General features: G+C 56.2%; 3 protein-coding genes across 5 annotated transcripts in view; 2 read left to right on the top strand and 1 right to left on the bottom strand.

Moving 5' to 3' along the window:
- Positions 1-1,835: 1,835 nt before the first annotated feature.
- On the top strand, positions 1,836-45,982 carry DGKZ (diacylglycerol kinase zeta; the record flags this gene model as incomplete). 3 transcript variants are annotated; one of them, XM_080345443.1, is made up of 32 exons in its annotated part: positions 1,836-1,894; positions 10,346-10,444; positions 24,001-24,109; positions 24,821-24,916; positions 25,717-25,794; positions 26,137-26,193; positions 27,252-27,320; positions 27,762-27,833; positions 28,146-28,262; positions 28,357-28,428; positions 28,720-28,815; positions 29,077-29,159; positions 29,696-29,756; positions 30,166-30,279; positions 30,652-30,792; positions 31,308-31,386; positions 31,678-31,733; positions 32,788-32,850; positions 33,084-33,157; positions 33,268-33,379; positions 33,684-33,883; positions 34,186-34,286; positions 34,411-34,490; positions 35,960-36,029; positions 39,924-39,964; positions 40,553-40,743; positions 41,194-41,225; positions 42,002-42,045; positions 42,427-42,547; positions 43,095-43,131; positions 43,424-43,523; positions 45,866-45,982. In XM_080345443.1, the coding sequence occupies 32 exons, from the start codon at positions 1,836-1,838 to the stop codon at positions 45,980-45,982; spliced, it is 2,841 nt and encodes a 946-aa protein (XP_080201569.1). The 3 variants fall into 3 exon arrangements, with proteins under 3 accessions (XP_080201569.1, XP_080201567.1, XP_080201568.1); XM_080345441.1 differs by lacking the exons at positions 1,836-1,894; positions 10,346-10,444 and adding exons at positions 22,472-23,286; positions 35,625-35,669; XM_080345442.1 differs by lacking the exons at positions 1,836-1,894; positions 10,346-10,444 and adding an exon at positions 22,487-23,286.
- A 10,041-nt stretch (positions 45,983-56,023) lies between these two features.
- MDK (midkine) lies at positions 56,024-57,083 on the top strand (the record flags this gene model as incomplete). Its single annotated transcript, XM_080345742.1, has 4 exons — positions 56,024-56,102; positions 56,182-56,343; positions 56,452-56,613; positions 57,058-57,083. The coding sequence occupies 4 exons, from the start codon at positions 56,024-56,026 to the stop codon at positions 57,081-57,083; spliced, it is 429 nt and encodes a 142-aa protein (XP_080201868.1).
- A 2,577-nt stretch (positions 57,084-59,660) lies between these two features.
- Positions 59,661-68,454, bottom strand: part of CHRM4 (cholinergic receptor muscarinic 4) — a gene marked incomplete at both ends in the record, with an annotated part of 15,243 nt that continues 6,449 nt past the window's right edge. Inside the window, 2 exons of the mRNA XM_080346058.1 lie at positions 59,661-61,138; positions 61,691-61,732. Coding sequence (XP_080202184.1) covers positions 59,661-61,138; positions 61,691-61,732 — 1,520 coding nt within the window. The remainder of the gene's footprint in view (positions 61,139-61,690; positions 61,733-68,454) is intronic.

The following is a 68,454-nucleotide window of genomic DNA, read 5'->3' on the forward strand; positions in this document are numbered from 1 at the left end:
TCCATAGTTGTTGCCACAGCCTCAGTCTTGTGTGTGGTGGCAGTGTGCAGGGGGACCAGGGAGTGAGACTTCCCAAAAGCAGAGAAGCAGGGAGGTTTTGTTAGGGCAATGCAAAACTGCATCTGCACACTGCTGGGTGGGGACACCTGGGATCCTTGAACCAAAATCCACATAGTAGCCACCCCTTTCCTTGGCCATCCCCTCCCTTATCTGATCCCAGTTCACAATGAATCCCACAGGCAGGTATCCTGCCAGGTTTGGACTAAGCAAGCAGCTTAACCCTTTCCTTACCAGAAGACTGCACACACCAGCACAGACAGGTGTGCTGGATCGCAAAACCACCCAGCACAGTGACTCCCACCTCTCTCTGGTGCTGCTTGCAGAGAAGCCAGTGTCAGCAGGCTTGTCCCCTCTGGTGTCCTGACCAAGAACAGCCAGAACTGGGCTGTCTATGGGATACTCCAAGGTTTTGTACCAAACGCAAGGGACAGGACTGTGAAAGGACACACAGACACAGCACAGAGAGGAGGGTGAAGGTGCTGGGGCAGGGTGTGTTACTTCCTCTTGACAGCCTCTCTGAAGGGAGCCCCCATGCTCCCAGGTAAGAGAACTGGATATCAATGCATCAGGGCAGCATAAAACGGGAAAGCAAAATGTCTGCAGGCAGAGAGCAAATGTGACCAATCCATAGTGACATGCAGAGCGGTGTGGGGATGATGGACCCTTGTGGTGATAACAAAACCTCTCCCCTCTCCAGGCTTTGAGCTGAAATTAGGCATCCAGGACCTGCCTTTTCCTCCCTCTGCATGGTAATTAGTGCAGTGTGTGGTTTCAGAGCTTGCCTGGTGAGATCAAGGTCTGCTAATGTTTCTTGTTCCTTTCGATGATGAAGTCTAAGGCAAGACCATGTGCCCTTTTAGAAATGCTGTCCATGAGGGTTGCAGGGGCTGGCTCTGCACTCTTGCTCTTCTCCGGCAGCACAGAATCCATCCCCACAGCCCCTCACTGGTCTGAAGGCCTGCTGGAGCCAGAGCAGATCAAGCACTGTGTGGTTGTGAAGAGCTGGGGTTTTTGGAGCTGGGGACAGGCTGAGCTTGCAGGCTCATGCTGTGCCCTGCAGACCCACACCGGAGGATTGATGACAAATGTCAGTCTGTCTCTCTGCTCTTTGAAGGCTGATCCAGAGCATCCCAGATGCTTGAGCTTCCCACAGTCCTCACATCTGTCTTACCCAAGTGGCTTTTCTATAAACTCTGGCACAGGGTGAGCAGATACTCATGGCTGGAAAGTCTTTGGAGACCTGCTACACAGGGGGGATGTGTATAGCTGAGGTGCAGTGCCACACAGGGTGAGGATGCACATGGTTTGGGGTGGGCTGCAGGACGCTGCCATGGCCCCATTTGCATGGTGGTGCTGAGACAGCTTTGGGAGAAGGGGCTGTCTCAAGCCCAGGGGCTTTTGAAGAGCCACCCTGCAAGAGAGGTGAGGCTCCTTGGCACACAGCCTGGTGCGCCAGGGCAAGCTCCTGCTTGCTGAGGGCGTGCACAAGGCTTCTTCGGAGAGGGCCCAGCAGAGGAGGTGGCCCCGCGCCATGGGCTGCCGGAGGAAGAGTGAGGCGCAGCCGGCTGCGATGACAGCCGCTCTCACACTTCCAGGAAGTGCAGAGAGGAACCAGGTGGAGGGTGCGAACAAAGCCAGGGCCCCGGGCGGGCAGCCGGGCGGCGGAGCACTGCCAGGGACCTGCCCTCGAGATGACTCCGGAAAGCAGCCGCCGGCGGAGGAAGAGCGAGAGTGAACCCCGGGCTGGCTGAGCGCATCAGCTTGTGCTGCAGCAGATGTGGTGGCACCGCTCCTGGGACGTTCCCCAGAGCCCTCCGGGGGACGTAGATACGAGGTACCCACCAAGTCAGGCTCTGCCACCTTCCTATTGCTCTCGGGGGGCTGAGGTGCTGTGGCTGGTGCTGACAGCCTGTGCTTCTGGGGGTGGGGGAAAGGCTTCCCATGCTTTCCCAGTGCCTCGCCAGCAATCCCCTCTCCTCTTCTTCCACGGCCAGTGCCGGAGTTGTGCAACACAACCTCCCCAGCGGGGATGTCGGAGGGCTGCATGGGCATTCTTGATGCCAAGCCTGCAAGTGCATGGGGTCAGCAGGGCTTTGCCTGGGCTGTTGGGTTCCTCCTGCAGATGGTGGGAGCTGGAAGCTCCCCATCCCCACCAGCTCTCCAGGGAACAGCTAGTGCTCAAGGTGGCCAGTGGGACCTGTCCCAAGGGAGTTACAGGTCAAAGCGATCAGTCACAGAAAGCTGGCAGCTGGGACCCTGCCGGGGCAGCCCCTGCAGCCCTGGCTGTCAGCCTGGCTTGGCACCCTTGGGGGAGGAGGGACAGCAGCCGTCACGGCCTGCTCATTACCCATCCAAAAGAGGGCTGCCCATCGTTTCCTCACTGAAGGCACTGAAGCCTCAGCGCTGCGAGCACAGCATGGCAGGCCAGCCCCTGCCCCGAGACCCCCAGACGGGGTCCGCTAGGGAGAAGCAGGGCAGACGGCGAGAACGGGCTGGGTTAAACACAGGCAGGGAGCCGCAGAGTCTGTGCCGGCAGCAAGGCCGGCGGTGGCTCCTGGTCCCCGGAGAGGGCGGTGGCAGCGGCGGGGCTGTTGGCTCCGTTTCCCCCGTCCGGCGATGAAACAATAGGAGGCGGAGGAGGAGGCGGGGGACAGAGGAGGCTCCGCTTCTGCCGCCGAGCCTCTTCCCGAGCGCGGGCGGTGTCTGGGCTGACACGGCTTCCTGAGCCGGCAGCGCCGGGCGCCGCGCCACGGGGCCGAGCCCACTGCCGCCGCGGGGCGCCCCCAGCCCCGCTCTACCGCGCCCCGGGCGGCGGCAGGGGGCGCTGCCGCCTCAGAACGGCCTCCGGGCCCGCCGGTGCGCGGCCGCACTTCCTGCCGGCCCCGGCGGGGCGGGAGCTCTGGCCGGCCGTACCGCCCCCCGCCCTCCCCCGTCCCCTCCCCTGGCGCGGGGCGGCGGTAGCGGCGGCGCCGAGCCCCGAGCTCGGCCATGGAGGCGGCGCGGTCCCCGCCGCCCGGCGGCTCGTCGTCCTCGTCCTCCTCTGCCGCCGCCTCCTCCTCCGCTGGAGCCTCGGGCGGAGCTGAGCCCGAGCGGGGGCCGCCGCCGCTGGGCCGCCGGCACAGCAACAAGCGCTTCACCGGCCTCAAGCTCTTCGGGCGCAGGTGAGCACCGGGCGAGGCGGGCGTGCGACAGCGGGACGGCGGGTACTGCCGGACGGGCGGGGTCCGGACAGCGCCTCTCCCACCGCCCTGGCACCTGGTGGCGGGGTGGGGGGGCAGAGAAGGCCAGTTCCCGGGGCGCAGGCTGGCCACTGGCGGCTGGAGCATCCTCAGCGGCGGCCGCGGAGCCGCTGCCTCGCCTCTGCCCGAGGGGAGCCTGCCGCCGCCGGGCAGCTGTCAGCAGCCGCCGCGTCCCGAACCCGCCGCGCCAGGCCCCGCGGAGGGGGCTGACCCCGGTCATAAAGTCGGCAACCGTCTGAGTGCAGCTGACGGGGGATGTGGTGTGGGGATGTAGGGGGGTGAGTTTGCGTTTTCCTCCTTGTGAGCTCTTGCCACGAGGAATGGGAAGTTGGGAAGTGTTGCCCGTGCTGTGCCCGCTCTCCTCCTTGGAGAAGTCAGAGTCTCATCCATGGAGGATTGTTTCCACCTGTTCAGAACCGCCTGTCTCCATCCCTGCACACCCGTTCTATGGCTGTGCCGCTCCTGTGCTGCCTTCTGGGATCCAGCTTCCAGCTGCTGGGATCCCAGCTTCACTCGCTTCCTTGCTGGAGTCAGCCAGGCTCCTCAGGCTTCCCACAGCCTTGCTGTTTGCCTCCTGGGATCTGGGGGATTCTCGGCTCATGTAAGCAAAGGGGCGCCCTTGCCATCCAGAGATGTGTAAAAACATTGAATAACTGAGGTCTGAAGGGACCTCTTTAGGTCACCTGGTCCACCCTGCTGCCTCAGAGCAGGGCCAAATTTGATCAGGCTGCGGATGTTGGGGTTTGAGTGTCACCAGAGTGGAGACTGCACAGCCTCCCTGAGCACCTGCTCCCATGCTTCATCTCCTGGGGTTTTTCTTCCCTGTTATCTATTCAGTGCTTCCCTTGTTGCAGCCTGTGTCCATTGTCTCTCTGGTTGTCGCTGTGCTCCTCTGGGGCAGTGTCTGGCTCAATCTTCTCTGTACCTTCTCATCAGATAGCTGAAGACAGTAATAATATTCCCCCTTCACCTTCTCTTACACAGGCCAAACCAACCCTGTTATCTCATCCTCTCCATGTATTTGATAACTCCTGCCCCCAACTGTCTTGGTGGCCCTCTGCTGAACTTGCTACAGCATCTTTGGCATACAGGATACACAAAGCAGGATGCAGTGCTCCTGGGTGGTGTCACAGGTGCTGGATGGAGGGGAAAGACCCCAATTTCAGCCTCCATAGCCAAGCTGGAGCTGGGAGTGGAGAGCTTGCAATGTCTCCCCACCAAGGAGTGGTGCTCTCCTCTGCTCTCTTTTCAGAGCTGGTGGCAGTGGCTGCCTGGAGCTCCTGGTGGTCTTTGGCCTGTCCCAAATACTGCGTGGCATGTCTGGCTCCCATGGGTTTGGGCTGCCATTCCTGCAGAGTGTATCAAAGCCTACACCAGGGGGAAGTTCTCCATATGTGAACAACCTTCTGCAGCGTGGACGTGTAGGGGAGAGGCAAAGTGGGATGGGCAGGAGGATCTGAGCTAGACGGGCCAGCACACCTGCCAGGATGGCTGGAAATACCCATCAAGTTGTTTGGTACCTGGATGATTGTGTCACTCTCCTCCTGCTGATGGTGGATCTGGTTTCCTCTGGCTTGGGTGATGAATGCAGCACCCAGAGCTGCAGGGGAGCGAGGAGAGATTCCCATGGGCCTCTGAGAAGGAAGGGGCTCCCACACGTGCCCGTGGGATGTGGGCTTGGTGGGAAGCTGAGCAGGATAATTGGCTACACGCTGCCAGATTTGTGCCCACCTGTGCGTTGGAACTGAGGGTGATGTGAAGTTCCACCTACTCCAAGGGAATTGTGGGGGAAAGTTTTGCTACACATTCTTTTGGCAAAAATTACAGCCGGCTCCTACCCCACAAATGCTTTCCAGCAGCCATCAGTGAGGAAATTTTCACCTCCTTTGATTCTGGGCTTTATAGTTAGAGCAATTGTGGCTGCAAAGCAGGTCCAGAGGAAACCTAGGCAATGGGTGGGAGCTTGCCCGCTAGAAGTGATGAGTCTCCCAAGAGCCCTGGCTTCAAGGAGAGAGGTCTCCTGAGGTAGCCATGTGCTGCTGGGCTCAACCTGCAGCAACACCAGGAGCCATGACCACAGCCAGGTGGGGGACAGGTCCACAAAATGGCAAGAGAGCCCACTTTGTCCCCAGGGCAGGTGAGCCCTGAGGGAATTTGAAGCAAAAAACGGGTGAGCCCCCAAGCTCTGGCCTCCAATGGTATGTTAGTTCCCCGTGTTTTGCAAGCGGGCTTATTTCTGTACCTTGTAATTGTCTTACAGGAGGGTGGAGTAATTGGCTCCAGAGCTGATGGAGACAAGTGCACAATATGTGCATCCGGGCCACGGATGGGTAATTCTTTTAACTGGTCTGATAAAGAGATTGGGGCTGATCAGATAATAGGTGGTTAGGATTAAATTTATTTCTTAGGTGCCCCATTTCTTGTGCCGTGAGTGAACAGCACAGTTTACTATTTCCAGGGAGAACTAAGGTAGAGAATATGAGCGCTGGGCTCAAAGCCTCTTTCTTGCTGTTACCTGTGCTGGAGAGGTGGGATGCTGAAATGGATCTTCCATGTGGGCTTTAGAGTCTTTAACACCTCCTTCTTCAGAGGTGGTATGTGTGATGGCCAGGTCTGCTGTGGCAGTGTAAGCAGGGAGCGTAGCTACCATTGGGGCAGCTGCTGAGTGGTCACCCTGCAGAGAGCGTGGGACCAAGGTTTTGGCTGTGACCTTTTGGCAGGCTCAGCACTGGAGCCTGCACGTGAGCCTGGGGGCGCCTGCCATTGCCTCGGGGAAGGTCTGTGGGTGGCATGACATGTGGGTAAACGGCACTCAAGAAACTGAGCCGAGCACCCGCCTACGTCTTTCTGGGATGTCGTTTGTCACCGTCTTTCTTTCAGCTTGACGCGCACACCCGTGTGAAAGCTGGGGGAAGATGTGCCAGTGGGACTGTTGCCCAGCCTTCCTCATCCCCACTGTGTGTGGGGGGTACCACCATGTCCCCTCAAACCTGCTGGCCCTTGGCGGGTGTGCAGGTCCAGCCAGGGCGAAGGGTTTAGGGTTCCTTTCCCCTAGCATGGGTGTGGTAGAGGGGCTGTGCGGTGGGGTGAGCCCCAGGCGCCCTGGCAGATGGTGGTGAGGAGCCTGAAGTTTGCTATCTGCATGCTGGCAGGCTGAGAGCAGCTCTTACCTCAGGACAGGCTTTTTCACAATGCACCTTGCTGCCAGCTAGCTGTTGAGCAATCCTCCTCCTCCATGCGTGCAGCTTTTGCACGCCTCTAGCTCTGAAATCTTCCACCCTCTGCTCCCCATACAGCTCACAGGTGATGGGTGGCACTAGCTGGGCCCAAGCCAGCGACACTCGTGGGAGTTCCCAGCTGTCCCCTGCAGTGACACCTGGGCTTGTTTTGGGGCAGGTGGGATGTGCTGGGAGAGCTATTCCTGCTGCCGGGTCTGCTCTGCGCTCTCTGCTCCAGGCCTGACCTTCTGTGGAGTGGCTCAGGGACTTTTGATCTTGGCAGGGGAAAAAAACAAAAGCACTGGGCATGCTGAGCAGCTGTGCCTGCTGGCAGCCAGCGCAGCCTCCCAGTGAGACTGTTGGAATGAGACAGGGAAGGATGAGAGTGCGGGGGGGCCTGGCGGCTCCCAGAGGCTGGGGCCCTCCCCAGCATGGTCCCTGCCTGCCACCTGCCTCATCTCTCCAGCCCCAGGTACCCGCTTGTGGCGTCGCTGCCCTCCTGAGATCGGAGCAGGGGCTGCCACAGCACCGAGTGCCCGCACTGGGGAAGGTGACAAGACCTCTAATCTGCTTAGGAATTGGAGCATCCCTTCCAGGAAATGCTGTAATCTCCTCAAGGGGCTGAGTGGAGAGAGGACAAGGGACCTCTTCCCTCCTTTGATAAAAATGATGGGAAGAGAGAAGGGCAATGGAGGGGTAGGGGGGCACTGGAAGTCAGCATGAGTCTTAGCATGGAGACACTGTTGAGAGAGGAGAGGCAGAGCCACAGATATTGCAAGGGGGGACAGTCTGGGGGCTGTTTGATTGCATAGGTCCTCCTGGGGACTAAGAGCAGGTGCCTATAGGGTGAGGCCAGCACTCTGGGATGGGAGGGATGCTATCATAGAAGGCAACCTGAGCTCCAGCAGATAGTGGGGGATGCAGTGTAGGATTTCCTTCTCTCACCGTGGTGTCGTGCCTGGGGAGCAGACAATCTCCCCAGAGACTTGGCAAAGCCTCTAAATATAACTTCCAGCTCTTGTTTCTTTTTCCCAGGTGACTCTGTGAGCAGAAGCTCCTGAGTTAGCTTTCAGCCACACGTTCGCTTGCTTGCTGGCTCCTGTATTTAGGTGCTGACTTTGAGATGCTGCACTCAGGAGCAGTGCTAGGGCTGCAGGCTGAGGCTTAGATTTCTTGACCCTTGGGCCCATAAACCTCTTCTGTAAGAGAGGGTGACTGGCAGAAGGGGAATTTCTTCTGCTGGAGACTTTTAGAAGTAGGGACTCTGGTGCAGGGACATGGACAAGGTGTGGAAGTAGGGGAAACCTGTCCTGCTGGTTCTTGAGCTGGCACCAGGCTCCAAGGGAATAAGTGCCTCTCTCTTTGCGATTCTGAGTCCAGGAGCTTTCCCTGGGCCAGGTTTCCAGTATTACAAAAGCAATACCCCATGTTTCTGCTGCAGCTTGCAGGCCCGGCAGCAGCTGCAGTCTCTCTGGGAGCTGCAAGGCTTTCTTCTCCCCATCAGGCTGTCAGGTGGAGGGTGAGGTTCTGCCAAGGCAAGCAATGAGACTGTGCTGACCAAGCCAGTGCCCAGGGGGGATGGAGTCCTCCAGTCTGTGCCAGATGCATGTGTTAGACCCAGCAATGTTTTCCTTCTGCCTGTGGTTTAGGGTTTGATGCCTGGCGGTATTAACCTTGTAGTTAACTGTGAGCTCTGTCCCCAGGGGAAACTCTTCCTCGTTCCACTAGGGACCAGCTGAGAGGACCTCTTCCCAGTCCCTGCTGTCCCAGACAGTAGGAGGTTATGTGCCTCCTTTCTCAGCCCTGCCTGCTGGGCAGGTTGTGCTGTCTGGGTTTGGCTGCCAGTTCCAGTTTCTACCTGTAGCCATTGCTCTCGTGCCTGGGAACAGCCTGCCCGAGCTTGGCCCATCTCATGGCTGTCAGCTGTTCAAGGCCTGGGAAAATGATCTAAGCATCCTTTGTCTCAGAGGAGCCCTGCCCAACCATCAGGGACTGGTGGGAGCTGGGGACTCTGTGGGACTGGGGCATGCTGCCCAGGTTGCCAGTGCAGGGCAGCAGGTACATGGCACTGGTGTGGAAAGACCCTCTCTGCAGCTTCTGGAGGGCTCCCAGCAGTGAGGTGTGAAAATCCCACCTGGGACCAGCAGGGAGAAGCTTGATGTTTATCGCTGCCTTGGCTCCCCTTGCGCCATCTCCCTTGCCCTGCTCGCCACCTGCGGCTGGGCTTTGCGAGGCAGGAACAGTCTCGGCTCCAAAGCACGCTGTGGCTTTGCAGCACGTCACGTGTCCCTGCTGGCTGGCTGTCCCAGGAAGTCAGGGCAGCAAATGAAGAGGCTCATTGCAGAGGGTTTTCCCCTCATTTTGGTGCAGCTTGGCTCCCACAGGAAAACGTGGGTGCCGGAACAGCCTGTCCCGTGCAGCCCATGTGCAGATTCGGAGCCAGAGAACTGGGGGACTCCTTCCTGCCTGCTCCCCGCTACCTGGGGGACTCTCACCTCCTCTCTGGGGCAGGGTTCGCTGGTGGGATGAGGATGGAGAGTTGTGGGGCAAAAGTACTACCTAAGACAGCTCGGAGCTTCTTCATGGGCTCCCAACCTCTGGGCATGGCCTGTAGCCAGCCCAGAGAGGGAGCAGGGGGCAGCTGGCCACGTGCTGGCCCCTCCGTGTGAAAGTTCCCTCTCAATCAGATTATCTGTGTCTCATCCTGCCTTGCCACTCTGGCCCTGGCTGGGAGCTGCTCGGATCCAGTGCTAAGCCTCTTACTGCCCAAGCCCGAGGTCACCACATAAGGGGACATGGCATAGGGCACTCTGGCAGCAGGTGCCCAGCAGCTGCCGCTGCTGAGATGTAGCGGGGGGGGATGTTTTCTGCAGGGATTTTGCATCCGTCGGAGGCTGGCAGATGGCAGGATTAAGAGGCGTCAGGGATTCTGTCCCATGAGAGCTGACAGGGTTGGAGGCACCCCTCTCTCCAACGTGGCTCCCAGCAAGGCTACATGTTGGCCTGTGGCCAGGAGATGCTCCAGCAGAAGCTGCTGGCAAGGACCCCCTGCCTGGGCTCAAACAACAGCGTTACCCGCCCACAGGTTTTCTTGTTGTTTGAACAATGGAGGAAGCAGATGTGGTGAGGGCGGGTGTCAGAGGGCTCCCAAGAAAGGTGCTCCCCCTCTGCACTGGGTCAACAAGAGCTTTGCTCCCTGGCTGGCGGTGGGTCCGGGCTCCTGGGGCTCGGTGCCCGCACGCAGGGGCCAGAGGGTTGGGAGCTGCCCTGCCCTGCCCAAACAATGCTCCTCCATGCAAGGCTTGGCGAGTGCTTTCATGATTTATTTGAAATTCAAATCCATGCCCAGACCCAGCGGTCGAAGTGAAGGCTGCCAGAAGCTGGGCCAGTGCAGGGGAGGAAGGAAGGAAGCTGGGCTCCCTCTCTGTGCCAGCCTGAGCCATCCACCCCACAGAGGTACGGGTGGGGTACTCTTAGGCTCTTGCAGCCAGCTGGGTTATGCTGGAGGTGACTCTAGCCTGGGCTGGGTTAGCACCCCAGAAGCTGGAGTGTGGTGCTGAGTGGCTCCAAATGGAGAGACAGCCTTGCTGATCCCAGCTCCGTGGGCATGTCGCCTGTGTTGACCTCCATGGCTGACTGCAGCGGTGGTGGCACAGGTGCCAGTGGGGCCCCTGGGGTCTGCAGACGCTGAGGCCATGGGCTGAGTGTGTGGGGTGGAGGGATGGCGGTGGGACAGCAAAGCTGTGGAGGGGGTGGATGGTGTTGTATGTCGGGCAGCCAGGTCTGTTTATGGGGAGGGCTTGCTGACCACTCTCTTTGTGTCCCTAGACTCTACCTGCCCCACAAAGGTGTCCTCCCTTGTGTACAGGGCAGCCAGCCTGGCCGATGGGGATCCAGGAGGATAAAGCACTGGCCGGCGGTGTATAAGTATGTGGTATTTTTATTGGCTTGCACAGGCTGTGCAGTCCCAGCAGCTGCCTCAATATTTCTGCTCAAGAGCTCTCCTCCCTCCCACTCACATCTGACCCCACATCACCCTCTTGTGTCTACACTAACCAAGGCCGCTGAAAGCCAGGCTGCCTGCCTGCTGCCTGTGTCACTAACCTTGTTCTAGAGGGCAGCTCGCTGCTGGACTTTCATCAGCTAACATGGCAGTCTCTGTTTTGCTGATGTTTGAGGTGAAGGTCAGTTGAGGCCTTCCTTCTCCATATCCTAGCTGTTGTGGGCATGAGGGCCATAGCACACGGACCCTGTGCATGCTGAGTGCTTTAAAGACCTAAGATGACAATGCTGAGAGAGTGGTTTAGCCAAATGGCTGAAGCAGCCTGAAGTTCAGTAGGGCTGGGGCTGCCAGACATGGTGGGAAACTTGGGGCCTGAGAGGCAGTCACGATTGCTGGGACATAGTTGCTGTGTGGTAGCCAATACCTAGACTAGCTATGTTGTCAGGGGCTCAGGAGTGCTCCCGAGGAGAGGTGGAGGCAAGTCCCAGGCCACCATCCCAGGCTCCCTATGCCATGGTCTTTGTGGAGCAGCACATCAGTCTGGTCAGGATTTGGCTGTGCTCGTGTGAGTGCTGTGCAAAAACACCATGGTGGAAGACCCCCACTGAGGACTGCTGCTTTCTGGATTCTGCTAAATGGTTCTCTGGGTATCACCCCATCTGCATGGTGTCCTGGGCCTTTCCGAGTGTCCCGCTTGGTCTCCAGCTTGTCCAGCCTTGTAGACAGAAAAGTCTCATGTCCCAGTGCTGCTTGGGAGTGCCGTGGTAGGAGATGTTGGGGGCGAGAAGCGGCATGCCTGGTTCTCGCTCTGCAGAGGGAGGTGGATGGGGTTTGAGAGGCCCAGCGTGCCGTGGGTTGAACACCAGAGGGCACGGTCGCTCCTCAGCACTCTGCTCTGCAGCTTCAGCCCTGTCCCCGGGGCTCGCTTCAGCTGGGTCCTGTGGCCTGTCCCTTCTGCAGGGTCGCTGGTCTTGTCTCCTTGCTCCTGGTTTTGCTTTCTGCTCTTCTGCAAGAGAGAGCTTTGCAAAGCGTCTGTGTGGAGCTTTTTTGTGCTGCTGTGGTTGAAGTGGCCGGTGAGCTTTCTGGCTTAAGCCTGTCAGTCGCTGCCGCGGGCTGGCCCACGCTCAGAGGCAAACCTCCAGCTGAGGCAGCTGTCAGCCAGCTCGCTGCACAGGCTTGTGTGTTCTGGTCGCACTCAGCCACACAACGGTACCTGCCCAACCTCCACACATGGAGCCTGGGTTGCTCCCCCTGCTCTGGTGGCCTCCAGAGCACCCAGTGTCACCCTGTGGGAGTGAAATTTGGGGAGCAGAGTGAGGCAGCCCTGTACTACCAATCTGCAGTGAAGTGTTAGCCCACACTGGGAATGGGGAGGGGAGTCAGCTTTCTGCACCGACAGCCCCTCTTCCCCTGGCATCTCCTCTCTGAAGGACTGTGCGAGGAACGAGCCTGCCCGTGAGGCTGCAGAGGCTGGCAGACGTGGGGATGTTAGGGCAAGGGAAGAAAAGGAAGCTTGGGAGAGCAGATATGCTGAGGGCATTCAGAACAAGAAGGGCAGAGGGGAAAAAAGAAAATCAACTTCTGCCCTCCCGTTTGTAGCAGAGGGACAAGCTGACATTTAGCAAAACTGAGAAGTGATGGGTTTATATCACTGAAAGGAGTTACTTTAATTTTGATGTGAGGAGGAGGAGAAAAAGACTTGATGTCTTGCTGCCACTAAGTGAAAAAGTGAAACCAGAGATTAGACTTGATATCAGTAACAGGGTCACAGTTAAACCAACAAATGCCTTTTGGGTGGTAAATCAGCATGTGCTTTGCTTAGTCACAGGGTCATGATGAAGGCTTGGGACGCAGAAATAGGAGGTATCTTTCCTGTCTCAGCCTCAGGCTTTGCTGGGGGTTGCCAAGGGGGAACAGGTTTCTTGGGGGTGCTGAGCCGGCCCCTCCTTGCAGACACCTGTAGGGGTTGCCACTTGTGGTGTGGTTTCGGGTGCGTGGGACCAGGGTCTCCTCACTTGGAAAGCTTTGCTCAGGGCTATGTGGGGCTGGGGAGCCCCTCGGCTCAGAGCAGTGGTTTCTGCTTCAACAAGCAGACTGAAACCTGTGACAGCAACACAGGGAGATGAAGGTCTCCCTCGCCACCCATCTGCCTGTGTGCATGTTTGTGGGGTGAGGGCTTAGGAAGTCATGGAGGGAAGGAGTAGAAAAGCAGCAGGAAGGTTTGCCTGGCTGGCTTGAGAAGAAGGCTTTTGGGCTTTACACTCCAGCTGCCTCTAGGAAAAGGGACTTGGAGAACCAGTGACCTGCTCTCTTGCTGGTCTGCTTGACTTGGAAGGGATTTGAGGCCCAGGTAGAATCTGCCCTGGGAATCCCTCTGGGCTGTTTCCATTTGGAAGTCAGGGTTCTGCTGGCCCAGGAAGGAGGTGGGACTGTGGTGGGGGTGAAGAGCAGCAGGCAGTGTTAGTGGGGGTCTCTGCTGTGCATAGACTGCTGGGGACAGGAAGAGCAGGGTGAGCACAGAGGAGCTGGAGGGAAGCTGCCTGAGCTGGAGGAGGGGCTGGGGAGGAACATCACAAGTCTCTTAATGGCCAGCTTTGCTCTGGGCAAGCAGCTAGTTATAGCAAGATTTTAATTTCCTCTTTGATAAATACACCAGGAAAACATCCTGCTGGTCCCAGCGAGTGGCTCTGAACAGCAGTGGACTGAGGGCTGTTCCTGGAGGCACTTCTGCAGCCTATCCTCCTCAGCCTCCTTCTCCCATGGTTGCAGCCAGCACCGCAGCCACCCTGGGTCTGCAAAGATGCTGGCACCTGCTTGGCTGCTGGTGGCAGCTGGCCCTTTCCTGGCCCTGGGAAAGGGAGGTCCAAAGGACATGTACCTTGTGTAGGGAAAGGTGCAGAGCCCTCCATCCTTCAGCAGCTGCCAGGTTTGAGGGGAGAGAGGGCTGAGCAGCACCAGACATCCACAGCAGCCTGCCCTGGGGTATCTAGCTTCCCTTCCCCACCAGTGCAGTGAGAAAAGGGCCAAACACAGCCCCTGCAGTGGTGGAAGGGTTTGCTCGCCCCCAGCTCCTGACACTTCACAAAGGCTACTGGCTCCTTCTATCGTGACAGAGATGGCAGCGGTGGTGGCAGCTCAGCCATCAGGCCTGGCTCCCCTCTGGTTAATGGTTTCCTGTGAACTGCTTTCAAGACGCCCATAGGGGAAGGCAGCTGGCTGCCTTCGCCGTGCTGGCAGCAGCCTCCCCTGATGTTTTGTTATGATCGTTTTACTGTAGTCTCTCTCCAGGCCCTGAGGACACTGGGCATGGTCCAAACATACGCACGCTCCTACACACTGAGAAGAAGAGCTCTGTCTCTAATTTTAGCTGTGACATGTAGGCAAGACGGGGCTGGCAGGAGGAGGCTGAGTGTGAAAGGACGAGGTCGCAGTTGCGGCCGCCTGCGCTGACTCACTATGGCCACATGCGTGGCTATCAGCTCCCATTGCTGGCTAAGTGACCAAAATAGCAATAGCCTGTGACTCACGCCTTGTGAGGATCATGGAGCGAGCTGGCGTTCGGCATGAACCCCCTTCCCCTCTCTGCAAAGGCCAAAGTTGAGGTGGGTTTTTTGGCCCCAAAAAGGAGCTGGATTGTGTTCAGCCAGAAGCAGGGCCCTGAGGGGGAGCTGGGGGACCTGGATAGCATCAAAGCATGACAGGAAAGTCCCCAGCCTGGCTGCCGGGGTCCCATGGGGGATTTGCAGCAACAAGGGGAGATAAAAAGCTCCTGAGGCATCTGTGGAGCCTGCCCAGACCAGGCACTGTTGGTAACTCACACTTTCCATGGCAGGCGACTAGGCTCTCATCAGACGTGCAAACGCCTTTATCAAAGTCCCAAGGAGGATGGGAGAGAATTGCCTTCTTGGCAAGTTCCTCCCCTTATCCTCCCCTTGCTGCTCCAAGGGAAGCAGTGGCATCCTCTAACTGCCTCAGAGGGCAGCTGAGTGCTGGGGGGACCCCTCTCTTTCTGGGCCCCCACTGGTGCGTGCACCTCTGGCCGGGGACGAGCTGGTCTTGGGACTGCTCGGAGAGGAAGTGCAGTTGGTTATTTTAACGAGCGCTGTCAGGGTTTGCAGTGCTGGGAGGAGGCGGAGGGAGAAGCTGAGCGCTTGCTCTCCAAACTAGGACTTGGCTGGGGAGGGCTGACCGGTCGCTGCTGCGCGGCCACCGCCACCCGCTCGGCACCTGCAGGGACCCCCACACCTCTCCGGATCAGGTCATGGGGGCTTTCCTCCACATTCTCCCCTTCTTTCCTCCTCCTCTTCCTCTTCATCCCCTGTGTTTTGCTGCTTTTGTTTGTGCCGGGTGGGGGATGGGAGAGGGCTGGGGGAGCCAGCCTTTAGTTCGTGGGTATGGTCTGAGCAGGTGCTGGGTCCTGTCCTTCTGGGGAAAGGCAGCGGGGAGCAGATCACCCCAGAGTGATCCCCAAGACCCTCAGCCTTGCTGCTGCTGAGCCGCGTCTGCTGCTCTAGGCAGCAGTGAGCCCGTGGGGCTGTGAGCAGTCTCCAGGGCTGAGGCAGGGGTTCTGCGAAATGCTGCAGCTGTGGTGGCACTCCGTGGCACCTGGCTTTGAAAGGAGAGCAGGGTTTTCCCTGCCAGAGATGCATTTCCAGCCGCCCAGTCTGCTGCCTCTTACGGCACCGGCTGCATCCTGCCAGCCTGTGCGCCTGCGAGTGGGAGAGGGCAGCAGCGTGGAGAGCCAATCTGTGCCACACCAGGACGCCTGGCCCCCAGCCGCTTTGCCCTGGGACAGTTTAGGGACACAGAACACATCTCTCTTGGTGCTGGTGGCAGTGAGGTTCCCTGCTTCTGCTGGCAGCAGTAGGATGCCCTTCCCAATCCCTGCTGTGGGCTGGAGGAAGGCATGTGGCTCACAACTTTCTGTTATCAGTGCTTATAGCTCAGTGCCTGAGGCTCTCTTGGCTTTGCTTTGGGAGGTGCAAAGGTTTTTGCATGCCTTTGGTACGTTCCAAAGATTTCCCAGTCCCAGGAAGTGCTGCCTGTGATCTGCATCTGCCGGCGCTGTAGCTTTGTCTATACGCCGGGTTCATCACCTGCTCCTTGGGGCTGCTGCCCTGGGCAGATGCTGCGTGTTGCCCTGTCCTGGGACACACCGTGCCAGGATGTCGTCCCCATGTGCAGGGGTAAACTCAGGGCTGCTTGGGGAGTTTGGATCAGGCAGCTGGGCTGTGGGACCAGCCTCCCCCTTGTGTCCCTCCTCTACAGGAGATGCAGAGCTGTGCGGACTGAAGGAGGGAACCAGCCCTGGGGAGTGTGGTGGGAATCTGCTAAAGAAACCACAGACTGGGCACCCAAACTGCCAGGGTACCCTGCTGAGCCCCCCGCTGCTTTGCTTCATGTATGTTGCTCTGTAAAGGGAGCTCAGAGGGAGAGAAGAAACTCTCACAGTCATTCCCAGCCTGTGTTGTTGGTCCTGCTGATGGGACCAAAATAGAAACTGCATGACGGCCTCTCCCCCAAACCATGCTCTGCCTTAGCCCCAGCATGCTGGTGATGGTTGCTCACCCTTAGCACTTCATCCTGGATTAATTCCCTGCCCAAGGCTGTCAGTCTTGCTGTTTGGCTCCACAGTCAAACACAGCAACAGATTGTTTAAATCAGGGCTGTCAGGTTTCTTGATAACTGGGAGGCAGATTATTTACTGTAGTGGCAAATAAACTTCATAATGTTATGATGGTGGAAAGTTGTCAGGGAACATGAACTCCTGCAGCCAGCCCTGGAGCCTCCAAGGCAATTGCTTTGGTTTAAAATAAGACAAAACACTGTCTTACAGGGATTTTCAGAAGGAAATCACATTGTTGCAATGGGAAAGTTACCCTGAGCCTTATGGCTGGCAAGCTCTTGCCTTTATGAAACCCAAGTGGAGGGTCTGAGCTAGTCTGGCTGATGTGCCTTAAAGCACATCTCAGGTTCACACTGAGAAAGCGGCAGTGAGGGGAGGTGGCACCAGGGTGTTGTGCAGATCTTGGGGAGAGGTGAGGTGGAGCTGCTGCCAGAAGGATGTAGGGTTATGCTAGGAGCTATAAAAAAGCCTCAGGCCCTTCTGCTCACAGCTTCTGTTCTCCCAGCAGGCCAAACTTGAGAGCATTTTGTGGTGAAAGGCCAGGCGGGGCTGTGGGGTGGCTGATCCCTTTTGCCTTGCCTTGGCCGAGGCACGGCCAGTCAGTGGGGACCATGCTCAGGTCGCTGCATGGCCTTCCAGCAGTTCCTTCCACCTGGCTTTGCCCCTTGGAGAAGTTTCCCATGACAAGCTGCAAGGCTGTGGTATTTTTTTTTCTTTGCCTTGCCTACAACCAACCCCCTTCAAGGAGCTGCTGGTCCCTGTCCCTGCATCCTTCCCCTGCCTTGCCCATTCAAAGAAGGCAACTTAGAGGCTGCATCTCTCCTGTGCGGTGTCCCCAGCTCCCGATGGAGTGTGAATACCCTAAAAATAGTGTGAGGTTAAAGTCAGTGACTGTGTCTCATCCCTGCTATGGCCTGTGTGGTGATCCACCTGGGGCACCCGCAGTCACAAGTGATGCTGAACTGCTGATGTTGAGCTGTCACTGCCAGCTGGGGTGTGCCATGAAATTCCTGTTCCCCGAAATAAAGCCCATGGGTGAGTTTTGCTTCTGGCCACTTTGTGCAGGGATCCCATTACCTTTTCGTGTCTGAGGTGTGTCAGGGTGTTTGCATTGGGTCCACAGTGCTGGTACTGCTGCGATGCTGTGGAGCAGAGATGTGTGTGTGGGAGCAGGAGGCTGCAAGTTGTGCTTTTGCCTGGCTACGTGCAAGATGGGTACAAACTGGCCAAACTGAGGTTGCTACCTGTGCCTAGTGAAGCAGTACAGTCCTGGGGCCTCCAGGTTGGTCAGCCAAAGTGCCCAGTAGCACTGACATGTTTCTGAGCAAGTTAGCAAAGCCTTTAGATGCTGCCTGGGATGCCTTGCTCTCACTGTCCATGCCCAGTAGCCCTGGCAGGGGCCTCTACACAGCCCCCTGCAGAGAGGTGTGCCTGGGCAGAGACCTGAGGGCTGGGGGGAGGTCCTCTGCAGCTGCAGGCTGGTTTCTAAGCCCTTGCCTTGCTTTCTTACTAGGAGGGAGGTCTGAAGTTCTCTGGATCAACCCCGAAGCTCCATGAGAGACAAGTGGGGATCTGTTCCCCTCTGAGTGCCGTGCAAGGACCAGAAACTGCCATATGCAGCCTGGAGAGGCAACCTGAAGGTTGCAGCAGTAGTCTCCTCCTCTGCAGTATGTGGCAGTACAACTGAGGATATCTCTTTGGCCACTGATTGCCCTGGGATTGCCCTGGGAATGCCATGCTCTTGCAGCTCAGGAGCCTGGCAAGTGAAGTGTGGTAGGCTTTGTAGGTACTTGTTGCAGTAGGTCAAATGAATTAATCCTAAAATAGAAGGTGAGCACAGCCCGTAGCTCACTCCTCACAATGCTTTTAAAGGCTTGTGATTGGGATGGAGCCTCCCAACCCCTGTGCTGGGGGAGCTGCATCTCCTTGCTTATGCTGGACCCAGCATGGGGGAGCTCCTGACTCTGATTTATTCACATGGTGTAGGAGAGATTACAGCTGGAATGGAAATTTTGAGCAGAAACAAACTGCAGAGAGTTTAGGAACTTGCTGATTGCTGCTCACCTTACTGCAACCAAAGCCCAGAGGTCTGCACTACATCTTGACCATCGTGTTCCCTTCCGCATCTGGCACAGGGGCACTTTCCTCAGCAGACATCATCTGTGCAGGTTGCTCTTCTTGGTGCAGCAGAAAGGACTGGCCGGGGACCCCAAGGGAGAGGAGAAGTCAGTGACTGGTGCCTGAGAGCCGGGACAGGATCTCAGCAGGAGTAGCATGGGGACAGCAGCATACATGGGAAAATTGAGTATCAGCACTGAGAGGAGGGGGAGGAGGTGTGAGCTTGTGATGGAAACCCAGGCTGAAGGCAAGCGGTAATATGTCAGCAGGGCAGGGATGAGCAGCAGCTCCCTGGATGTGCTCCTGGGCTCTTGTCCCTCGATCCTTCTGGTGTCCTGGCAGGGAGGAGACAGAGAGGTAGAAGCCCAGGAGATCTTGGTGTCACACAGGGGTGGCTATAAATAGCACTGACACTTTCCCTGTGGTTGAGCTGTGCAAGTCAAGCGTCCTTGCCAGGGGAAGACAGCTTGTAAACTGAAACGGGCTCCTGTTTGCACACTGCCAGCTCCAGTGCCACAGCAGCTCCCCAGCACCCACAGCAAGCTGGGACACATGATGGGCACTCGTCATGGAGCAGGGTAAAACTCTCAGACTCATTTCCCTTGCTGTAGCCCCGTGGTTGGAAAAATGCTTTCCAGTCAAGTAACTGGAGCTTTGCTGAAAGGTCAAGAGGAACTGATGGTATTTTTCAAGTCCACACTTCTCTAGGGTTCAAGGCTTGTGAGTCGTGCTGCTGGCAGTGTCCTGCAGAAGGGTCCGGAGGGATGCAGGGATGTCAACATCATTTTCACCAGGGACCCCATCCGCCTCGCGGTTGCCTTCAAAGGGCCGAACGTAATTTTAGGACTGTATAAATGTAACTACTCCTTTGAAGGCAACCACGAGGCGGATGGGGTCCCCGGCGAAAATGAGTTTGACACCCCTGATGTAGACAACTGGCCGAGCAGGCCTATGGCACAGCATTTTTCTGCATGTCTATGGGCACAGAGGGCCTGTTCAGTATGGTACATGGGAGTTTGCCTAAGGCTAGTCAAGCAAAGCAGAATAATGGAGCTGAATATCAAGAAGGTCCTCCTGATGTGAGCAGAGCCCATGCCTGGAGAGACATTGCCTGTTTAGCCCTAGGAGTCAGCCTGTCTGGTTTTGGAGCTATCATCACTGCAGGAGGGATGGCTGCTGGCTGTCTGGAGAGTAGGGTCTCTGTACCAGGTAATCCTCAAGCTTTGTGTCCACTGAAGTTCTTAGGGCATTTAGATCCTGCTACTCTGTGCTTAGACTCCGGGTACCCAGGGAGCTTCCTGCAGCAGCCCCTTCCTCCCCCAGCTCTTGAGGGCAGCACTGCTGCCTGCCTGTGCTCCAGAACATGTTCCTGCTTCAGCAGCATCTCTGCCCACCAGTGTCAGGCAGGGAGCATAGGAGGCTGAGGAGCTCTGAGGGGTCTGCTTCAGAAAAAAAAAAAACAACCTCCCAGTAGCTCTGACTGCAGATCATGAGCTGCTGACTCCTTCCTCATTCAAAGAAGGAGATTGAAATGATAGTGCAAAGCTGCTTCTGAGTTGATATCCTAGTGCGTGCAGCAGTATTTCCTTTCCCTCCCACCCTGCAAATGCCAGGCTGTCTCCCTCCAGCCTCTTTACCTAACTAAGCTGAGCAATGCAGTCTGCAGAGCAGCAATAGGCACTGTCCTCTGTCTTGTCTCAGCAACAGACAGTGGAGATCCCAGAAATCTGTTGGTGTTAGGCCAGGGGCTTCTGGGGATTAGCTCCTTTCGGGCTTCTCTCTGCCCAGCATGTGGTTCCCTGGCTGCTCTGCGTGCAGCTCTGCTGATGCACGTCAACCCGGGGCACCCCTGGCAGTCGGTCCATCTGCTCCGCCAGTAGCAGCTCTCAGTACCTGCAATAGGTCATTTGGAGCTCAGATTGGAAGTGAGTTGCGAGAGATGGGTATATCTTCACCATCGTGTCTGGCATGTGGTGCTGTTGTGGGCAGTCAGATGGTTGCCCGGTAATAATCTTCAGCACTGCTGGCCAGAGCATGGGTCCATGTGCTACTTGCAGACAGCCCTGAAGATAAAAGGGACCATAATCAGTTAGTACCCAAACATAAATGTCAAGCCAATGTTGTTCTAGCAGATTTCCTCACGAGACTGCGGTGCAAAAAGGAAGGAAGCTGTGTTGAGAGATCTTCCTGCCCATAGCAGCAGCTCGGCAAGCAGTACAGCAGCTTCATGCTAGTGGAGTATCTGGGGCAGGAGGGGTCATATGTTCGGCTCATTTGGGATGGACAGTAGGTGTCCCCCAGCAGCTAAAGCTGGCAAAGAAGGGTCTGTTGCAGTGTGCCACACCCAGGCAGTGTTCTCTCTTGGGTTTTCTAATGTTTTATTTGTTCCAACAATTTTTAACACCTATTGGTGATGATGCAGTTTACCGTGCATCGTCATTTACTGTGCACCACCCTGCAGACGGTGAGGAGAAGGAACAGGAATAGAACACTGCAGGGCTGGGGACGGGCTGGAAGCAGGGTTATCGGCAAAACATACTTTTGCCCTCTGCAAAGCTGCATGGGTCTTGGTGGTGTGATTGTTAGCTGGTGGCCAGGTAGCCCTGGAAGCACCTGCATTGCTCACTGTGGTGGGACTTGAGAAATCCCTCTGAGGACATGGCACTTGGTTTTTGCTTTTAGTTCAGCCAGGCTTGAGCTGCCCTGATGGTGCTCTCTGAACTGCAGATTCCTCTGGAGGGCATCACTGCCCGCCCTCTGTTGCGCTGCTTTACATAGACGTGGCAATAAGTTTGTTGTGTATCAGGCTGGAGGAGACCCAACCAAGCCTGACCTTCTCCAAAAATACCAACTCAGCTGTGTACTCCTCCAGAAGAAACAGAGGTACAGCCCAACGGGTTGCTTGTGGTACCAGCACTAAGCAAAAGCTTCAGTTTGCAGTTCAGAAAACAACACGTATGTCCCATTGTACATGCATATCCCAAAGAAAAAAGGGAAGCATCTGACAAATTTGCCTGTTTGCGTGGACCTCAGGGCAGTGGAGGTTTGGGACAGGGTGTTCTTCTGAAGGTCCTCTGGTGTTGCTGGCCTGCAGCAAGTGCATAAAAGAGCATGAGAAGGGAGGAAGGTAGAAGTGAGTGCAGCAGATGCCATCCATAGTGCAGTGGAGAGTGGTGTGCCCGTACCCTTGTGATGTGTAGAGGAGCCGCCTTGTACACCATGCAAATTGTTGAGAGTGACAGTGGTGGCTTGTGTGTGCCTGCAGGCTGCCATGATCCAGTTCCCTGCATTGGGAGCAAATGAAGAGTGAGAAATTTGCTTCTACCAAACTGTGGGTCTTGGTGGTTTTTTTTAAATAGACTTCAAATAAATCCTCTCTAGTATATGAGTGAGGCAGAGGCTGGAGAGTGGGAAGCGAAGCACTAGCTCAGAGGAGGGGAGCACTGGAGCAAGCCAGCTTCAGCCCCTTCCACCCTAGCTTTTGCATGCCAAACTGCCAGCACTGAAACTGCTGCAGGACCTTCCACCTGTGTCCTGGGGCTTTCCACAAACTGCTGCAACTTCTGTGCAGCCTGTCAAGCTGCCCTCAGGCTGGGCAGGGAAAGCTCAAGAGCCTTGGTAAAGTTCTTTCCACCAGGACAGGGAAGTTTTGCGCAGGAGGGATGGGATGATTTTCCTAGCTTTCCTGCAGACTACTCCAGCTCTTCCAGCCTCCAGCTCTCCCAGTCAGCTTCTACTAAATCTGCCTGCCTGCTTTTACTTGCCTGTTTGGTTTTCTTCTTTAGGATTTGCAAAGGCTTATTTTCTATTTGCTGCAAATCTGATGAGGTTGGTGCTTAGCCAGAGTAGTTCCCACGGGGAAAGCGGGTGGACCAGCACCAGGAGAGAGGTGGGGGTGGTCGCCAGGACTGACCAGCACCGTGGGCTGCAGGGGCTCTGCTGATACCACAGCGGTGAGCAGGGGGTCCCACCCAGGCAGTGACACCCACCCTGCCTTTGCAGCACCCTGGTCTGAGCCGTGAAATTCAAGGAGCAAGCAGGAGCCGCAGTGGTGCATCTCCCCAACAAGTGGGTCCCAGCCCTGCCACGCACCCTGGGTGGCATCGCATGTCCCCTGCTTTCCAGTTCTGTCCGCTGCCCTGAACCCTGTAGCCCAGCCCGGGAACTCACAGAGGAGCCTATTTAATTCCTGGTCTCTGTTAACAGCCACCGTCTGGGTGCGATGGAAACCTTTTTCAGGTGGCACTTCGGGAGGAAGGGGCCGCGCCGTGGCAGCGCGGTGGCCGTGCCCACGGGCAAGGCGCGGCGCCGCTCGCAGGCCGGGCTGCCCTCCGCCTCGCTGGCCCAGCGCCGCCGCGGCTCGGCCGCCCCCCTGCCCGCGCTCTCCTGCCTGGGCTTGCCCCGCCGCCCCCGCCCCGGCCCCCGCCGCCGCTCCAGCACCACGCCGCCCTGCCTCAGCCCGAGGTTCGCCGTCCAGACGAAGCGGGGGGGGCGGGGACGAGCCATCGACGCCCATTTGGTGGGTCCCTCCGTCCTGCTGGCCAGCCTCGTCCCCACCGGAGAGGGGGGGGACGGGGCGCCCCGCACCGACAGCTCCGGCTCCGAATCTCCGGAGGATGGCGGCGATGGCGCGGCGGCGGGAGCCGAGCGGGGCCGAGGCGAGCGCTGTGCCGAGGAGCGCTGGCTGGCCATGCTGCCCCGGCTGCGGCCGCTCCAGGCCGGGCTGCTGTCGCGGGGTCCCCGCTGCCTGCGCCGCGTCTCCTCCCACCGCCTGCCCACCGAGTGCGCGTACGGCCGCGCCGCCTACGGCTTGCAGGGCCGCTACCGCCGCCTCAGCCAGCGCCGGCGCTCCAGCGACGCCCCGCGGCCTCCCGGGCCGCTCGCCGCCGGCCGCCCGCGGCTGCTGGCCCAGTCCTGCGCGGGGCCGGAAGGCGCCGGGCACCCCGCTGCCGCCCTCCCCGAGTGCCTGGGACCCGAGCCCGCCCGCCGCGCCGCCCCGGACAGCTGGAGCCCCCGGCTGCTGTATGTATGGCGGCGGCAACAGTGAGGGATGCCTCGGGGTGGGGAGGCTGGATGCAGACCCAGGCTCGGCAGAGCAGGAGGGAAGGGGCACTATGCTGCTCGTGTTCCTGAGCATCTCCCACTGGGGCCAGCGCTGCCTGTGATGCTCTCTGTGCAACCTGGCCGTGGGCTGGAGATACACACCTTCTCCAGCTGGCCAGTTCTGCTGCTCCTTTCCTCCATGCTAGCACATCTGGGAGAAGCTCACTAGCCCCGAACAGATGACTGCTTTTTTTCCAGCTGGTTGTACTGGTCCCCAAAAACACCTCAGGCTCTGAGGTGCCTTCACCTGGGAGAGCTGTGGGGAACAAGGGCTCTGGGTTGTCTCTACAAAGGCAGCTCCACAGCTTGGTGGAGTGTCCCAGGCTGTTTTGTAACAGACCTGTCATCACCAAGGGCTTTGACCCAGCAGGCCCAGCCTGTGCCTTTTGCCGGGTACAGGGTATCTTTAGCTGAGCCATCAGCAATGTGGCCAGCACCCCTTTGGCCCACAGGGCTGCCTCCCAGGATTGGGTATTCCTTGGCCAGGGATGCTGGAGGTTTGTCTCACTTCCAGCCACTTGGTCCTGAGAGTGCTTTTCTGCTCCAGTCTCACTGTCCCTTCTAGAAGCAGGTTGTGCTTTGCCCATATGCCTTCTCCCCTGATCTAATAGCCAACCCTCTTGTGTCTTCCAGGAAAGCTATTGCCAAGTCCAGCCTCCAGCACATGGTAGCCCAGCCAAATCCAGCACTAGCCCTGAGGAGCGACTCGGAGAGGCAGATACGCAGCACTGTGGACTGGAGCGTAAGTTGTAGCGCATTTTGATGGGTGTTGCCTGGAATGGGATCCCAGCCAAGAAGCAGCAGGCTCCTCCTGGGCTGAAGCTTCCCGGGTGACTTTGACTATGACACATTTATGGCTTCCCTGCTTGCCACCAGCTGGTGCCAGCATCTGTGCTGCTGGCAGAACCCCTTGATGCTGCAAGGAGAGTCTGTGCAGGCACAGGTGGTTCCTGGGAGGATAGTATAGCTGCTCTGCTGCCAGCTCTTCTGCTTCTGGCAGCTGAGGTCTTCTGGTGGCTGGGGCCAAGCAGCGGGAGCAAGCCCTGCTCCTTTGCAGGCAAAGCCCAGCAGGTTTCAAGGTGCGCCCTGAGATCCTAGAACAGAAGCTGTTTCAGGAGAGTCCCCTACATTGAATTTGCCCTGATGTCTTCTCTCAAGGGGAGATGAAAGCAGCTGACCTGTGCAGGACACTGCAACTTGGCTGTAGATCTTGGAGGTGGTTTCCTGGGGCCTTCTTGTTTCCAAGAGATGGTCCATGGCAGCAGCTCTGCAAGGTTTCCTCTGTCCAGATGTTGACCCTAGTTGTTCTGTGCATCCTGTCTCCTGGCCTACACCTAGCTCCGACTTCCCACCCCCCAGCATTGTCCAGTACCTTGTCCCTCACACAAAGCGTTTTAGGGCCTCAGTTGCCCATCTGGAAGTGCTTTCAGAGATATTGTCTTGTGCCTTTCAGGAGACTGCCGTCTATGGGGAGCACATCTGGTTTGAAACCAATGTCTCTGGGGACTTCTGCTACGTTGGGGAGCAGAACTGTATGGCAAAGCTGCTGGTGAGTCACTGGGGGTCACCTGCCTCCTGGCAAGGGCTGCAGATGCAGGCTGTGCTGCTGCCCAGCAGGGCCACCACGAAGGTTTTTCTGCTCGGGGACGTGCAGGAGTCTGGGGGCTGCCAAGGCAGGGACTGTGTCCCTTTTACCTCTGCCTGCTGGAGGGCTACGTCCCCAGTCTCTGTCAGCACTGGTGCTCAGTTTGCAATGGGAACGTGATGCAGGATTACTGCTTGCCCAGAGGTGATATGATGATATACCAGGGAGAGACTGCTGGAATTCTACACTCTTAGAGAGGCAATCTAAATCTTCTTTCAACAGAGGAGAAAAGTGAGCTCTAGAGACACAGGCCTGGTGCCTCCTGGTGCCTCCAGTGCAGGCAGCACTGATCGTACAGGGTTGCTACAGTTCTCCCTCCCAGCTTGCAGGCTTCAGTCCTGCTTGTGGTGCTGTATGTGGAGCACTGATGCCCTCCTGTGCCTGTCCATGGGGGCTACCATGGGAGCCCTGTGAGCACCTCACAGACCATTTTCTATGGTGCTCTCAGGCAATGTCAGAAGAGGATAAGGACTGCAGGACAGCAGGAGAGCACTTCCTTGCTCTGTCCCAGACTTGAGAGCATGTGCTCTAGGCACTTGCTTAGATCCCTTCACTTGCAATGAGTCTACGTAGTGTCTAACTTTCCTATAGGGCTTATTCTGCATCCTGAAATATATGAAGGAGATGTGACGGGAGGCTGAGCCTGCTGGCTTCTGAACACTGCTATTTACACATGTTTTTCCTTTTTTATTCTCATCCTCCAGCAAAAACCTCTCTCCAGGCGTAAGTGTGCAGCCTGCAAGATTGTAGTGCATACACCCTGCATTGAACAGCTGGAGAAAGTGAGTAGAGCCTGTTAAGAGCTCTCTGTGGCTTGCAAAGCTTTATCAGCCTTTTTCTGGGAGCCCTTCCTCTTGGGTAGTGTAACACAAGAAGATTGGGGAAGTGGAATTTGTCATTCCAAAGAGGGGTGTTCTGAGGAGACAATACTAAAAGGAGCATCTAGTGACTTGTTTGGGACCCCAGGCCCCGTTTTGTTCAGTAACAGAGATATATGAGGGGTTTCATGGCAAGCACCAAACACCTCCAGAGGCTCTGGGCCTGCTGTAGTAAAGTCAACTCCAGTAGGTTTTCTTTGGGTATGAAGGTTTTACTGATTCCTGTCATGTGTGTTCAATCTACAGATAAATTTCCGCTGCAAACCTTCCTTCAGGGAGTCAGGATCCCGGAACGTACGGGAGGTGAGAGATGTGCCTCGGGTGCTGCCCACATCTGCCCCGCACTTTTCCATTTCAGTGGCAAAGATGTCAGATGCTGCCAGCACATTGCCCATCAGAGTACAGGCATCATGCACTCCTGGCTCCAAGGGGGTGGTACAGTAAAAGGGATGTTTCTTTGCAAGGCAGCAGTGCAGACTGGGTGTGAGGAGTGAGGAGCTCACAGGCAGCAAATGCAGCGCATCTCTTGGTTTGCATGTTCTAAAGCTCCTGCATCTGCATGTGGCGAGCCTGAAAACAGTGTTTTTTGGGAGAGCTGTTTCCCCCTTGTGCTGGTCCCCAAGCAAATAGAGGAAGCTATGGCAAATAGCATGTCCCCAAGTCTCCCACAATTTGGAAGGGAGCAATATGGGCTCACTTCTTGCTTTACTGCTCAGCCCTGACCTCGGTGCTGCAGATACTCCAGGTAGCAGTGGACACTGCCCACAGTGGTGCTGTCAGACTCCTTGAGTCCATGTGTTAATATGCTGGGCATAAGCGGTGGCCTGAGACCTGTCTGCTGAGCTGTGCTGGTGGAAGCACCTGTCAGCATTTGTGCTTCACTCTCCAGCCTGTAGAGCCAGAGTAGCCCACACAGTGGTCTGGGGTGGGTGTGGATGGCTCAGTCGTGGGCCGCTGTGGTCACACAGCTGCTGCCCCCACACTGTGTTTGTGTGGACACAGCAGACGCAGGAGGCAACAGGTACTCAAACCCAGGGCTACTTGCTCAGAAATGCCAGTGTGATCTGGTAAGGTGAAGCTTTCACCATTTGCTTTAAACGTTTCTTTCTGTTCTTCCTTTGCTTCTTCTGCTGTGCAGCCCTCCTTCCCATGTCGCTCTTAGTCCAGCTCCTTTACTTGTCCTTCACTTACTTTTGCCTTCTGCCAGAGGGTTGGGACTGGTGCATGTGAGCAATGGGCGTGCTGCAAGAGCAGAGGTCCTGGCTGGCCTGGGTCTGTTCCTCCTGCCTGTTCCTGCATTCTCTCACACGCTGAGCCTTTCACTTTCTGTTTTTAAAATTATTTTTTGCTTTTCCATTTAGCCCATAGTTGTCCGGCATCACTGGGTACACCGGAGGCGGCAGGAAGGGAAATGCCGACAGTGTGGCAAGGTAGGAGGACTATATTTTTTTTTCTTTCTGAGCCTAAAAGAAAGTTGAGGTCAAACCAGAGATAAGAACAGGGCTGGGGACCAAAGACATCTCACTATTCTGTTTGGCAGCTGCAGTCTACAGCAACACCAAAACGCCTGCCCTGTTTTGCACAGTGAAGTGCTGCATAAGTGCTTCCCACATGGAGTTGTTCTCCCTCTGGGCCAAATCAGTCCTGGAGGGGCCTGTCTTCCTTGCATGCTTTCCTTGGGCAATAGGGACACCCCTACAGAGCGCAGTGGCCTCCCTAGTGCCATGGTGGTGGTTTGAGCTATCTAACAGGGATCCAGAGGGCTCCAACTGTGGGCATGCTCTCTTTATTAACATCTCTCTTGGTGGTGGGAAAGTCCTGTTGGGATTGTAGAAGGGAATTCCCTAAGCCTCTTAGCTTTCACTCCGCAGGGTTTCCAGCAGAAGTTTGCCTTCCACAGTAAAGAGATTGTAGCCATCAGCTGTTCCTGGTGCAAGCAAGCGGTGAGCAAAGACCCCGTTGAATGTCTTACCAGCCTACTGTGCATCTAATGACCTCTGCTTTCTGCTGGGACTCCCCGGGCTGCTTCTCTGCAGCCTGCCCTTAACAGCTCCTCTTACTAGGAGGGGCTGTACTGTGGTAGCTGGGAGTTCCTATGAGAAACTTTCTCCTCATTGCTTTCCCACTACAAAATTTCTTCGTGGTTTCCTCCCGCACTCCCTGCACTGGCATGGTGGAGCTGGGAGGAGCAGAAGTTGACTGTCCCCAGCAAACTGAGCAGCTGCATTTTCTCTCTGTCTCCTCTCCTTCCCCAGTATCACAGCAAAGTCTCATGTTTCATGCTGCAACACATCGAAGAGCCCTGCTCGCTGGGGGCTCATGCTGCTGTTGTCGTTCCTCCCACCTGGATTCTGCGGGTCCGACGGCCCCAGGTAACTCACCTCAACTCTTGTGGCTCTTTCACAACTTCTGCTTGCCCAGCAGCTCCTCACCAAGTTCTTTGTTTTTTTTTTCCTTTCTCTCTAGAATCCACTGAAATCTAGCAAGAAGAAGAAGAGGACATCATTCAAGCGGAAATCCAGCAAAAAGGGGGCCGAGGTAAGAGATGGGGGGACAGGGAACGCCCTTGTCTTGGAAGAGTACAGGGGCTGGGCAGCGAGGAGCAGGATCGGAAGACAAAGGGGCCTTGCCAGGTCTGCACTGCATTTAAGGAGGTTGAGGTGGGGGCAGGGTGCCTGTTGGCAGGGCAAATCCCAGCTATGAGGCTTGCGGGGTGGCTGGGACATTATGTTCCACCCACTCCTGACTGTATGTGATGTTAGGGCTTAGCTGGAGGTAGGAGTTTGCATTTCCCTGTGTTTGTTGAAGGACCTGTGGTGTCTCTTGCAGGAAGGGAGGTGGAAACCTTTTGTCATCAAGCCCATGCCAGCTCCTCTCATGAAGCCCTTGCTGGTATTTGTGAACCCCAAGAGCGGTGGGAATCAGGTATGGCTTCGTCCTACATCTCCCTGAGAAGGCAGCTTTGTGGGGGCATGGCCATTTGACTGCTAAGGATTGAGCATGGTTTTTGTGATGTGTCAGCTGCAGAAGATGCAAGGCAACCCCCACAATGCCAGTTTGCTGCCTGGCAATTCCCACCTAGGCCAGGCTTTTCCTGAGTCCTCCCCAGGATGCTATTGTCTTGGCCTGTCCTCAGGACCAGGTGCCTTCTCCTGATCCCTGCTGAAGTCTTCCTTGTCCTGACAGGGAGCCAAGATCATCCAGTCCTTCATGTGGTATCTCAACCCACGGCAAGTTTTCGACCTCAGCCAGGGTGGACCCAAGGAGGCGTGAGTACTGATGGAGCAGCCCCCTTCTCTCCACCACCTCTGCTCCACATATTTCTCTTTGAGTTCTTCCCATGGCTCGTGAAGGCTGGGTGCTCCATAGATACCTTGCACAAAGCATCCCAATAATTTCATACTTTGAGAGACCTCTCTAGGATACCTTGCAGTTGGTCAGCGTTTCCTGCTGGAGGGCTGGTCTAATGATAAGGCTAGTGACAAAGAGACCAGCTGTGGGGTGACATTCCCAAATCTAATTCATTACGTTCCATTAATGTCACTTGAGTCTTGTCTGCTTGCTGCGTTTCAGTTTATCACCATGTACGTGGACTGTGGACACCCTGCTCTTCCTACACAAGAGCTGGTGAAGCCAAAGCTACTGTGGCTTTGCCCACTGCTGTGAACTGCTGTGGTGATGGGGAGGGGGACACACATGGTTTTGTGAATGCCACGGGCGCTGCATGGGCAGGGAGCCCTGCAGCCACTGTGTAACACCTATGGTGACTTTGCCCTCCCGTCCTTACCCACTCCATTCCCTGCAGACTGGAGCTGTACCGCAAGGTCCACAACCTCCGGATCCTGGCGTGCGGGGGAGATGGCACGGTGAGTCCCCCAGCCCCTTCATGCTTGCAGTGCCCTTCGCCCTAGGCCCTGCCAGTGCCAGCAGCAGCCCTGCTCGCTGTATGTAATCCAGAATAGGGCAAAATGTGCCCACTGTGTCCGTGGTCCAGCTGATGACATTGATACAGCAAGTCTCCTCTTGCACTGCTCCAGGGAGTGCTTGTCTGTGTCCTCTCTGGATTTGTAGCCCTTTGGGGGGCCAGTGTCCTCACTGGTTTAGTGGTATCTCCTGCAGCACCTGCTAGGAGCATTAAAGACTGAAGAGCCTTGGTGGTGGCCAAGGTGACCCCCTCTCTGCGCTTCTGCCATCACTAGTGCTCTCAGTCACCTCCACCTGCCTGCCAGTCCGTGAAATAACCAGCTGTTTCTTTGTGCTCTTTTGCTTGAGCAGGTGGGCTGGATACTCTCCATTCTGGACGAGTTACGCCTCAACCCACCTCCTCCTGTGGCCATCCTACCTTTGGGGACAGGAAACGACTTGGCCAGGACGCTGAACTGGGGTGGGGTGAGTGATGGGCACAAGAGCCTGCTGCTGTCAGAGTGGGGATTTGCATGTGCTGTGTGTTTTGACTTTCCCTGTACACAGACCAACAAATAAGTGCCACTTGGATGTTACTGTTCTTCTGACTTTTGAATTATTCTGCATTAGATTATAATCTATTAGGACATTAACAAAAGCAATTCTTATTTCTAACTTTGGGAGATCCTCAGAAGGAAAATGTGTTGTTTTAAACTTAAAGTCATGCTTTGTTGTGCATTCAAGTAAAATCAGTCTTTTCCACATCTTTTTGTTCTGGGATGTCTTCCCAAAGCCCACTCTCTCGGGAATCTCTGCAGGAGGCAGGTAGGAGACTTACCAAGTCCTGCTCTTCACCAGGGTTACACAGATGAGCCTCTGTCCAAGATTCTGTCGCATGTGGAAGATGGGAACATTGTGCAGCTGGATCGCTGGAACCTCCATGTGGAGCCAAATCCTGATGCAAACCCTGAGGAAAAGGATGAGGTGGCCACAGACAAGGTGGGACACCTCCACTCTGTGTTCATTCCCTGCACTGAGGGTCTGTGTTCTTCTTCAACCACTGGCTCAGGCTGTCCCAGCACCTGGGGCTACAGCATTGGGTTGGTGTTTCCCTCTCCCTTCTTCACTTCCACTCCTCTTCTCATGGCTGTAACCCACAGCACTCATGATGAGATGTGTAGAGATCAGAATTGAATGTCTAACAGAGGTTTTTAACCACAGCTTGCAACAGGTGTAAGCCCAGTCTCCTCTGAGACTGGTTCTTTAGGAGAAACATGGGTGATTGCAGGTATCTGAGAGAGCAAGGTTTGTCCCCTTGGGCTACATCTCTTACCCCTAGGAGCCAGGGGCCAATCTGTCATCTCAGGCTGGTGACCTCTGTATTTTCCTGGAGGGGAGGCAAGTGCACTTCTTCAGCCTCCTGAGCAGTGTACATGGCTCTGCTATAGCCTGATCTCGTCTTTGCTGGGGCTATACACTGGCGTCCTCATCCTTTTTCCTCCTTTCCATTTCAGCTCCCCTTGGATGTCTTTAATAACTACTTCAGCCTTGGCTTTGATGCGCGGGTGACACTGGAGTTCCATGAATCCAGAGGTACGTGGCAAGGCAGGGGCAGGCTCTGTGGTGAGGGAGTGCCCCAGAGGTGGGCCCATAAAACGTTCCTCAGGAAAAGGAACAAGAGGATTGCCCCAGGGACAGGCCTGGAGGTAAAATGTGAGGAGCAAGTGGAGGCTGCGGAGTGGGAAGAGGGGTCACTGTATGGGAGGGGAGCTGCGGGCTGCCTTCCAGCCAAGGATGGCTGCAGAGCTGTGTCTAGGGAGACCTGGCAAGTGAAGTATTTCTGTGTGCAGGCCAATGACCTGGACTTTTTTCTTCTTTCCCTAGAGGCCAACCCGGAGAAGTTCAACAGCCGGTTTCGGAATAAAATGTTCTATGCTGGGGTGAGTGTGTGGAGGATATCTGTGCATGCTTTCATTAGCAGCCTTAGCGTCAGCTGGAGCATGGGTATGGCCACGGCTCCTGTCCGCACCCTCAGCTCACTCATCCAAGTTAACACGGGCCTCCACATGAGGCCAAGCTGAGGCCCTCCCTGAAGCTGGAGAAAGGCTGCAGCCCTGGGAGCTGCAGCTCCTCTTTGGCTGCCAGTGCTGCTGGTGGTACAGCTTGCTCTCTGGCCTGTGGTGCAGTTGCTGTCTTGATCTCCTGCCACTATTGTTCTTGTTCTCTGGCTCACTGATGGTCACCCGCCTGGACCTCCCCAGAGCTGTCAGGAGGCAGGCTGTCCCCTCTGCAGAGGAATGGGAAGCCTTTCCGTAGAGTCCCCGCGCTACTTTGGTCTTTTCTTTTATACCTTGGGGCAGTTGCAGCTCTCTGGCTAATTATGCTGCCCTCCTGTATCTCACCTCTAGAGCTTTGTGCCTCAGTGTCACCTTTGTTCATCCATCTCCCCGTCCTCAGTTTACCTTCTTACCCAGGTGACTGAGTGATGGGTATTTCAGCAGTACTGAAGGCCCAGTGCTGCTCTGCACCATCTCACATCTCTCCTGCTTATGGTTCCCATCCTCTCTGTACAGCTAAACCTAAAGGGCACTCTATGATCTGTGTAAGAGAGGCCTTGCTGTCCTGGTGTCACTAAATGGGGTCACATCAGCTCTGTTTCGTGGTACTTCATTACAGCTTGAGACTGAATTTGTCTCTTGTGACTTGAGTCTCTCCCTGGAGGTGACCCACCTTCCCTAAACCTGGGACTGGGCTGGTAAGGGAGTACTGGGAGGTGTTACTGAAGGTCTGAGGTGCCTCAAGGTTTTTGGTACGCAAAATGATCAGAGGAATGGATCAGGTTGTTTTGGTAGGGGGAGAGAAGAGGGCTTTTGCCAGTGTACAAGGAAGGGATTTGCTCCTCTCAACAACTGAGGTCTGAAAGTCGGTGTCAGGCTTCCTGGCTGCTCATTTTGGTGCACATCTGGATGCTAACAGTGTCTCTTGTCTTGGCAGACGGCCTTCTCTGACTTCCTCGCTGGGAGCTCCAAGGACTTGGCGAAGCATGTCAAGTTGGTTGTGAGTGTGCAGGGATGCTGTGGGCTGGGGAAGGGGTGGGCTGTGGAGGGGCAAGGAGCACACTGAGTGTCTCTGGGTTGGGGAGAGGATGTCTTTCCTGGGAGCATCAGCTTCCCCTGCCTTGGAAGACAGGCACTGTAGGGAGGAAAGAGGGGAGCCCATTTTCTCCCAAGTGGGTAGGGTGGGCCAGGCCCCCTCATTCAGCAGCCTGAACACCCCTGTGCTGTCTCCAGTGTGATGGGACAGACCTGACCTCCAAGATCCAGGACTTGAAGCCCCAGTGCCTGGTCTTCCTGAACATCCCCAGGTGAGCAGCACTAGGACCTGCCCTCATGTGCTGGGTTCCTCACTCCATGCCACAGATCCCTACCTGGGTTTGGGGTGCCTGTCCTTGCAGTGCTCACCATCTCTTCACAGGTACTGTGCAGGCACCATGCCCTGGGGCAACCCCGGGGAGCACCATGACTTTGAGCCACAGCGTCACGATGATGGCTGCATTGAAGTTATTGGTTTCACCATGACGTCCCTGGTGAGTCAATGCTGTTGCTGGTTGCAGCCAACAACCAGGGGAGTGACTGGTCCCATTCACTGGGTGTCAGCCAGCCTCCCAGCTCCACAGCGTCCCTCCGGAGGAGCTGTGGTGCTGGCCTGTGTGACACTGTTTGCTCTCTGAGGTTTAGGCAAAGTGCTGTCATGCCCTGGTCTTTGTGGATCCCTTCCCACAGTGACCAGGCCTGACACCCTCAGAACTTGGTTTACTCGCAACATCTGGCTGACAATGAGTCAGCCACTCCTCAGTCCATGCTCTGCTCTTACTCTGGACCCTTTCACAGGCTGCCTTGCAGGTCGGTGGCCATGGGGAGCGTCTGTGCCAGTGCCGGCAGGTGGTTCTCACCACAGCCAAGGCCATCCCTATGCAGGTAGATGGAGAGCCCTGCAAGCTGGCGGCTTCTAGCATCCACATCTCCCTGCGCAACCAAGCCAACATGGTGCAGAAGACCAAGCGGCGCAACTCCATGCCTCTGCTCAATGAGTAGGTTCCTCAGATCAATCTGCCACCTCCTCTTCAAAGCAGAAGGGATGGAGGGAAAGGGATGAGACTGATCCATCACTCCCAGAGGCGTTTCGATCCTCTCTCAAGGAGGGCCTGGGAAGGGATCAGGTAACAGATGTATGGCCAGACCCTGATCCTGGAGAAGCGGCTGGTGCCAAGCTCCCCACCCCAGTCTGTGTACAAGACTCTGCTATAGGCTGTTTTGGAGGGGTGAGTGGGATAAGGAGAAAGTGGGCTGTAATTTCCTGATACCTTCCCCTTTCCATCCCCGCTGCATACAGCCAGCAGCCAGTGCCCGAGCGGCTACGGATCCGGGTGAGCCGAATCAGCATGCATGACTATGAGGTGCTGCACTATGACAAGGAGAAGCTCAAGGAAGCCTGTGAGTGACTATGGGGTGGGAGACACAGCCCCCGAGTCTGGCGGTGCCCTCAGCTAAGCTGGGCTAGGTGTTGGGGATGGGACACAGGCTGCTCCCTGAGTCATGTCTGTGCCCTGTTGTGCAGCTGTGCCACTGGGGATCATCGTGGTTCCAGGAGACAGCGACCTGGAGTTGTGCCGGACCCAAATTGAGAGGCTGCAGGAGGTGAGGCTTTGCATGGGAAGTGGTCATGGCTGGTTGCCAAGGATGGAGGGGCTCAGGGAGGGGATTTCTGAGCCTCCTTGACCTGCACACACCAACATACGTGCTCCCGCTTCTTGTAGCAGGTTCCAGTTTGCCTTCACCATGTTGTGGAGGCAGGATCCCAAGCTGCATGGCCTGTTGCTGCCTACTCTTTGGCAACTTCTTTCTCAGTGCTGCTCTTCTGACCTTGTTCTCTAGGCAGAGTGTCGGGGGCCCAGAAAAATAAGGGGGCAGTGGAAGAACCCAGCACACATCCTATGGGACATGTCACCACCCGGGTGTTTGGGGAGGCCTTTCCTCTGTCCCTTTGTTTGCTGTGCTGTGTTCCTTCAGCCCTCTGCAGGTTCTGTGTTACCTGGCACAGCTCTCCCTGCCCCCAGGTGTCTAGATTAGGCTTGTTCCCCCTCCAGGTCTTTTCATTTGCAAGTACTAAACTTTGTGCTCCTGCCAGCGTGCTAGTGCGTGTCCATGACCCAGACATGGGCTGTGTAACCCTTGCTCCTGGTGAGCAGTGCCTTCTCAGCCCACAGCCTGCCTCCTGGTGCCACACTGCTTGGTCTGATTTTCTCACAGAAGATTGCAGAGACCTTGCTCAGTCCCCAGTTAACTGGCTCTTGTGCCTGAGGGAATCCCATCCAGAGTGTGTGTAGTGTCCTGAAGGGCTGAGTTGCAGAGCAGCTTGCCCAGGCAGGCACACTGGCTTCTGCTGCTTGCTCTGCCTGCTCTGCTGCCTGTCCCCTGCTCGCCTTTTTCCCAGGCACTGGTGGGGACATGCAGACAGACTAGTAGCTCCAGGGCTTAGAGCGTAATGCTTTCCTATGGTGTCAGCCTGGTAGACTGATGCCTCTGCAACCTCCTTCACCTCTAAAGCTGTGCATCAAGGCTGGTGTTCCACAGTCACCTTGTGGTTTACCCCTTCTCTCTCCATGGGGAAACACTGTGCTCTGGCTTCAGAGCAGAGCAGAGACCAGGGACCTTGGCCAGGCAGTGTGTAAAGCCAGCTGTGGCAGCACATTAAGCAAACCCCAACGGGACAAGAGGGGCTGGGGAGTCATTCAGACAAAGGCTGTAATGGCACACCTTGCCTTTCTGCAGGATTTCCCTCCACAGCCCTCTGCTTTAGAGCGCCTGCTCCTTCAGGTGTGTATGGCCTCGCTCTGTCCCCCGGGCCCACCTGTCATGTCCACTGTGCTGGTCTTGTGGGCTCATCCTGTTGGCACCTCTCTTTCCAGCGAGCTGGTGTGTGTCACCTGCAGTCTGTCCTGTGCTGGTTCCCATCTCTGTGTGCTGTGCCTCTGTTCAAGTTCCCCTTGCCATCCAGACAGCTGTGGTCTTCCATGTCTGCAGGGACCTTTCAAAGCAAGAGAGATGTTCTGGGGAGAGATGGGAAGGACAAGAGACATGACTTTATCCTCTATTTTTTAATGCAGGAGGGAGATGGAGCCAAACCAAAGACACTGTCATCCCAGAAGCTGTCGCCCAAGTGGTGCTTCCTTGACTGTGAGTATCATCTTCCCCTGGGAGTGCTGACTGTATCTGAATTTGGGGGAGTGAGAGGACAGACCTTCAGTGACAAGCCTCTAAGAGCCACGTGGGAATTGGGACTCATGGATATTGGGGTCTTCGCAACCAAGTGCAGCAGTTTTTCACCCCAGGCTGTGTCTCTGGCTGCTGACCACAAGTGGAGTAAGGGGTATCTGCTGGTCTTCTGTCCCCAGAGCTGAAGGCAGGTTGGTGGCACATGTCCTGTCACTGCAGGATTGCTGGGGTTGCTCTCCTGTGTCATGCAGGCAGGGGGCCCCCCTGCTCCAGCATGCTGGGAGCCAGGCTCACCATAAGCATCCCAGTGCTATGGGAGAGGGTCCCTGCTGGGCTCCAGTTGCTTCTCTGCTGCCTGAAAGTAACTTTCTCCTTTCCCTTTGCCTTCACTGGCCAAGAGGCTCCAGAGCTCCCCCCTCTATACCTGGAAGTTGGCTGAGAGACTCAAAGGAGCAGGGCTTATTTGGAAAGCTTTAAACTAGATTTGAAGGGGGATGGGGTTGTAGGTGGGCTTGCACCAGTGGGGCAGCACTCTAGAATTGATGAAGACCAGGAGGCCTCCCATCCCCCTAGGGTGAAATCGGTGTGCTCAGCTTGTTCCCTGAAACACCTGTACACCAGTGCACATGGCATGGGGAATAAGCAGGAGAAGTTAGAAACCTGTGTTCGGTCAGGAGATTATGATCTGGTGGCAGTTACAGAGACATGGTGGGACAGCCCACATGACTGGAATGTGGTCATGGATGGCTATGTCCTCCTCAGGAAAGACAGGCCAGCCAGGCATGGTGGTGGAGTTGCTCTTTACATGAGAGAGCAACTACAATGCATTGAGTACTGTCCAGGCACGGATGAGGAGCTATTTGAGAGTCTGTGGGTGAGAATTAAGGGGCAGGCTGGCAGGGGTGATACTGTTGTGAGTGTCTATTACAGGCCACCAGATCAGGGTGAGGAAGTTGATGAAGCCTTCTACAGACAGCTGAGAGCAGCCTCACAATTATGGTTGTTGTGGGGGATTTTAACTACTCTGATGTTTGTTGGAAGGACTGCTCAGCCAGCCAGCCACAGACCAGGAGGTTCCTCCAGTGCATTGATGATAACTTCCTCATGCAAATGGTGGAGGAGCCGACTAGGAGAGGTGCACTGCTGGACCTCATCCTCACTAACAACGAGGGTCTGGTTGAAGCAGTAAAGGTCGAGGGCTGCCTTGGCTGCAGCGACCATGAGATGGTTGAGTTCAGGATCTTGTGTGGCAGGAACAGAATACCAAGCAGAATCGCAACCCTGGACTTCAGCAGGGCAAACTTTGACCTCTTCAAACAATTGCTAGGGGAAATCCCATGGGCAAGGCTGCCTGAAGGTAAAGGGGCCCAAGATAGTCGATTAGCATTCAGGGACTGCTTCTACCAGGCTCAAGATCAGAGCATCCCGACAGGTAGGAAGTCAAGGAAGGGAGTCAGGAGACCTGTGTGGTTAAACAAGGAACTGCTGGGCAAGCTCAAGTGGAAAAGGAGAGTTTACAGATCATGGAAGGAGGGGCTGGCCACTTGGGAAGAATGTAAGGCTGTTGTCAGGGGATGTAGGGAGGCAACTAGGAAAGCTAAAGCCTCCTTAGAATTAAACCTGGGGAGAGGGGTCAAAGACAACAGAAAGAGCTTCTTCAAATACATAGCAGATAAAACTAACACTAGAGGCAATGTAGGCCCACTGATGAATGAGGTGGGTGCCCTGGGGACAGAAGATACAGATAATGCAGAGTTACTGAATGCAGCCTTTGTCTCTGTCTACTCTGCCGGAGGCTGTCCTGGGGAGCCCTGTACCGCTGAGGCCACAGAGGAAGTCAGGACAATGGAGGAGTCTGCCTTAGTTGATGAGGACTGCGTTAGGGAGCAATTAAGCAACCTGGACATCCATAAATCCATGGGGTCGGATGGGATGCACCCGCAGGTGCTGAGGGAGCTGGCTGAGGTCATTGCTGGACCACTTTCCATCATCTTTGCTAAGTCTTGGGAAACGGGAATGGTGCCTGAGGAAAGCAAATGTTACTCCAGTCTTCAAAAAGGGCAAGAAGGAGGACCTGGGTAACTATAGACCGGTCAGACTCACCTCCATCCCTGGAAAGGTGATGCAACAACTTGTCCTTGGTGCCATCTCAAGGCGTATCAAGGATAGGGGAAGTTGTGGTTGACCAACCTCATAGCCTTTTATGGGGACATAATGAGGTGGATAGATGATGGCAGAGCAGTGGATGTGGTCTACCTTGATTTCAGTAAAGCATTTGACACAGTCTCCCACAGAATCCTTACAGCTAAACTGAGAGAGTGTGGTCTGGACGATCAGGTAGTGAGGTGAACTGAGAACTGGCTGAAGGAAATAAGCCAGAGAGACATTCAAAACCCGCCTGGACACATTCCTGTGTAACCTCATCTAGGTGTTCCTGCTCCGGCAGGGGGATTGGACTAGATGATCTTTCGAGGTCCCTTCCAATCCCAAACATACTGTGGTTCTGTGAAATTCCTGCTGGTGGCACTTCATCTCCCTGCCTCCCAAGCAGCAGGACATAGGGCACAGCTGTGGGTTGCAGAGTGGGGCCTGGGAAACCTTGTGCTGGGCAGAGAGAATGCAGCTTCTCCCTTTGGGGTCCCAGCCCTGCGTGTGGGGCTGCTGGCACTGCTGCTCCCAGATGTGACTACCAGGGCTGCCACACCAGGACCACTTTCTCTCATCCTGCTGGTCTCCCAGCAGCAGGTTCTGGGCTCAGGAAAATGTGTCAGGAAAGAGGCCAGAGCCTCACTGAAGACAATGTAGGTTCATTCAAGCATCTGAATTACAGGCCTTCAGCAGCAGCTCACTGTCTGTAAATCTCCAGCCAGGACAGTATACATGAGGTTCTTTCACTCTACTCTGTCCCCACTGTGTTTGTGGAGAGAATTCCCCAGGGGTCCCACCACAGCAACCTCGCCTGGGCATGCACCAGCAGCCTGCTGAGACATGGAGGAAGTGCCATCTTATGTGTGGGGACCCAGTTGTCCTGGCACTGTGCTCTTGCTTGTCCTGCTCTCCCCTGGTGAGCTGCATGGGTCTGGCTCCAGCACAGCCACTTGCTCCATTGGTGTTGAAGGAGTTCCTCTCCTGATGTGGGATCTACCTAAGGAAGAAGGATGAGCAGAGGGATGCACTCATACAGGGTGCTGCCAGCAACAGGCTGGAGGCTGGTTTGAAGCTGTCCCGCTGTTCTAGGAGGCAGGAACTTGGACCTACAACTGGTGGTGGTGTGCTCCATTGTACCTGGCAGTCACAATCTCTGACATCACCTTGTGGTGGTCTGTGGCACATTATTCAGTCAAGTCAGTGGGAGGCTCAGCTCCCTCTTCTCACAGCCCCACTAAGTGCTCCCATTTCTTGGAACTCTGCAACAAGATGCACCATGTTAAATTGGAGTAGTTCCTCACCTGGTGCAACTGAATGCTGCGATGTACACAGCACAGTCCTGAGTTCATCTGCTCGGGCTAATGCTGGAGTACCTGGAAGCCCCTAGAAGGGCCAGAGCATCAGCTAGGTGTGTTCTTGCCTTCCCTATGGCTTCCTGCCAGGAGTCATTGAGGAACAGATAGCAAGCAAATGCAGAGGGGCATGTTGGTCTGTCAGCCCAAGGGCTGCTTCGTGGGTAAAGAGAACAGCAGGGTCCCAAAGGGAAGCAGGGCTGCTCCTGGTGAGGGGGTGCTGTTTGCTTTGCTGTGACCTCCATGCAGGCCACAAAGCGGCTGGTTAGTTTGCTAGCACTTGGTGACAGAGAGGGGCTGTCTCCCTCATACCGTGCCAAGAATCATTCTGTCTCACTCTGTCCCTGTCTTACAGCAACCACGGCTGATCGATTCTACAGGATAGACCGTGCGCAGGTGAGTGCAGCCTCGTCCTCCGCCATTGTCCCCCTCAGCATCTACTGGGAAGGAACTTGGGTGTCCTGCGTTCACATGGACCAACAGGCAGGCTCAGCCTTGGGGACACCCATGTCTCACATCAGTGCCCTGCCCTGGGGCATCAGCGGAGGGGTGGCATGGTGGGCCTGGCTGAGGACCAGCCCCGGCACCTCCAGATTCCTGTGGAAAAGGGAGGTAGTGTAGGTGGGAGCACAGAGACTTGGATCAGAAGCTGCCTGCAGGACCCTGCAGTGGAGGGGTTAAGGAATAGCAACATAGCAAGTCTGGCCAGGGCACCCAGCAACTGAGATTGTCTTACGCAGCAATAAATACTTTCCCTAGTGATGTCGATAGGGGGACATGGAGATGAGATGGAGATGTACGGCTCAGCTGCTAAGTTGGGAGGAGACACAGAGGCTTCCCGGGCACAGGTCCTAGGACTCTCTGAGCCACCATAATTCTGCTGAGTGAGTGGGTAGGCCACGAGGCCTGGGATGTGAGGGGATGGGAGATGGAGCTATACAGAAGCAGGTCTTGCTTCTGAGGAGGCTGACTTGTGCCTTTCAGGAGCACCTCAACTATGTGACAGAAATATCTCAGGATGAGCTCTATGTGCTGGACCCAGAGCTGGTGATCACCCAGACCGTGGGCACCTCTCCTGCTATGCCTGACCTTGTTGATTCGTCTGCCACACCCACAGAACACCTATTTGCATTCCCCTCCTCTTCCTCTACTTCACCCTCCTCTCCTGCCCCAAGGTGAGTCTGGAATGGGGGTGCTACGCCTCAGGAAAGATGGGCAGTGAGCCAGGGCTGGCTTCATAGCATTGATCCCTGGGCCAGATTACAGGGAGGCTCCCTGGAAGCAAGTGGGAATTCAGTGCAGAGTTAGAACAAGGGGTGAGACGATGTCTTGTTCTCCCTGCTCCGCAGCCAGTGCCACTGGAGGTAGTGGGGCAACACCAGGTGGCTCAGCTGTGGGGTCAAGCAGTAGAAATGGAGTGGAGATAGGGAAGAACCCACATTGGGGAAGAAGCAGATGGTGTGGCCAAAGAGCAACGACGTCCCTTGGCCTGCCTCTTCTCCTACCTGCTGGAGATTTGCCGTGGGCAGTCTTGTCCACAGCTGTCCCTCCAGCTGCAACATGCCCTTTTGGATGATCTGCCAGGAGAGGCAGGGCTAGTTATGCCTTTTCTTCTTCTCTTCCAGTGCTGAGCCTGCACACTGCCTCTCGCACAAAGGTGAGTCCTGTCCCACCGCCTGTCGCACCTCCTCTCAGGCTGCACTGGTTTGGGTCCCTGGCACATTTTTTTTGGCCTATCCTTTCCCTGGCATGCAAACAGGAGCTCTGCTGTGCATGTGCTAGGCAGGAGCACAGATCCCAGCAGGCAAGTGAGCCCACAGCTGGGGAGGAGAGACCTGACAGTGATTTGTGGAGCAGCCCAGCCAGGCGCCTTCCCGACTGACCGTGTGGGAACTGGCATGGCCGAGGGGTTAATCCCCCACCTGCAGAGCCAGTACTGTGGGCTAGGCTGAGGGCCTGTCTCTGCCAGGCAATCGTGGGAGCCTGAGAGGTGGGAGCACAAGGTCAGGGGCCTCACTGAGCTGAGCAAATGGAAAGAGTTCACTGGAGCTTGAGTGGAACCCAGTGCCTGGAAGTGTGAGTGAGTCATGGGTGAGAGATGTCTCGGCCACTGGCTGATGCCCAGATCTGCTCCTTGCTTCCATTACAAGTCATCCTGCCCGGGGGCAGAGATGGCTGCCCCTGCACATGCGCCTCCTTGGGGCTGAGGTCTGGCTGTGCCCCCAGCTATGTGGGGTCTCCTTCTTTCCCCTGGCTTGTCCCGTACATGCCTGAAGGTGAGTCACGTAAAGCCAGACTAACCAAAGGGTTAGCACCTGGAGGAGCTCCAGCTGACTGCTGAGCTGCCAGTACCCAGTCCTTGGCTCCAGGGTTAAATAAATGACATTGCAGCTAGGCTTTTCTGACCCCAAACCCACTTTTCCTTCTTTGCAGATGACCTTCTGATAGAAGCTGCCAAGAGTGGCAACTTCTGCAAGGTGGGTGCTCCTGCTGCCTGCTGTGATGTGCAGCCAGGGCTGCCTCTGGGTGCTGGCCCCACAGCCCGCTCGGCTGCGTGTCCCCTGGGCTATGGGAAGCCCTGCTGGCTGTACACCACGATTGCCCTGGAGCAGCTCCTGTTGAGGGCCTTCCTCCAGGAGCAGTGGCTGGAAAACAGACAGGCTCCTGGCAAGAAGCCCTATTCCTCCCCTGGGAGACATGGAGGGAAGGGACTTGGGGGTGTGGCTGAGCTGGATAAAGCTCCCCACAAGGCCCCAAATATCCACACAACCAACTGGGCACCCTGGGACAGGATGGTGAGGCTTGGGGCTTGCAGCTGTGAAAGGCAACTCATCCTGAGCAATCTGGCAATTCTGTAGTTCCAAGAGCTGCACCGGGCTGGAAGAGACCTGATGGTGCGAGACTCCTCAGGCCAGACCGTCCTCCACCATGCTGTCAAATCAGGGAGCAAGGACATCGTCAAATACATCATTGAAAATGGTGAGCTGAGGCCAGAGGGCCACCCTTAGCAAAGGAGCCCGGCAGCTGAAAAAGGCCAACCCTGTGCTTGGAGGGTGTGTTCCTGGGCTTAGATCCCTTCCCTCTGCATTTGCTATTAATACATACTCCTTCTGGTGTATGGGCTTTCCCTAGAATCTGTTTGCCAGCATTGGGGTGTCCCTATGGCTGTTACATGGTGTGGTCCTATCCTTGCAGGGACCAGCATATCTCTGGGAAACATTTCTCAGTGTCCTGCTTCTGCCTTCAGGCCAGCTGACCTATTGCTTCTGGCAGCTCCCACTGAAGTACAGGCTGCTTTGTTTTCATTTAGATATTTCTCTGTAATGAGTCCACAACAATTCTTCTCTGGTCTCAGCTGGGCTCAGATGCTGTTGCTGGCCTGAGTGTTTTGGAGCCAGGACCTTTGTAGGCAGCATAGAAAGAAACAGCAGCCGCTATGGAAAGATGCAGAGTGTGACTGGGGAGTAGGTGGGTCTGTCTCTGCCTTGCAGCTGGGTCTTACTTGCCCTGCACTTTCTCTCCACAGCCCCTTCAGAAATCCTCGATGCCACCGAGGAGGAGAAGTAAGTTGCTGACTGACTTGCATTACCTATTGGCCAGACCCTCTGTGAGGTGACCAGTTGTCTGGGCACTTACCAGCTGGCCTTGTTCTAATTACCAGCCACGGTTCCCAGTCCACGCTGGACTGACCGTCCCCAAGCAGCACGTCCTCCTCTGCCAGGGCTGCCTGAACAAACATGAGACCCACCGCGAGCTCCCGCTGCAACTGAATTGCTGTCCCTTGCTGCCACCCGCATGTGCTGCTTGTCCCTATTCAGGGGGGACGACTCACATTTCCCGCTTTCTCCTCCCCAGCGGCGAAACCAGCTTGCACCAGGCTGCAGCCTTACGCCAGCGCACTATCTGCCACTACATCGTGGAGGCCGGGGCTTCGCTCATGAAGACAGACCTGCAGGTGATGGTGGGGAGCCTGGCAGCGGGGCTTTCGGGTGAACCAGTGTGCTGGCAGGAGTGGGGCAGCAGGACAGCAGAGCAAGAGTGCTTTGGCTGAGGTCTTTGCCAGCTGGAGAGGAGCTGACATGAAGCACCCGCTCACCCAATAGAACCCAGCTGCCAAGGGGTTAAATGCCTCTCCTCCCTGCACTTCTCTCACTGTTGTTTTATTAAATTAGAAGCAAGGGGCTGGAATGTCTCATCCCTGTCTCCTTCTTCCCACCCTTTGGGGTCAGAGCAAGGACAGTCTCGCTGCGAGCTCCCTCCCAGCTGCAGGGCTCCCCCCGCTCTCCCCCGCAGACAGCCGTGATGGAGGCACTGGGAGCTCCTCTCAGCTGGTGAAGCCAGCCCATGGGGAGTGGGAGCGGGCAGTGGCAGCCCTTTTCTTCGCATGCTGAATTAATTGAGATATGCCTTGGTGCCAGGGACTTGTGCCAGCCCTGGCAGAGGAGTCACAGGAAGGGAGCTTAAGGCCGTGTTTCAGTGCAGAAGGTTCCCGGGGCTGGTGGGTCACACTATCGATGGAGGGTCATAGCAATGGGCTGTAACAGAGAAGATGTAGTGTAGTAACAAGCCAAGAAGGTGCGATCTCTGGGTCTGAAAGAGAGGGTGGGAGCCCAGATGAGTGGTGCAAGCTTGCTGGGGCCAGTGGAGCTTGGGGGCCACCTTAGACAACACACAGTCCCCTAACCAGCTACCAGGGAGGTGCTGTACAGGTGATCTCCAAAAACCATCACTCCTCCATGGTCCTGGCCAAGGCTTGGGCCTTGCACAGCACCCAGAGTGGGGCTGGCCTGGCTGGAGACTCAGCTGCCAGAGGCAAGGGGGCACAGCCCCTCTCTGCCCCCAACTCCTCATCTGCCTGAAGGAGAGGAGCAGCCCCCAGCCTGCCAGCACAAAAGGGAGCCCTGCTCAGGCATGATGGCTGCTTTGGGGAGCCAGGCTTGCATGTCCCTGTGCAAACACGTCTGGGTTTGTAACTGCCTGGGGACACCTCTGTGCCACTGCACTGACCTCACCTGGGCTCCAGGTCACAGCTGGCCTGCATGGGCAGGATCCAGCCTGCTGTCAGACCTGTATCACAAGTTCAGAGCGGGCTGGTCCCACACCACGGAGCAGTGAGGAAGGCTGAGCCTTATCGGCTGGCGTGCCGCGGCATGGCCGGGCAGGGGGCCCTGGCAGCTCCGGTTTCAGGCTGTGGGCAAGCAGCCTTGCAGCGCGGCTTCCGCAGGGGGACGGGAGAGAAACTCAATTCCTCCTGTTGTTTTCCCCCCCTGTGTTTAAATGAGCCCTTGCACTGAGGGGCTCTAGAGAGGAGGCCCTGACGGAAAGCCGGAAAGAGTGGTCTCAATCCCTCTGCCTGTGTGCATGACGGGGATGCATGTGAGACGGTGGGGCATGCCCAGTCTTGGGCTGCGTGTGCGAAAGGGGGTTTCTTGGGAGTGTTGCACCTCTCCACACCCGTGCAGGGGTGGGCTTTTGTCCACAGCCACATCCAGGCCCAGCAGAGGCTCTGCATGTCTGACCATTGTTCCTGCTGCAGAAATATGGCTGTGGGTCACTCTGGAGACCCCGGCACCCTGCCACAGCCGCCCGTGTCCCGCTGTGCACTAGGGGACCAGCTGGGCAGGTCGGGCATCCCTCTGGGGCTGGTTTTCAATGGCAGCTGCAGAGCGCCAGGTTTCTGTGGTCTTTCTCAGCAGCATGGCAGAGCCTGGGCACTTGGCAAAGAGAAGCGAGGAGCAGGGAGGAGGGGGGAACAGAGCGAGGAGATGGAGCTGGGAGCTGTTAACAGATTTGCTTTTTATGGAGTGCAGGAGTTCATTAGTGGACACAGTCCAGATGGCTGCAATAAGCTGGTGAAATGTGATCCTCCTCCGGGAGCAGGAGCACTAGCCAGGCTGCTGAGAGGGAAGGGGGGTTGGTATTCCTGGGCATTCCCCAGACATTCCTCACCCTCTCTTGCCTGCCTGTGCAGCACTGGGGAAGAGCAGGTCACAGGGACCAACCTTTGTCTCTTCCCGGACGGCTGGTGATGGTCAGGGATGGTCTCTGTATGGGACCAATGGCACTTCAGGGGACAGGTTCCAGCCCCGCAGCAAAACTGGGCTCCTCAGAAGCATGCTTTTTCTCTGTGGCCAGCACCTAGGCATTTGGCTACTGCCTGCCTTGGGGCTTGGCTGCAGGCTCTGCTGGACCCAGCTGCAGCCACCCTTTTGGTGGGGGAACGGGGGCACCTTTGGGTGCCAAGGCAGCATTCAGGCAGTGCTCGGCGCTCTGACATCTTTTGCCTCCTCTGTGCAGGGAGACACCCCCAAGCACCGTGCTGAGAAAGCCAATGACCCCGACTTAGCTGCCTACCTCGAGAACCGACAGCACTACCAGATGATCCAGCGGGAGGACCAAGAGACAGCTGTGTAGTGCTCGGCGTGCCTTAGCCCAAGCCAGCTCAGGCAGGAGGAGAAGAGAATGATGGCAATGGGCAGAGCTGTGAGTCTGGCCCAGCCCTCCCTAGATGTCAGCCTGGTCCCCGGAGGAGATGGAGACAGCAGAGCTCTGCCTCAGGCCGATGTACGTCTCTGTTCATGAGGACAGTGGGTATTTAGGACTTAAAGCCTGGCTCTTTGTGTGTTCCCCCTTTTGCCCCTCATCTACCATGTTCCCTGCCCTGGATGGGCTCCATCCTTCAGCTGCGTTGGGGCAGACCAGGCTCAAGCCCCTGGTCACCTGTGTGCACTGGAGTGATGCCAGTATCCCCTCTGCAGGCTCCTAACTATGATCCTTATGGGATATCATTGCTCACCACCTCTCCCTGCTAGCAGTGACCCTCTTTTAGATGCCTGGCTAGGTTTGTGTCCTGTTCCTCCTCTGCTGTCTGGCACAGCCGCAGGAGGCACAGGTTGTGCAGACAGACAGCAGAGGCCATAAGCCTCAGACTTGGTCCCAAGGGAAGCACTAGGACTTACTGCCCCTGCCTCCTCCTCCCTCCTGTTGGTTTACGGCTGCCCCACGTCTCTCTCTTGCCCTGCCAGGGCCTTCTGCAGTGGGAGGGGCATCCCTGGCACACCCAGCCTTCTCTCAGAACATGGGACTGGCGTAGCTGGAAGCGGGGCAGCTGCTGCCCTCCCAGTTGCTTTTAGCACTCAGCCAGTCAGGGATGGCTTGAAGGAAGGCCACTGAGCCCTCCCACCACCCTTCCCTCTGCAGGGCCAGGACTGGATAGGGGAGCCTGCACACCTGGGCATGTCTTCGTCAGCCTGCTGCAGCACGTAGCCATGGTGGAGAGCTGTGCTTGGCCTGGGCTGTACTGGAGCCTGTCATGTTTTCCAAATGCTGACTTGGATCTGGCTTCCCTCCCTGCTTCAGCTCTGCCCTGCCGGTGCTAGATATTGCACTGGGCTGGAGGGGCAGTGCTGAGGTCAGTGCTGCTCTCAGGGATTCCCCTCATGCCCCCTCAACCTGTCAACATGCATCCTCTGAGTCCAGCTCCTGCCATCCCCCAGATGGGATGCAGGGCTTTGCAGAAAAAACCTGGGAGCTCACCCAGCGCAGACACAAGTTCCCTGGGTAGGCCACCAGTTCATTCTCTCCAGTTTTAGCAGAAAGAGGGATTTGGATCCATAGGAAGCATCAGGGCTCCCAGCCCCAAGTCACGCCTGCAATGACATGGCATTTCACCTACCACCTGCCAGGGGGCACGAGACCATGACTCATCTCCCATGGATTCTGTGGGTGCTGAGCATCCACAGATGCATCAAGACAGCCCTTCAGCAACTGTTTTGCAGCACTGACAGTCTCTGGGACCAGGAGGTGCCAGAAGAGGAGGAGGCTCTGGGCCTTGCAGACCTGCTCAGCACCTTTGAGTAGGCAGCGGTTGCGAAGCAGGTTGCTGCTCACAGCTTGGGCCTCAGGAGAGGATGCTGCTGCCGTGTGGGATCTGTACGGTCCAACCTGCCATCACACTCAGCTGTGCCCGTTGGGTAGTGCTGGGTGGCACTGTTTGGATCTCTCCTAATACCAATACCAAAAAATGGATATGAGGATGACTCAGGGAACCAGAATACCCTTCAGGCTTTTTGACCAGGGGGTAGAGTTCCCTGGGATGAAGGATGCTGTGGTGGGCAGCAGAGGCACAGGGCAATGCAGAATGCCAGGACCCAGTGGCAGTATTAGTCATCAATAACGATAGCATCCTGGCACATTCAGAGCTGGGGTGCTCCAGCAGTGCCTGGAGTTCCCATTGGCACTGCTCACTGGCCACCAACAAAAAAGGCACTGTCATCTTCTCAAAGGTGCAAACCACTGCCCCCCAGCTAGGACGTCTAGCTTGGCCTGGAGGCATTTACAGCCCCAGCTTCCCCCCTTCTTCCCCATTTTTATCTTCCCGTATAGTTTTTGTACAGGTAGTTGAGAGACACACTGTCCCTCTCCCCGCCTGGTCCCTCCATGCACGCGTGAGCTGAGTTGCTGTGCAATTCCAAGCCCGGCTTGTATTTCGGCGGAGGGGAAGTTGGTCTCCCTGCCCATGGAGGGCAGGGGTTCTGTGCAATACCTGAGTCTGTGTTTCCTAGACGCTGTCGTAGGACTGTATTTTTGTAACTCTGTGAGGGTGTTGGCTCCAGCAGGCCAAGGGCCTGGCATGAGCCTGTGTTCCCATTGCTTTTTGACTTGGACCGTTTGGATGTTGTTGTTTCTTGCCATTGAAATAAAGAGATGGATGTTTTAGTTCCTGTCTCCAGCTGCATTCATGAGAATATGGTGGGCACTGCACAAGTGCCACCCCTCAAGGTTGTACCCCAAGGCTTCTGACCCTGTCCTAACTTGGAGATGCTCTGGGGAGTTCTCTGCTGGGCCAGGTCCTTGCCCACTTCCCTGTACAGCATCCCTCTGGGACAGCTGCTGGATACAGTGACTTTGTCCTGAGGGACCTTCTTCCTGACTCTGTGGCATACATCAATATTTGGTGTAACATGGAACCAGGGAGAAACCACACTGCTGTCCCAAGGGATCCAGAAGAGCTCAGAAGTGTGTACCAGGAGCGGGCAGCCTGCTGTTCCCACCCTGCTCTTGTGCCGCTCTGGGGCAGGAGGCGGCAACTCCAGCATGTCAATCCTGCTGTGCGCTTTGCAGCCACACGGCTTTCAATGGGTATGACAGCAGCATCCAGCCTCCAGATTTCAAAACATTTCTGTCGGCCCTTCTTGTGGTGAGCTGTCCCCAGCCACGCTGCTCTGTGTGGGATGAGCCTGCTCGGCGGCTTTTCTTGTTCATTCCCAGCTCCAGAGGGGAGCGTTGGGGTCCTGCTTCCAGTGCTGAGCACTGGGGTTGCAGCATCAAGGGCTGGGATTATCTCCATCTGTTGGGAGGACTGCTCTCCGATTACAAAAGCAGAGGATTAGGGACGCTTCTGCTTCCAGCCCTGGACTTGTAAGGATGACCGTGGCCAATGCCACCTCCCCTGCAGAGTTTGCTTTGCAAAAAGGAGATAATGTAGAGTATTGCATCTGGGCAGGAACAACCCCAAGTTCCAGTGTAAGTTGGGGAATGATCCATTAGAGAGCAGCGTAGGGGAGAGGGACCTGGGGATCCTGGTGGACAGCAGGATGACCGTGAGCCAGCTCTGTGCCTTTGTGGCCAAGAGGGCCAATGGCATCCTGGGGTGTATTAGAAGGGGGGTGGTTAGTAGGTCAAGAGAGGTTCTCCTCCCCTTCTACTCTGCCCTGATGAGACCACACCTGGAATATTGTGTCCAGCTCCGGGCCCCTCAGTTCAAGAAGGACAGGGAACTGCTGGAGAGGGTCCAGCACAGAGCAACGAAGATGATTAAGGGAGCGGAGCATCTCCCTTATGAGGAAAGGCTGAGGGAGATGGGTCTCTTTAGCTTGGAGAAGAGGAGACTGAGAGGTCACCTTATTAATGTTTATAAATATACAAAGGGTGAGTGTCACGAGGATGGAGCCAGGCTCTTCTTGGTGACAAACAATGGTAGGACAAGGGATAATGGGTTTAAACTGGAACATAAGAAGTTCCACTTAAAGTTGAGAAGAAACTTCTTCTCAGTGAGGGTAACAGAGCACTGGAACAGGCTGCCCAGTGGGGTTGCGGAGTCTCTTACTCTGGAGACATTCAAAACCCGCCTGGACACCTTCCTGTGTAACCTCATCTAGGTGTTCCTGCTCCGGCAGGGGGATTGGACTAGATGGTCTTTCGAGGTCCCTTCCAATCCCTAGCATTCTATGATTCTATGATTGCTCCAGCTGATGGCGTGCTGGTGAGGGAGCTGATGATGGGGAGCTTAAACTCGGATTCCTGAGGGCAGCTTGGCAGTCTGCCTGTCACTCCTGCCACCCCCTCTCTGCCCAGAGAAGCAGCCTTCTTCCTCGGCTGTGTTGTCCCTTCCACCCCCTCTGCCTCCCTTTCATCGCCTTCAGTCTTTCAGCTCCTGCCCAGAGTTAACAGTGGGGGTCTGTAGTGGGTGTAAGGCACACCAAATTGTCCTGGCCTCCCTGGGCCGCTGCCCAGGGACCAGGCAGACGTGTGATGGGGAGGAGGGGGCCCATTCCAATGCCCAGACCCCAGTGCGCTGGCGCTAGGCCCATGTCTCAGTGGAGAGCACCGTCAGTAACCATGGCAATGAGAGTTTTCCAGCTGCCCTGGTGTCAAATTTATGGTGGAGGAGAGAAGCGTTCCCCAAATGCAATTGCTGTGATGAGGGGCACTCTACCTTTAGGAGAAAGCTCTGCCCTTCTCTCTGAAGGGCCTCAGCATCCCTTGTTTCTCCCTTGCAGACGGATGTTGGAGGTCCAGAGGTCAGTCTGGCCTCTCATGGGATGGAAACGCATCTGGGGGTGTATACTTGGGAGGCATGCATGCAGGCTGGGGAAGGACATGCCCTAGCTAAGCAGAGCTGGGGTGACAGCGGTTGGCCACATTAATGATTACCTGCCACACACCCCCTTCTGCAAGTATGAACAAGGAAAATGTGTTGTCTGTCATCCCCCCTCCACATGCACAGCTGTGTCCCTGCACTGGCACCACTGTGCTGTGCATTAACAGTGCCCCAAGGACCGTTCTTCAGCTGGAGATGGAAAATGCGGAGCTGACATGCCATGAATTATCTTGTGACATTTTTAGATGTAAAAAGCTGAAGTTAAGCAATTGCAGAGAAACGCACCTGGGCTGATCACACTCCCTTCTCTTCCCTCCTTCCCTTGGTATGAGGCCCCTTTCTGCAAACACAGTCTCCTGTTGCTTGTTTGAGCTGGGGAAGGAGCCATTCCCCCCCTGCATCCCTCAGAAGGGGCCCGAAGGGCCCAAGCACAGGCACTGCTGGGAGTGATGTGCACCAGCGCATCTCTGCTCTCCCACATGCCCAGTACCTGTCATCAGGTCCCCAGGCCAAGGAGGCAATGGGGGAAATAGGAATGGCTGGAAACAGAGGAAAGAGTGAAAATTTGCACAGGGTTTGCCATCCCTTGGGCTGCTCTGCCCTGGGACCCCAGACAGTTGAAGAAAAGCAGCAGGGCTTGTTCCATACCCAGCTCTTTCACAGCTCCACCAGGCCCTGGTTTGCTCATCACAGCCTCATAACTCAGACTTGCAAAACTGATGCGACTGAACCCCAGCCCAAAGCAGCCCACTTAGGCCCTTGCTCTTCTTTTTGACCCTGAAGTTTGTCTCTGCAGCTTTCTTCAGCTTTGGTTTAAAGGCCCAGAGATGCAGGGCTGGAGGGACTATCAGCTTCGCTACCTGTCCAGCTGTCAGGACCCATTTCTGCACCCTGTGCTCAAAGGTACAGCCTGGCACATCCAGACCCCTCACTACCCAGAGCAGCACCCATTGCTGTGCGTGCAGCAGGCACACCTTTGCAGATGTTCAGCAAACTGCCGGCAGGGTGTGAGTTAAATGCGAGAATCTCTCAGAAAGTGATTCCTGGTTGTGAAGCAGCTCATAAAATCCAACCTCCAGTAACCCCACCTGTGGCGGCCCTGCACTTGGCAGCCTTTTTCCAGGGTAAGGGGTGGAAAAATGGCTCTGTTCCCCACCACAGCCCCATTCTTTTGGCATGACACTTGCCTTTCTGGCTGGTAACTCCAGAAGAGAGTTGGCTTTGTCTCTGCCTCTCCTCACCTGAGAAAAGGGGGTAGATGAGTGGAAAGGGAGCAGTCAGTCCTGGAAGGTCCTTTAGTCTCCAGCCAGCAGTCTGATTTCATATTGCTGGTTGGTCCAAGGAAAAGGGCTGCAGCATGTCTGAGCTGGGGACAGGCAGGTCTCAAGGGATGGAGCAGGGGAGAGGCCTGGGTCAGCATGAAAGTGATGTGCTTCTTTAGGTACCCCCTCCCCATACCCTTCCACGAGGCACAGAGCAAGAAGGGAAAGATAAGAAGGGCAGAGACCATAAGAAGTCGATCCACCAATGTCAGTGGCCTTGATGGAGAAGGAGGCACCCACGGAGCTGGTGGAGACATGGGGTGGATTGTCTTCACTCTGTCTAGCCCCAGGGGTGCCGCAGAGGCCATCTTCCAGTGGGTGTCAGGGCAGTGGGCTCCAGAGGAGCCCTATCCCTGCCTGATTGTGCAGCTCGCACCCTTTCAGCTACTCTGGGATGCTGGGGCGTGCACTCAGCTGAACCTCCACGGCTTCGTAGTACCACGCTGCAGGGCCCAAAGGAAGGTGAGGCGCCGTGGCCGGGGCAGGGGACACATGGGGACGTGCCCCACTGGCGTCTGACTCCCCGTGCCGGGCAGCCCCGCACCCTCCCCGCCTGCGCAGGGCCCGGCGCCGGCTCAGCGCCCCCCCTCCCCGCCCGCTCGGGGGGGCCAGCCTGCCCCCCGGGGCCGCCCCTCCGCCGGCCGGCCGGCCTGCCTTTGTGCCTGGCCGGGGGGCAGAGGAGGAGCTTGCGAAAAGTTTTGGGCTAAAAACCCACCTTTTGCTGCCAGCCGAGCCCGACGTCAGGGGCCGCTGTGCGCTGCGCGGGGGCTCCGCACGCGGCCGCTACACAAAGGCAGCAGCTCCGCAGCGCTCCGCACCGCGCACCGCACCGCAGGTGAGTGGGGCCCCCCGGTGCTCGGGGCCGGACAGCTCCCCCAAGCCCCCGCGGACGACCGCGCCGCCCGCCCGACCCCACGGAGATGGGCGCCTCCGGCAAGGCGAGTGGCGACCTCCAGCTCCCTTCCGTGGGGATCTACGCTGAGGGCTTCCCGGCGGAAAAAGGGGCTTTGCCGGGGTGGGGGACATGGCCCTGGCTGGGGAGGAGCCGTAGGAAGGGCGATTGGGGCCGGGGTCCCGACGGGCTCGCCTGCGAGGAACCAAGAAAGCTCTTGCAGGGCTGAAGGTGCAGGAGGAGGGGGTTTCGGAGGAAGGCAGGGCGCCGGGAGAGCAGGCAGGGGTTGAGGCAGTGGCCCGGGATCCTAGCACCCCCCCGCGCCTTGGTGGACACCCCACACCGGGTCGGAGACGGCTCAGGCGGTGGGAGATACCCCGGCAGGAGCCCGCGGAACTGCTTCGGAGGGCGGCCCGGCCACCGCCAGCCTCTCCAGGGGCCAGAGGGGAGGCCGGCCCGGGGGGGAAGGGGCTGTACCGGGGGTCACGGCACAGCATCCCCTCTGGAGAGGGAGCAGAGGGTAGAAGCGTTGGAAGGCGCTGCCTGCTCCCCTCTCTGCCTCGCAATGCATAGGCAGAACGCAGAGCAAAGCCTTTCCCCTTTAGCACCTTTTCCTCGCTTTGCTCCCATCCGGTATCTCCAGCAGAGCCCTGCTGGTCATGGTAACACCTTGGCTAATGGGGAAAATCTCAGCCCCCTCTTCTGGCCGCAGGGAAATTCCCGCTGGTGGGGTGCTGGGCACCCCAAGCCATGGGATCCCCAAGTGCTGGGCTCCAAGCCCGGAGGCTGCGGAACAGCTCAGCCGATGGAGGGAGGGCAGTGGTCCTGTGCCCACCTCTGCAGGAGCCAACTGCAACTTGAGCCGAGAGGTCCTGCTGCTGGAAGAGGGGCTGTGAGGGGGCTGACAACCCGGCAGCCACCCCACTCCCCAGGAGAGCATTGGGGTGGCGGAGAGCGGATAGGAACTGGTGTGGCACTTGCTAGGAGAAGCACTCGCTGATGGCATTGCCTGTCCCTGAGGGGTTCAGAGAGGGGTCCATCGCCGTGGTGGGTATTTGGGTGTTGCTTCAGCATCACCTGGTGATTTTTTATAGAGCTGATCCTGGGTTACTTAAACCCAGAGCAGCTAGAGAAGGGAGAGGAAGGGAAAATGGGGACTGCCATGGTGTGGCCAGGCTCCAGGCTGCCCCACTTGTGCAGCCCATTTGTGGGAGAGACCAAGACCTTGTGAGAGCCAGTGGGGATCTGAGCAGGAGAGGAGCCAGGGTCCTGCAGGGGTGTGGGAGGAGCTGGGCTATGTGAACACACCGGAAGGCACTGGCAGCCTGACTGAGGCCAGCTCTTGTTTGACTGGTGGATGGGGGGACAAAGAAAGGGTCAGATTGTTTGGAAAACGAGTTGGAAAACTGCACTCCCTTTCCCTTATGAATGTTTTAGGATGAGGTTCCTGCAGACCTTGTGTGCTGGGCAGAAGTTGGGAGTGGATCCAGGAGTCCCTGGGGCTGTAGCTGTGCTGCCTCTTGCAGCCTCCTCTCCCATCCCTGTGCACAGGTGGGCAGAGCCCCACGGTACCCGTGCCTGGGGAGTGAGGGTGAGGCAGGGGTGAGCACAGCAGTGGGCGGCTGTCTGTCTGGGCGCTCAGACACCACGTCTCCAAGAGCTGAGCTGGAAGGTGCTGGGCTGGGAGGTGGGTCCGGGCGCACAGGGAAACTCTGCAGTGAAGGATGGATGAAGTTTACAGAGCACCCAAAATCAGGAGAAAGCTGTGAATATTCCAGATGCCAGGTGCTGTCCCAGACCAGCTGTTTCAGAAAGTGGGGCAGGAGTGCCAGCAACTCATCTCAGTCCTAACCTTGCCAATCTCTAATCCACCCATCTGGACTGAGACCTTGTCCCCTTGTGAGAATGGGGCTGAGTTATGTCTTGCTCAGTAGGCTGGCTCCTAGCTGGGCTGGGCAAAGGGGTAGGCAGCTCTCACCCCCTCGCCTGCGCCTTCAGCCAGCCGGGCTGTGTAATTCCTTCTGACAGTTCAATACAGAGCAAAGCCGGCAGCTTCGCAGCAATGGATGCATGAAAGGTGAGTGCACTGGAGCCTGAATAATGCAGGGAGCTGCTCTCTCCAGTATGCTGCCTGGGGAGCCTGGGGGCAGGGAGCAAATGCTGACCCCGGGCTCTTCCCTGCATTGCTTTCCCCTGGGACATGCTGTGCATCCTGACCTCTCTGACCCAGTCCTGATCTCTCTGACCCAGTCCTGCCAAGCCCATCATGGAGCCAGGGCAGGTGCAATGTATTTGCTGGCTGGCTGCTGCCCCACAGATATAGGTGTCATCCTAAAAAGCAGGGTACTGGGGGACTGGGGAAGGGGCCACCAGACTTGAGACACCAGCTCTGCATAGCTGCATTCCTGCTGAGAGCGGGAGCTGGGACCCCAGTGTTGGCTGCAGAATTCCACAGAGGCTCATGGTGGCAGACAGAGGGAAACCATCCAAGGCGTCTGTGGTGGTGTAGGCAGGGCCCCAGGAGCTGCATCCTTGTGTGCATGCACCGTCATCGCTGACCTGCTCCCAGGCACATGCGTGCAGCCCCCACCCTGCATGCACCAGTGCTGTTGTGGTGGCTGCAGCATCAGCAGTGGGTGCAGCGCTCCTGCACCATCTCTCCAATGAGCTCCTACACTGTGGGGACTTTGTTTTTGGTGTTTAATTCACTAGTTTAGCTCTCAGACCCCTCATGGCAGCAGGTTTGGTTTTGCTGGACTTTTTTCTTCCCTCTCTGGATTCCTCTGAAGTTGGAAAAAAGTACCATGGAAGCTGCACTCCCGTGGCTCTGGGGCTCGTTGGTGTGGGGCAGCTGACTGCTGGATAAAGGAACCAGAGAGAAGTACAGGGGGGTAGGGGCTGGGGAGCAAGGCCTCCTACTGCCAGCATGCAGCTGGGGGCTGCTTTGCTTTTGTGCGGGCAGGAGCAGCACAGACCCTGGTGCTGGGTACACCCGACTACAGGGCCTTCCCCGGCTGCTTCAGGGGGTGTGGGGATCCCTGCAAAGAGCATCAGCCGCATGCAGGGCAGTGAGAAGCTGCAGGGATGGGAATGAGCTCCCAGCCCAACAGCTCCCTGGCTGGACACAGTTGCTGAGATGCACAGTTAACCTTCCTGTCGCAATTAATACACACGATCTGATGGGTGGCAACAAGCAGGGCATGGAGGTGCACGCACACACACAGGTGCCTGTGTGCAATGGAGGCAGCTGCCATCTCACATCTAGGCAGGCTGCCCTCAGCCCACTGTGCCCCCTCCTTGCTGCCGCATCATGCCCTGACCCCTCACCCACCTCACTCTCTTTCTCCTCCCCAGGCAGGATGCAGGTCCAGGGCCTCCTCCTCCTCCTGGCGCTGATCCTGCTGGCTGCCACCGCCGAGGCTGGCAAGAACAAGAAAGGTGAGAGTGGGGCCGGTGAGCAGCCCGGGGTATGCTCCTGTGTTCCTGAAATGAGCATCTGCTCCCCCTTCCCTTGCAGAGAAGGTGAAGAAGGATGGCTCTGAGTGTGAGGACTGGCGCTGGGGACCCTGTGTCCCCAACAGCAAGGACTGTGGCCTGGGCTATCGTGAGGGAACTTGCAAAGACGAGAGTAAGAAGCTCAAGTGCAAGATCCCCTGCAACTGGAAGAAGAAGTTTGGAGGTGGGTGCATGGTGGTAGACTGACTGGGGAGCACCCTGGGCTGGGTGGCTGGGGCTGGTGGCTGCACTGGGTCCTGCCTGGCTCTGACGCCAATCCCCTCTTTTGCAGCTGACTGCAAGTACAAATTTGAGAGCTGGGGGGGGTGTAGTGCTCAGACAGGTGTGAAGACTCGCTCTGGCATCCTGAAGAAAGCCCTGTACAATGCCCAGTGCGAGGAGATCGTCTATGTGACCAAGCCCTGCTCTTCTAAGATCAAGTCGAAGTCCAAAGGTCAATCCTTACCACGTCTGTCCCCAGAAGGGTCCTGCTGTGACCATGGGCAGGAGCTCTCCAGGGGTAGTTTGCCCTCTTGGGGTTGGGCTTTGCTGGGGATGTGTGGGATCGCCTAGGACGCTTTTCCCTCCGTGTTAGTGCATGCGACAGCCCTGAAGTCCAGCTGCTAGCTGGGCAGGATGCAAGTGTTGCTAGGAAAAACCCTGGTCCCCTCCTCAAGTCACTGCCAGCTTTGGTGGGATGGTGGTTTCCCTCTCTCCCCAGTGGGGCTGGTGCAAAGCATGGCTTTGCATGGTGGGAGGAGGTTGCTTGCAGGGATGCGGCCCCTGTGCCCTGCCAAGCTGGCTGTGCTGGCCACATTTCTGCCACGGCAGCACCTGGGGGATTGGGCTACTGCCGGTGGACACACTAACTCTTATCTCCTGTGCTTCTTCAATACAGCAAAGAAGGGCAAGGGGAAGGACTAGAGTGGGAAGCCAGCATCCTCGTCAGCCTCTTGACACAGTGCCTATGGGGCTGGAAGCCCGCTGCAGTCAGCCCATGCTCCAGTCTTCCTCCTTCTCTCCTTCTTCCTTTCCATGACCTTCTCTTTCACTGAGATGCCTTGTTTTAATTGCTAGTGTTGTAGAGAGCAAACCCACCCACCCTGCAGGAGGGGCTGCAGCCCTCCCCGCTGCCCCTGCCAGTGCATCCCCCTCGCATCCTCTTCGCTGCTGTTGGGATTTGCTGGGGTGTGCCTGGAGAGCTAGGATGGGAACACACATTTTTCCACCCTCTAGCACAAATGAGTTGCCTTTGGCACATCCTTTGGCAAGCCCAGGAGCCTCCCCACTCCTCTGCTGGGTACCAGTGCCAGAGGGAAGGGCCAGCTGTTGAACGCTTGAGTAGCCCCATCACTTATGGCCCTTACCCGTGTGAGGACTGCTTTCAGCTTGAGGGGCTTCTCCCAGCCTCCCTTCGGTCAGGGCAGGAGTTTCCTGCAGCAGCTGGGGGAAGCAAACCACCATGCCCAGGGACCACCATATCCCCTCTCCTCCATCGCTTCTAAATGGCGTGTTGATGCTGGGGCTGCATCCTTTCTGCCTTCAATGCACCAATACCGGTGCTGGGTGGGAGCTCTCCCCTCTTTTGGAAAATGGGGTTTGTTTTCTTTTCCAATAAAAATCTTTTTAAAAAAAATAGTCTGAACCCACCTCTTACCTCCACAAGGTGCTGGGGTGCTGGAAACCCCAACAAACCCCAGCTTTGCCAGCTCCAGCAGGGCCAGCAGTGAAGTCACCCTGTGGCTGGCACCAGCAGCCTGGAGTGCCACGCACACGGTCCTGGAGAAGGCGCATGGGTCAGACCTCACAGCCTCTTAGCAGCACTTTGAGATGACCCCCTTGCTCTCAGAAGCGGGGATGGGGCTGCCAGCCATGTGCTGCAGGATGTCTCCAGAGGGTGAAACTGGGAAGGAGTGATGGGGTGATGACTCATTGACTCCTCACACCATAGCCATTGGTTTCTGGCCCGAGGTCTTTATTTGTCTCGGGGTGGGTTGGGCTGTGGTTGTAGCAGTTTAAAAAAAAAAAAAAAAAAAAAAAGCCCGCCAGGCATTTTGGACACCGCTATGTTAATTATCATAAAAACAGCGGCAGGGCGGTCCCCACCTGGGCTGGGGCAGCCTTTCTCCAGGTTGCACAGCTTCACTCCAGCATGGGGACAGGAAGGACATATGGACACATAGTTTTCCAGTGCCAGTGTGGCTCCACCCCATCCCTTGGCTGCATCTGGCCTTGCCTGCCAAGGCTTGCAGAGACCTGGCTTTTGGAGGGGCTGAGAAGCAGCCCCAGGGTGTTCTGGGCTGGGCACACAGGCAGGCTGGGAGGGGGCTGGAGACGCTGGCTGAAGCCCGCATGCTGAGGGCTCCATCACAACACCGACGGCAGGATTACATCCATTTACAAAGCTCAGCAGCCGGCTCCTTTGGCCTCCTGGGGCGTCCCCCTGCACCCAGCACAGGAGTGGGGCTGAGGACCACCACCATCCACTCCCACCCCCATCAGACCTCCCACACCTGCCATGGAGAGAACGGGGGCCTTCTCATGGCCCAGGTGAGACACAGGGTACATTGGCCACATTTCAAACCCTCTTCCCAATCCACTTCAAGACCTCCAGCTCCCCCCGTCCCTCCTAAGAACGGTTACTGTCACTGTTGCTGCTGTCCACTTCTCAAGGGCCACATTTCCCTGCGGCCTTGGAGAGAAGTCCTGCACCACACCACTGCTTCTCTTTGCAGTTTTAGTTTCCATTGTAGTAGGAGGCAACTGGGTTTCACACTCCTCACCCAGAAGTGAGATGCTTGGTTTGTCTGTCTGTCCAGCTGTTTGCTGGCCGAGGGCAGAAAGGGCGCGAAGGGGAGAGCGGAGCTGAAGCCCAGCAAAAAAATTCCTCCCCAGATCTCTAGGTGAGGATGTATGATGGCATCTCTCAAGGGAAAGGCAGGAGCTTGCCACATCTGCTGGGGCACAATCTTGACTGCCTTGGGAGGGGGCCAGCAGGACATCCCATGGGCATGCCTGAGACAGCCTGGTCCAAAATGGCTGGCAAATGTTTGGCTCAAGTTTCTTCTCATTTTTTCAGTAATAAAAGGTTCAAAACCCTATTGAAAGCATCCAGCAGTAGGCTGTCTGCATGCAGACAAGCTCTGATGCTCTGGAGATGGTCAGCCCAGGGGAGAAGAGCCATCCAGTCTTATGACAAACACTGATGACATTTGACCAACCTCTCAAGAGCAGGGAAATGTGGAGGGTTCCCGGTGATCACAGCTCTTGCCTCCAGCTTTCTCACTGGCTCCCCCAAGCTAGTCCCCAGGCCCAGGTTGACTGGAAGGAGCTGCAGCTCAGAGGTGCCTTAGACCTTTGTCAGCGTTGGATGAAGGGCATCATCTGCAATCACTGCACAGTCAGCACTGTTGTGAGTGGGGAGCAGAGGACCTCCCTCCAGCAAAAGAGGCAAAGGGAAGGGCTTCAGTAACATTGCTGAAGTGGTCCCTGAGTGTCAATTTATCTGGCTGTGCCAATGTTCCTGTACTGGCACATGAGAAGGTGCTTGAAGGTTTTCTTGAAAGTGGCATTACAGAGGGCATAGCAGGCTGGGTTGATGGTGCTGTTGACATAGCAGAGCCAGTAGCCGATATACCACACTGTTTCAGGTACGCGGGTCTCACAGAAGGTGTTGATGAGGACCATCACGTTGTATGGAGTCCATGTGAATATGAAGGCCAGCAGGATAGCAAATATGGTCCGGGTGACTTTCTTCTCCCGGGCTGCCATCTGGCGCTTCTTCCGTACCTGGCTCCTGGCAATGCTGGCAAACTTCCTGGCAACATTGACTGGTCGACTGTTGCTCAGGGAGTTATGGTCAGAGGCTCCTGCCTTGGCTGGGACAATCTCAATGGCGGTGACGCATTCAGTCCCAGTCTGCTTGGTGACGATCTTAATCTTGGACCATTTGGAAGATGGGTTCACCCGAGGGTGGGATGGGCTCTGTCCTTGCCCTGCTGGCAAAATTTCTGCTGTGGGCTTGTCTTTTGTGGTCTGGGTCATGCTGACTGTGCTGGACTCATTGGAGGTCTCCTTCTCCTCCTGATGGCCAGTGGCCTCCGTCTGCGCTGAGGGCTGGTCATCCACTTTCCCATTCCTCACCTCCTGCTTCACCTCCATGGCCTTCTTGGGAGAGTTGTTGTTGTTCTGTTTGACCAAGGGGCCCTTGAAGAAGCTGAGAGACTTGCCTTTCCTCTCTTTCCTGCTTTCAGGTTTGTGCCTCCTCACCCTGCTCCTGCTGGCCAGGGAGATGTGGATGTACAGCACTGTCATGATGACCACGGGCAGGTAGAAAGCAGCGATGGCTGTGCCGAAGGTCACTGCTGGGTTGGAGAGGAACTGGATGTAGCATTCTCTCTCAGGTACTGTCCTCTTGCCCACAATGAACTGCCAGAATAAGATGGCAGGGGCCCAGAGAATGAAGGACAATATCCATGCGGCTGCAATCATTAGGCCTGCCATCTTGGTGGTCCTCCTGGCTGGGTATGTCAGGGGCTTAGTAACACAGAAGTACCGATCAAAGCTGATGATGAGCAAGTTCATGACAGATGCATTGCTCACCACATAGTCCAGAGCCAGCCACAGGTCACACACCACAGCCCCCAGTGGCCAGTAGCCTTTGATGATGTAGACCGTGTAGAGGTTCATGGAGAAGATCCCAATTATGAGGTCTGCACAGGCCAGGCTGAAGAGGAAGTAGTTGTTGACAGTCTGGAGCTGGCGGTTCACCTTGATGGACAGCATCACCAGGATATTTCCCACCACAGTGACAAGGCTGAGTGAGCCGGTGACCGTGGCAATGAAAACCAGCTCCACTGTTTTGTAGTTGGTGGGAGGCTGGATGGCCACCTCGGAGCGGTTGCCCAGGGTGAAGTTGTCGTAGGTCAGGTTGGCCATCTTCACCTGCCAGGGCTGAGCAGAGAGGTTGTGCACGGGGTCTGCAAGGGGAGCGGGGACAGAAAGGGAAAATATCATGCCTGCAGGCCCGTGCTGACAGCATCTGCTGCCTTCTCAGTTTCCCAGGCCAGCACTGCTCTTGGCTAGTGCTTTGAACTCTCACTCTGCCATTACAGCCTCCTCCCAGGAGCTCTTCGAAGGCATTTTTTGTGTCCTCATTTAGCAATGGAGACCCACAGGGCTGAAGGGACAGGAGCAGCGACAGGGCTGGGAGGTGCAATGGTCCCTTCTCTGCAGGGCCAGGGACCGTCTGGCAGCAGGAACACAGTCTCACTGTGCCCAGGGGGCTGGCAGAGAGGCTGAGGGGCTGCAGGAGGAAGGGGCTGTGGAGCTGAGTGGTGATGCTCAGTGCTTGCTGCAAGGACAACATGGCACAGAGACAGCGCCATGCCCCAAGGACAAGAGTGGGTTTATGGTGTGCCCTGGGCACATGCTGCTGGCCTCCCAAAAGCACCTCCCCCCCCGCCCCGAAAAGGGGGATAACCATAGGCAGGGCACCCCACAAAGCCCCTGCCATGGCCTGCACAGCTCACCTGCGTCTCTGGCGGCAAACAGCTCCTTCTGGAAGATAAAATCTGGGGCAGGGAAAACAGCAAGTTACCCTACAGCTACAGACCCCAAGGAATTCATACAAGTTCCACAATATCTTACTGAGGGGCACCAGTCTTTCCAAAAGAGGTGACAAAGGGGTAACACTGCTTGGAGATGGATGCAGAAAACCAAAAAAAGGCTGAAAAATGGGTACTTTGTCTTGGCCCAGACCTGACAAGCATAGGAGAAGGAAGAGGTTGCATGAGTGCAATCAGCCAGTGATGCTGGGAGATGCTGGCCCCTTCCACCCATCCCACATCACACTGCAGCTGCAGCCACACTGGCCATGGAGACATATGGGGTGAATTCAGCCATCTCAGCCTGCTACATGGAATTATTTATGAAAAGCAGCAAAAATTTTGGACAGAAAACTGTCTTCATCCAAACCAAGATGCCTGTGGTTAATTCCCCAAGGTAAGAGAAGAATGGACTTTAAAAAAAAAAAAATCAGTGGACCAAAACTGATGTGTTGAGATAAAGGGAATTTGCTGGAAGAGGAAGGAGAAGCAAAGGTGCCTGGGGAGGTGGGCTTGACAGAGGAGTTTCCCATCAGACCTGCCTCTCCTACATCACCTGGACTTCCAAAACCACTGGGCCTTCACCAGCTGCATCCTGGGTGCTGAAGGAGCCCCGACCCCACCAGCCCAGCAAGGGCAACACCTCCAGTAGCTCCAGCCGGGTGGGGGTCCTGCTGGGCTGCCCACCCAGCCCCACAGGCACTGCCAGTAGCCTATGGGAGCCAGAGTGGCACAGCAGGAGTGCTTGACACAGCGCATCTCTGCAAGCTGCCTTGGGTAACAGTGCTGATGTCAAACACAGAGGACTTCTGAAACTGATTTTACAAAATATATAAACACCCCATTAACATGCTCCTCCCTAAAACAGGGCTGGTCAGGCTTTGGGATCAATTTGTGTTTCTAGAGTCTTTAAAAAATCTGCTCTTGCCTTTCGTTTGTGGTGAGGGTAGGATATTTGTACCACCAGCAAACATCCAAGGTTTTAATGTAATGGCTTTTTAAAGAGATGCAGGTGTGACAAAATGGAAGCATGGCTGCTGAGATGCTAGAGCTGGGTTACCAATGCAGCCATTAAGGCAGCTCCTACATTAGCAAGACTATAGCTGCAAGAGGGGCTGGGGTTGTCAAACACATGCAGAGGAAAGCAAGTGGGTGAGGGAGAGAGAAATACTTCAGTACCATTATCCTGTGAGATGTGGCCTATGAAAACAAAGTGCTTTGAAAAGAAAGCAACACCTTTTGCTAAGTACTGCATGCTAAATACCAAGGGGGTGAGGAAGCCTGGCAGCACTGCCCAGCTTTTCACCAAGCTGCAGGTGCAAGGGGTGCACCGAGGGAGAGGAGAAGAGGTTTCTGCTGCCATCCCTCCTGGGCACCCAGCCAGGGATGCAAGGAGAGGTGATAAGTGTTTTAAATGGCTTAGAAATATATAATCCCAGCAGTTTGGGGGCTGGTTTCAGTACAATTCAAATGAGTTTTAAATGCTTTACTTTGGTGAGATGGGGAGAATTAGCTGCCATTCTTGTGATAGCTAATCAAACTGATCAGACAAGCTAGCAATCAACCAGACATCTACCCCAGCTCTTCCAGGAAGAATTTGAAAATGTTGAAAAGAAACCTTTCTTTCATCTCTGCTAAAATGAGGGTTTCAATTTTTTCCTTTTAGTTTATGAACCAGCGTCCCCTTCTAACTCTAATAAATTAGTAATTAGCCTTGACAGAGGCTTGTATTCTCAGTTGCCTGAAGCAAGGAGAGTCCATCTGGTCCCACTCCACAGAACCGCTTGTACAGGCCACAAGCAATGAGGAGAGCGGCGCAGCCCCACTCTCGCGTCCTTGGATGCCACCCAGAGGTGATGCTGGAAACTGGTGTACTGGGACAGAGACAGCGGCAGCCTCGGATTGAAGGACTTGAACGGGTGTTGTGAAAATGAGCCCTCAGCGAAGGGCAAAAATAAAGCAATCTCCGGTTTGAGAGCAGGAGGGAGAAGGAGAATGGTTAAGGTGTGAAGATACATACGGCACAAGACACACAACGACATGTTCCAGCCAGATGTGTGCAGCACCCACCCTCGTCTCACACACCCTGGCTGTTCTCTGCTGTGCCCCAGCTGTCCAGCCTGCCTTCTTTCCCCATCTTCTGCTCTCTCCATCCTGCTGGCTTGCTCTTCTGCCCAGGACACCCCATCTGAGCTTGCCAGGACAGGCCAGCACTGCCTTCGACACTTTGAGCAGGGCAAGCAGCTCAGCCCAGAGCTGGCAGCAGGCCAAGGATGCTATGAATTTGCCAGGTCTCACAGCAGCTGACCAAGCCATGTGTCATGCCTGCATAGGCACTGGGGACAGATGCTGCTATTTGCCTTTGAGCTGCTTTGCCAACCCCCCTCAGGGTGAACTTGCCTTGCTTTGCCCTGAGGGACTCCCTTTTCGCAGCAGCAGCTCCAGCCTGCTCAGGCTGGTTTCCCCAGCTGCCCACTGGGATTGAGGACACCTGGACTATATGGGGAGGGTCTGGGTGGAGGCACAACCTTCGGGCAACCCTGGCTCTGCCTGTATGCCAGGGTGTGCCCAAGGATGGAGGGAGCACACAGGAGAGTTGCAGTGCCATGACAGATTCATTGGTGTGACTCCAGCTCCACTCTCATGCCAGACATATCACTGCCTCTGACACTGTGTAGTCCTCAGACACCAAGGGACCTCTCCAGACCCTGGAGTCTCACCACAAAATGCCTCCCCATCCCCCCAGTGCCCATCTCTCTCCTCCTGCACCTCCAGCAGCACATTTCTCCTCTCCCTCCCCTCATGCCTCACATCCCGTATTGTTCTCCTTGTCCCCATCTTCCTCTGCCCCACAGCTCCCTGCTGGCACTGCAGCCAGGGATGAGACACAGCCTTAGCAAAGCCCTGAGGACACTTCAGAAGAGCTCCTGGGACTGATGCCCCTACCTGCAACACCAGCTGGCTTTTCTCCCTGCACATGTTGTGCCTTGTCTGCCATGCTCAGTGGGTGCTCTCCCAGACCTGCTCTCACCAGCCAGCTACAGCAAACTCCATTACCAGCCTCCTCCCTCTCTAAGACTCCTGGCAGTGATTTACAGCTGATTTTCTCCTCTCTGTCAAAGCCATGAGGAGCCTTTTGGTCTAAGAGCAATAGCACCTTTTGGTGTAAGAATTTTAGTGGCCCCTGCAGCACCCAGCAAGTGTGTCCTCAAGGCAGGGAAGGCTTTCCCTTCCCACCCACCATGTTGGATGTTGTGGATGAAGACATGAACACACCAGCAGTCACAGACCCAAGCAGATAAGGTTTTAATTTGGTTGGGGGTCCATGTTTTTTCGGCAGTGCTTGGGACAGCAGGGTCCCTATCATTGTCGGAGATCATGGGTGCCACTACTGTTGGGTGAGGAGACAACTCCAGAGCAAAGCCAGTCCTTCCCATGCCTCTGCAGTGACATCTGAGGGTACAGGGGAGAGCTCCTGCTATTTCCTTGCTGCACACCTTGTGTGCCCTTCTGGCAAAGCTTCCCACATGTCAGCTCCTGCAAAGTGCCTTGCAGCCTGTCACCAGATGGCAAAGTAGAAAGCCCTGTTGTGGACTGAGGATGACCCAAAAAGTCTGCACTGGATAGAAGCAGGAGCTGCATTGGCTGTAGTTAGTGACCGAGCAATCAACCTGTGTGGGACGGAGGGCCTCACTCCCTCTTGACCTCCCTGTTGCCCCCACATGGCAGGAGCTGGCCAACCTCCCCACCAGTGCAGCAAAGGAAGCAGGAGAGGCTGGTATTTATGCACACCCACACGATGGTGGCACATGAAGCTGTGGGATAAGCTCCTAGAGCAAGGAACTGTACTGCCCCAGTGTCCCCTGCCTCTGCTCTCTGTATTGCACAGCCTCCTTGGACCCATCCACAGCCCCTGTCCCTCATGCCACTGCCAGCTGCTCCCTCCCTGCTCCATCACTGCCTCCATCCCAGCCCCATCCTCAGGGCTGGGGGAGCAGAGGCAGGGGGGTAGAGGTGATTTGAAGTGAGATGTCTGGGAATGAGCAGGGCTACGCATGCACCCAGCACGCTCGGCAAGCATCACCACCAGAAACCAAGCCCTGCATTCACACACCTGTCAGGGGAGGATGCTGTTCGTAGGGGAAAGGCAGGATTTAGATAGAGAAACTTTCCCAGAGGCTTCCAAGTGTGAGCTGCTCCCAGAGGAGACAGGATTTTGCTCTGCATAGGTGCTTCAGAGGAACAGCAAAGCTGAAGAGACCCCAAGCTCAGGGGGCTCCCGCCCCAGCAGGGATGGGGTGGCCATGGCTGCCAACTCCTGGCTGGGTGAACCATGCTGGGCTCCAGGCACTGCCTGACTCCAGAAGGGAGGGAAGCTGGGCCCCTCCACCACGGCAGCATACCAGGGGAAGGCAAACACCACTGCCTGCTCCAGCTGGGCACACAGGGCTCCAACCAGGGCACGTCAGCTCCAGCATCACCATGTGAAGGAGCTTGGCTAGGCCTCCCAGCCCTGCTACCGGTTCCCTGTTTGTCTCAGCCTTCCTAAAAGCACCAAGAGGGTGAAACAATCTTAATGGGATTAGTTCCATCGCGTCAAACTGCCGATGTGACGCAGGGCTGGGCAGCCACAACCAGCCTCCCGAGAGGAGGAAGGGAGTGAGGGAAAGAAGATGGGAGGGTTAGAAGATGCTGAACAGATACTTGCGTTTATGGCTCGTGCGTGTCTGTGACACAAAGGGAAGGGGCGACACTCCATGGAGGGGTGACAGTTTGTGGTGCTAATTGCGTTATCTAATAGCCGTTAATTAGTTCCTGAGTCATGCCACCAGTTTACATCTAGTGAGGGATTGTTCTGGTTGACAGATTCACAGCCCTTGAAGAGTGTGAAAATAGAGCTCCTAGATACCAGGCACCTTAGAAATACAACGTATGGGGAGAGAATCAAGGGGGAGCCTGTGCCTGGCAGGGGAATTAGCCTGTGTTTGCACCATCGGGAAGGGCTGGTGTCAGACTGCTCCTGTGCCTCTGCATCGGGAGTGAAGGCAACAAACCAACCAAGAAGACAGAAAGGAGCTGAGGGGCCAGCAGGATTTGCTGCATTAAAATGGCAGGGCTCCCTCTGCCCTCCTGGCTCCAGCTGGCAGCTGCAGTGGCATAGCAAGGGTTGATGGGCCCCTCAAGTCCTTATCCCACTCCAGAAGAGATGTGAGCCATTGTGCTAGAGGAATTGCTCCCTGCCAGTAATCTACAGGGCTGATCTGAGCATCTTATTTTTCCTTTGTTTGATTTATTCCCCTTTTTCCTCTGCTATTCAACTGCTTCTCATGAGGCAAAGCAAATTCCTCTGTCCCCACAAGCTGTGAGTCTCTGCTGGCTTTTTCTGGAGCCACCAGAGAAGGAGTGAGCTCAGCAGCACAGGAGCTGCCAGCCTTCAGGGGAAAGTAAGGGGGGATGGAGAATCCCCTCTGCATTCAGCATGTGTTTGTGCATCAGCTTTTGAAAAATCCCTGTGACTGGGGCCGGAGAGGAGTGTTGCAGTCACCTAACCTGACCACGTGTGCTGAGCAGCCCAGGAGCTACCCTGCCTTCACCACTGCTTGCAACCAGGTGGTCATCACTGGATTTCAAAGCAAAACTAAGGCACCCTATCCAAGGCAACATGCACCCAGCCATGAGAAGCGCTCGCAGGTCAGAGCTGTGAGTTACAAGTTGCCCACTTAAGTGGTGCCCAGGCCAGCACACTCACCAGCATCCCACAGCTGGCACAGCTGCATCCCCCCACCCAAGCTGACCCTCCAGTTCTTGCCTGTAACCCTAAAGTGCCCCATTTCATACACAGCTCATAAGGGGCCACACACCATCTACCCCCAACATTACCAGGCAAAAAGCAAATTGGTGAGAAAGTGGGTTTAAGTGGTCAAAAGTCACTCCTGTAAATAACCTTCTAGCACACTAGTTGATCTGTCACCCAATTAGTAGGCCCAATAAATAATCTATCAGTGGAATGTTAATTAGTGAGTGTGCCCAGCAAATGTCATGAAACCCAACCCCAGCCTTACCCCGCTGTGCCCAGCCCATGGCTCTTGGGCACTGATGGTTCCCCAGCAGCTCCTGCACCAGCTCCGGTGGGTGACATAACGGGGGGAGAAGGCTCACCGTAGAGACATCCTGTAGTAGGGCCAGAGGGCTTGTCATGCCTTCCCTCCTGTGCCCTCTGCCTTGGGTCTCCCAGGGCTGTAGCTCTGGGCCAGCAGCAGAGCTCAGCCCATGCCCATGAGCAGGGAAGGTGCTTGGCTTTCAGCTGAGCCTGGGACAGAGCCACACTTCTCCCTCCCATCTACTGCATTAATGCTCTCTGCCTCAGAGAGATGCTCACGTTCTTTTATATCCCTGGGCTGAAGCTTTAATAAGACTCAGCTGTTTAAAGGCAGTGCAACAGAAATAACCATGCTGGAGCTACAGGTCCTGCTGCTGGGAAGGGCTTTGGGCTCAGCTGGCAGAGAGGTGAAGGAGGGTGATGGTGGATCACAGCAACAAGTGGTTGCCTGGATGAGCTGGGCACTCCCCAGGGAGAGGTGAGCAGCCAGGGTCAGATGCCTGCAGGACAGACAGTGCTGGAGGAAGGACTGGGGGGAAGAGTTGTTGCAAGACCTCAGATCTGGTTGCTTAGGAAAGCAGCTCTCCTT

The sequence above is a fragment of the Nesoenas mayeri genome (genome assembly GCF_963082525.1).
Source record: "Nesoenas mayeri genome assembly, chromosome: 5".
Lineage (NCBI taxonomy): Eukaryota > Metazoa > Chordata > Aves > Columbiformes > Columbidae > Nesoenas > Nesoenas mayeri.